The 71241-nt window shown below is 37.0% G+C and overlaps 1 protein-coding gene across 3 annotated transcripts; it reads left to right on the top strand.

Annotated features, from left to right (window-relative positions):
- Nucleotides 1-11729: 11729 nt before the first annotated feature.
- Nucleotides 11730-63915, top strand: NBN (nibrin). 3 transcript variants are annotated; one of them, XM_032316182.1, is made up of 16 exons: nucleotides 11730-11894; nucleotides 15078-15208; nucleotides 16335-16483; nucleotides 16923-17082; nucleotides 19625-19728; nucleotides 29830-29947; nucleotides 30939-31132; nucleotides 35391-35488; nucleotides 38551-38674; nucleotides 40465-40740; nucleotides 42525-42966; nucleotides 49001-49072; nucleotides 50227-50382; nucleotides 53631-53744; nucleotides 62189-62238; nucleotides 63728-63915. In XM_032316182.1, exons 1-16 carry the CDS (start codon nucleotides 11858-11860, stop codon nucleotides 63756-63758), a joined length of 2256 nt encoding a protein of 751 aa, XP_032172073.1. In that variant the 5' UTR covers nucleotides 11730-11857; the 3' UTR covers nucleotides 63759-63915. The 3 variants fall into 3 exon arrangements, with proteins under 3 accessions (XP_032172073.1, XP_032172074.1, XP_032172075.1); XM_032316183.1 differs by lacking the exon at nucleotides 15078-15208; XM_032316184.1 differs by lacking the exons at nucleotides 11730-11894; nucleotides 15078-15208 and adding an exon at nucleotides 17669-17751 and having other exon boundaries at nucleotides 16394-16483; nucleotides 16964-17082.
- Nucleotides 63916-71241: the final 7326 nt, after the last annotated feature.

Below are 71241 nucleotides of genomic sequence, written 5' to 3'. Positions count from 1 at the left end.
CTTCCTTTCTCCTGTGTCTTGGGTCAGCTAGGCAAGTGGACAGGAAAGCCCAGATACTCTCTCCTTTGGCACTGCAGCCAAACCCCTTCTCACACATGGATACCCTCACTTTAACCCCTAAACAACACCCAACAGCAATAAAAAATCCCAAGCCACTCTTTTTTCCTTACTGTATTAATTTTCAAGGCCTGCCTTAGGAAAGCAGCATAGACTAAGTGACTTAAACAACAGAAATTTATTTTTTTCACAACCTGGAAGCTAGAAATCTGGTATCAAGATGTTGGTGGGATTGGTTTCTTCTGAGGCCTCTCTCCTTGATTCATAGATGGTGTCTTCTTCCACTGTCTCCCCGTGGTCTTCTTTCTTTACATTTCTGTGTTTAAAGCTCCCCTTCTTATAAGGACACCAGTCCTATCAGATTAGAGGACACCATAATGAGCTCATTTTAACTCTATTATCTCTTTAAAGCCTTATCTCTAAAACAGATGATTTGATCTATTGCTCAGATTCTAAGGTATTGGGGGTTAGGACTTCAACATAAGAATTTGAAGGGGACACAATTTAGCCCATAATACTTTCTCCCTCAAATCATTTAAATCATCTCAGGAGGCCTGCTCTGTCCTTCCAAACAGTCTCGCTGCATAAATAATAAACATTTTTATATTCATGTGTGTGTGTGTGTGTGTGTGTGTGTGTGTGTGGCATCATCAGTCTTGACATCCAAACTGAACGTGGGGTGGGAATCCAACTGGTTTTCATAGAGATATTATAACACTAGTGTCTTAAAATGATGCATATGCATTCTGTCACATTTTTCTATGGGTCAGAAATCTAGATATGGTCCTAGACAGTCCTAGGCGGACTCTAGGACTATCCAAGTAAGCTAGGCTCTCAAAATACTGCAATCAAGTTGTCCACTAGGCCATGTTTTCCTCTGGAGACTCAACTGGAGAAGAATCTGCTTCCAAGCTCATTCAGGTTGTTGGCAGAATTCATTTCCTTGTACCCATATGACTGAGGTCCCCAGCGCTTGCTGACTGTTGGCTGGAGGCCACCCTCAGCTTCTAGACATCACCTATAATTCTTTTCTATATGAACTTCCTCAGTATAACTGCTTATTTCATCAAGCTTACGAGGAGAATTTTTCATCTCAGAGAGGATCCGGTCCCTCTTTTCAGGATAACCACCTGATTAAGTGAGGCTCACCCAGGATAATCGTAATCTCCTTTGATTAACTAAAAATCAGCTGATTTAGGACCTTACTTATATCTGCAAAATCCCTTTACCTTTGCCATGTTCTGTAGGCTAGAATCAAGTCACAGGTCCCATCCATATTCAAGGGGAGGGGATTGTATCTGGTATGAATACCAGGTGGCGGGGATTATGGGAACCTCTTAAAATTCTTCCCACCACAACCACTACACTAGACATGGGAAGAAAAGGCGATTGGTCCCATTTTAGGTAGACCCACACTTTACAACCAGTCAGAGGAGACAAGCCATAAAACACACTCACGCAGGCTAGACACTGAGCACTCAGCTTAACTGTTTATGCACTAAGCTTGGTATACCTTGGCAGAGGGTTGAACTTCAAGAGAACAAGCCAACAAGGGAAAGGAATAGCCCGAGAGGTCTCCCCAAAGGCCTGGTAAAACCTGGGGCCCTTCTCATGATTCTGAGAGGAAAGGAGCGTGCAGGGCACAAAGGGCACAAAGAGAGTAGGTAGGAATGAAAATTGTATTTTTACCACTAATAGTATGATATCTTGCTTTTGCAAATTTTACTGAAAAATAAATTGCTGTTGCCATTTTCTAGAGATGGTACCATAAATATAATTTAGAGAACTTGTAGCATTCTTAGGCACAACTAAAGAACAGACTGGGGGCATAAAAAAAAGAGGCCACTCCAAATGTGAGGAGTTATTTCAACTAGGCAGGAGCCATGGGGTTCGAATTCAATGCCTGAGGATATATTACTCCTGGAAGCTAATATTTTTCACCTTGTTCTGTGTGTCAGGCAGTGCTCCTCACCCTACATGTGTCCTAGTCCTCACAGGCATTTGTGGTTTGTACTATGATTATCCCCATTTAGAAACTGAGGCACAGAACAATTAGGCAAACTGCAAAGCTAATAGCTAACAGTGCTGGCTCTGGGGCTGGAGATCTCAGCCATTGCATTGTTCTCTGTGTCAGGGGGACATAGACATGGGAGTCAGACTGCCGGGCCTTAGGCAGAGCTATAAGGCTCACAGATGTGTCACAGGTAGCCAATTAAGAACTTTTTCTTTCATTTCCTTATCTGTGAAGTGAAGGTATGAAGAGTGCTAACGTCAAAAGGTTTTTCTCAGCTTTAAACAAAATAATATATTTAAAACACTTGCGGGGTGCCTGGGTGACTCAGTGAGTTAAAGCCTCTGCCTTCAGCTCAGGTCATGATCTCAGAGTCCTGGGATCAAGCCTTCATCAGGCTCTCTGCTCAGCCATAGGCCTGCTTCCCTTCCAATGTCTCTGCCTACTTGTGATCTCTGTCAAATGAATAAATAAAATCTTTTAAAAAAAATAATAAAGCACTTGTAACAGGGTCTGGCACATACAGACCAGCAGAAAATGCTTGCTATGGTCCTGCACTTAGAGACCGAGCAGTAGGTAACCCAGAGTAAAAGGGAATCCCTGATATCACTATATAATGTATAATGTTTGTTTGTTTGTTTGTTTTCCAATGGAACCACAGGCCATAACTATTAAGCAAATTCAACAGGATTTTTTTTTTAAGATTTTATTTATTTATTTGAGAGAGAGAGAAAGAGAGAGAGAGCATGAGCAGGGGAAGAAGCAGAGGGAGAGGGAGAAGCAGACTCCCCGCTGAGCAGGGAGGGAGATGGGGGGTTTAATCCCAGGACCCTGGGATCCCAGACCCTGAGCTGAAATCAGACGCTTAACCAACTGAGCCACCCAGAGTGCCCCAAGTTCAACAAGGTTATTACCCAGAAGATAAATGACCCATGGAAGAAAAAAAAAAAAAAGGAAAGACTTACAAAGTGCCTTGCTCAAGCATTGTCTAGAAATTACACTCAGTGCTATTTCATATTTTTCTTAGAGAGTTCTACAGACTCCTAATAGGAAGTGTCTAAAATAAGTTCATAAAGTTGTGTTTCAATGAAATTAAGCCCCATCACTTCTGCCCGCAGGGGAGGAGGTTGAGGAGGGGGATGGTGAGTTGCAGCCAGCCTGGTAATCTAAGCGGTGTAGCTTCCCAACTTCAATGGTGGATTAGAAATCAGCCCCCTGTCACAGAGGCAGGGTGAGACTGAAGAGGGCACTCCACGTTGGTAGGCAGCCAATTTTAACAATAGCAAGGGAAACTTACATAAGGGGTTTGTCTTAGACGAATGGACGGCAACACAGATGGATCCCTGCACCTGTCCTCCGAATCTTAAAAGTTTATAAAGAGACCCTAATTGGGCCCAGTCGTGTATACCTTGTAGACCTTTTCAACATCACCTCGCATCTCAAGGCTATGTCCTCAGAGCAACCTCTGAGAGCAGGAAAGGCAAGTCAAACCCACATTCCAAGGGCAGGGGAGGGGGTAAAAATTCTTCAAAGTGCCTTGGTTCAGCTCATGCGTCAATTGGTAGTCACATTGTTTTTGGTCACCTTCCCTAACGAGTGGGAATACTAAAGTAAGAGACAATTCTCCCTATTGAAAATAAGGGAAAAGACCCCCTTTTTTTTAGAACATTACTTTTGAAAACTTGTCATTATAAAGTCTTTCTTGAAATGTGTGTAAATCCTTTTTTAAAGCTCTGCCACCTTTACAACCCAGCAATGTCTTTCTCAAGGACCTAGGGGCATCTCCTTGAAATGTAACCATCAAGGAAGATCGTTTCCTAGTTCAAACTGCAAAACTACCTCCTGTCATAAAGATTTGAGAAATTTATTTGTCCTTTGGTTAAAGGCAGTTGGCTAACACAACGGTCACTCCAATTGCCAAGTGAATTTAGCATGAACTACTCAAGGACTAGCTGTTGCTTACCTTGAGAACATGTAGGGAATGAGTTTTTTCTCCTTGCCAGTTTAAAAGGGCGATATTTCTCTTACCAATCTCTTAAGCAGATTGCGTGGGATTCTGCTTTATGCTTATTCAATAATAAAACAGTTTCCTTTCTCTTCTATATTGGGATAGCAGAAGATTTTGTTTTAATTAAGTTTTCCCAATAGCAATGACCTTCAATCTGCAGCAAACTCCTTAATGCCCAGGTCTAAAGTCACCTAATATACATCAGCTCAGGCCTGACTGCCAGGGAAATAAATAACCACCTCTTCCAGGAAAGGCCAACGGGTTGTTTAGCATTGTCTTGGAGAGGGCATGAGAAGTCCTTTGACTGGTTTCTGTTTCACTCCTGAAGAACAGGAAGAAGGCTCACCTGAAAGGAGACCTCATGACCTCATTAGGAGGACGGTACCCGCTATGGGACCAGTAACATTCTTAAAGTTACAAGTCTGAGTCTGAGAAAAGGGAACAACAGTTGATAATGTTCCCACCTCTAGTCTTCAATCCAGCATTCATTCCTGGCTGCATAACTTGAGGGGGATTGTTAAATAGTGGTATCAGCTGGGAAGAAAAGCCAACCTCAAAGTAGGTTAGTAAATGCTCTATTCATCCTCTTACTGGGGGTATAACCCAGCAGAAATAACTACTCCTAAGCTTGTCAGTTTATAGGGGATTATATATTAAAAAAAGTATGGGGTAGATATGCTTGCAAGCAGTTCTCCAAGGTCTGCAGATCATAAGGTATAATTTGTTCAGTTGTAAAAATTAAGGTTTATTGATTTCCATATCAACACATGGGAGACCCATAGATCATCTTAATACATTTATTATGTTTCTATAATATCTGATAAAAATATAGCCCACGTGCCTCCACTTGACTGATTTTCTGATTCTTCTTGTTTTTGATTTCTCCGGGAGCTCACTTGAAATGGTCACAGGAGGTTGACATCATTCACCTAGTATAGTTTGAGTGCACGGTTAGTGCTCAGAGGACTTGGTCCAGGCTGCTGTTGAAGGAATCCACAGAGATTCGGTGCTGACAAGCAAAAGACGTGCTTGTCATGACTCCACGACAGACTGGCTTTCTGCTACTGGGCAAGTAAACTTCTATCACCTTTATTTTCCTCATCATAAAATGAGGTGTTGGTGTAAATTATCTCTAAAATCACTTGTTCTAAAAGTCTGTGATTACAAATACATTAGATTTGGCAGAGTAATTATAGGCCACCTGGTGTGGTCCTAAGAAGGTCATTGTAAAATGCTCTTAAGATTAAAAAAAAAACAAAAACTGATGGATAATATTCTTTATTTAGAATATTAGCTCTTGAGTATTTCTGGAGTTTGAGTACCTCATATAATTTTACACATTTTAGGTGAATATTAGGCTTCATATTTTCAAAGTGCTTTACAATCATTAATAAGCTTCTTGAATGACCTCTGGAAGGGAGGCTTACCCGTGATCCCAAAAAAAGACTTTTCTTTTCTCGTTCTGTAAAGGCAAGTCTCAAACTTGGCAATTTGGGATCTTACATACATTTATTTTTTCAATTAAAAAAATAAATTATACTTAAGCAGCCAATTTGATTCCAGTAACCCACTGATGTTTCGGGTAACTCTACTAATAATTTACAGATTAACTTGATATATATGGTTTTACTTCTATATCAAGATAAAATAAGACACATAGAAGTTAATTTTTTTTATTCTAGTAAAATATAAAATAGAATTACTACAGTAAAAATAATTCTAGTAAAATAGACTTAGAGTTGAGCTACAAAAATAGAACTCATTTGTTCTATACTACCTGATAATCTTTAGACTAAAAAAGATGCACACTGAATCATCACTGGTTCTCCACATGCTTCTCATTTCTCCAAACCACACCACCTTTCACAGTTCAGCATAAGTACTAACACAGGTGCAAAACTGTTTCAATAAGTAGTTAAATTAATAAACGGTTGCATCAGGTGTTCATCATTATGGTTAATATTAGAGCTATAAACGTGATTTAGACAGTGGGCACCCAAAAATGATTTAGACACAGCCCCTATCCCTAAGGACCTAGAAGGAAAGGAAAGGAAACCAATATTTGTTTAAATCCATGATGTATGGTGTATTGTCTCAATTAATGATAACAATAATACTGCAAAGCAGAAATAATTTAAGCCCACTTATAAAAGGAGACTGAACTCCCTTTGTTGTTACCTGTGTGTGACCCTGAAACAACAAAATCCTAACTCTTTTAAGACTATATTTTAGCATAACATTAGTTAGAAATTAATGGTCAAATTAATGAAATTGGAGGGAAAACAAGATAATCTTTTATTTATCTTTTTTTCCAAGTTTTTACTTAAATTCCAGTTAGTTAACACACAGTGTAATATTAGTTTCAGGTGTAGAATTTAGTGATTCAACACTTACATAAAATCTCCAGTGCTCATCACAAGTGTACTCCTTAATCCCCATCATCCGTTTAACCCATTCCCATGCTCACCCCTTCTATGGTAACCATTAATTTGTGCTCTAAAGTTAAGAGTCTGTTTCTTGGTTTTCCTTTTTACCACCCCCACCACACCCCCACTGCCCAATACTCATTTGTTTTTTCTCTTAAATTCTACATATGAATGAAACAACCATTTGTCTTTCGTTGATTTTGCTTAGCATAATAGTCTCTAGCTCTTTCCCTGTTGTTGCAAATAGCAAGATTTCATTCTTTTTATGACTGAGTAATATTCCTTGATATTCCATACACACACACACACACACACACACACACACACATATGTATGTGCAGGTATATATATATATACCACATATAATATTCCATTACAGTCTATGATATTCCATACATATATATCATTTCCTTATTTAGTCATCTATTGATGGAAACTTGTGTTGCTTCCATAATTTTGCTGTTGTAAATAAGGCTGTTTTAAATAAACATAGGGCTGGGTATCTCCTGCTGAATTAGTGTTCTTATATTTTCTGGGTAAACATCACAGGTTATTTCTATTTTTGACTTTTTGAGGAAACTCCATACTATTTTCCAGAGTGGTTGTGCCAGTTTGCATTCCCACCAACAGTGTAGGAGAGTCCTCCTTACTCCAAACCCTTGGCAACACCTATTATTTCCTATGTTCATTTTAGCCATTCTGATAGGTGTGAGATGATATCTCATTGTAGTTCCGATTTGTATGTCCCTGATGACAAGTGATGTTGAACAGTTTTTCATGTATCTATTGCCATCTGGATGTCTTCTTTGGGAATATGTCTATTCATGTCTTCTATCCATTTTTTTAACTGGATTATTTGTTTTTTGGGTGTTGAGTTTGATAAGTTCTTTATGTATTTTTGGATACTAACCCTATATCAGATATGCCATTTACAAATATCTTCTCCCATCCTATAGGTTGCCTTTTAGTTTAATTGATTTCTTCTTCACTGTGCAGAAGCTTTTTATTCTGATGAAATTCCAATAGTTTATTTTTGCTTTTGTTTGCCTTCCTCTAGCAAACCTATATAATAAGAAGTTGCTATGGCCAATGTCAAAGAGGTTACTGCCTGTGTTCTCCTGTAGGATTTTAATGGTTTCCTGTCTTACATTTAGATCTTTCATCCATTTTGAACTTATCTTTGTGTATGGTATAAGAAAGTGGTCCAGTTTTGGGGCGCCTGGGTGGCTCGGTCAGGTCATGACGTCAGGGTCCTGGGATCGAGCCCCGCATCGGGCTCTCTGCTCAGCGGGGAGCCTGCTTCCCCCTCTCTCTCTGCCTGCCTCTCTGCCTACTTGTGATCGCTGTCTGTCAAATAAATAAATAAAATCTTAAAAAAGAAAGTGGTCCAGTTTCATTCTTTTGCATGTTGCTGTTCGGTTCTTCAAACACCATTTTTTGGAGAGACTGTCTGTTGTATGTTCTTTCCTACTTTGTCAAAGATTAGTTGACTGCATCATTGTGTGTATTTCTGGGTTTTCTATCTATTCTGTTCCATTGTTTTATCTGCAACTTGACCTTTTAATGGTTTTAAGATAAGGTGAAGGAATCAAAGAGAAAAATGGAAACTATGTAAGAGAAGGAGGTAACTGATAAAACAAAGCCTTGGGACAGATGAGGAGAAGGAATGGATTTAAACTGAGCACAAGTGGAGGAGTTGGTCCCAAATTGAAGGGTCAAATTATACCCTGAAACCAGAGAGAAAAAGGTAAGGATGAGGTGTAGGTGTAGATTTTAAAAGAAAAGAAGTTCCTTTTATGACGGGGCGAAGGACAGAGTAGGATAGAAATTATAAAGAAGTCCTTACAGGAATTTCCTCAGTAACATACAACACCATATTCTTTGAAGGAGGCCAGGAGATGACCAGATTTGAGTAGATATTAGCAAAGGTATGGGATAGCTCTTCAGGACTTCAGAGAATGAGTTTTGTTTTGGTAAGATTTTATCTATTTACTTGACAGAGAGAGAGAGAGAGAGAGAGCACGAGCAAGGGGAGCAGCAGGCAGAGGCAGAGGGCGAGGGAGAAGCAGATTCTACACTGTGCCAGGAACCCAATGCAGGGCTGGATTCCAGGATCCTGGAATCATGACCTGAGCCGAATAACCAACTGAGCCATCCAGGTGCCCCAGGAAAAAAAAAAAAAAACTTTTTTTTTTTTTTTTAAAGCAGGAAGTGGGGCCGATGAGTCATGTTCTATAGTTCAACTAATATTAGAGATTATGAATTTTCATTGATTCCACATATTCAAAGATAGGCAGTTTAATGCAGAAGCTTTAGTACAGAAGGTGGTTGTATAATTAATTGGCTCATAGTTGGGGTTTCTTAGGGCTCATAGACAAGTTAGCTATAGAGGTGAGAGCTCTGAGACTAAAAGTAGTTCTGAGAGCTGCTCCACATACTGAAAGCAGAGCTGTAATAGTAGTTCAAGCTCCAATCCTGGTATGCAGCCTGAATATCTTGAAGGAGAGGAGACTGATCACCTATGTAAAGTAAAGGGATCAAGTGGTAAGAGACCTGGATGAAGCTAAAAAGCAGGTATTATGGAATAAGTATATAAGAAACGTAGAGGGCTAGGCAGCTCCAGTCAAAAAGTAGGACATTAAAGATGGGGAAGTTTCTAGAGATGGAAAGTTCTAAAGGGTGGCCATCAAAGAGGTTGTGTGTGTGTAGTAGAGGTGAAAATCACAGGATTTGAGAAAATTAAAAAAAAAAAAATGTGAGCCTAATGGGTAAAACGAGTTTTCCACTTCTGTCTTACAGTTGCTTGAGAATAATGGCAGGAGTTGGGGTGCAGAAGAAAGCTCTCACACAGGTGGCAATGTTCTCAATGAATATGGACAAGTAACATAGATTTATCTGCAATAGGCAGCAGGAACAGGATTCATAAAGGGTAGCTACTCACACATAATGGTTCTATCTAGGAGAGATTTTGCAAGTCTGGGAAGAGTAAGACACCGAAATGGAAAGTGAAGGTATAGATTTAGGGAGAAAGAGTAATCCTCCTGGTCAAAAAATATGGTGGATATCCTATTGGTCAGTAACTATGGCAGAGGCATTGGGGCAACTATCCTAGAACCAGTAGAGAAAAACTGTTTTAGAGTGAGAGCTATGTTTAATTTAAAGCAAAACATAGAGGGAAGTTTTCATGAAGACTTAAACAATCTATCAGGGTTTGTTTACAACAAAACAGCAGGTGAGAGAAGAAGCCAGTAAGTTACAGAAAGCAGGGGGCATGGAATAGTAAGCAACTTGCAACCTATCTAAAACTCTATCTGCATTGTGCTCCCTCTTTCAAAAATTTTCTAACCTCTGATTATCAGAGGTAATGCTCTGATTAGCTGATTATCAGAGGTATGCTATTAGTAAGCAACAAATAAATATTCCTTTGTTACTCTGACGTTGCCCCATCTCTTCTTCTTGCAACCAAAAAATAAAGGGCTAAGATAGGGTAACCCAGCTGGGGAAGGACTGATGAGGGAAGATGTGATTTTATAGTAAAGGAGCTGCAGGCTCATCAACATGTGTCAGCACGAGCAAGGAGAATACTTTTGGGATTGTATTCTGAGGATGCTGAACAAGAGGACATGGAAAATGAATTTGGATAAGGGAGAGTTTATTGATTTGGGAGCACTCTGGAAGAGAAGAATGAATGCCCTAGTAAGGATCCCAGAAAATATGACTATCATACTTCCATGATGGCTCATAGAAACTTGAAGGAAGTGGTGGCCCACATTGAGAGAAGTAGAAATAGAATTGTCATGGCAGATAGTGGAAGCAGGGGAGCAAAAGGCTCAGGGAAGGAGACATGCTAGAGTGGCTATCCTATGGAAAGCTGGGAATTCCACTAGATGACAATGTTCTGATTCAGATGCTCCATTTATCAAAGTGACTAGAAATTTTCTGGTGAGAGGGGTACCCCATCACTGAGAAGCTCAGGTGTGGCTTTTCTTGGTGGATTATGGATGATGATAAGAGATACTGTCACCAAACTAGGTTCAAAGATAGCAACAAGGATAATAGAATCCCAAAACAATAGAGGCCAGGGGGCAGCACTTAACCATCAGAAGGGTACAACTGTCCTACTGAGAGGCAAGATTGTAGTGGCCATCAACGGTCTTGACCTAGAGAGAACTGTAAGAGCTGTGGAGATGATTAATAGAAGATGACACACCTAGGGGAAAAGATAAAAGCTAGCCAATAAGAGCGTGCTCTATTGGAAAAAAAAAAAAAAATGAAGGATGGATGAACACAAGGCTGAGAGCAGCACCCTCAGTAAAAAGTTTCAGTCTCTTCCCCAGTTTCCTGACTTGTGCCAGTTCATCAGTCCATAACCCAGTGGCTAAAGGAGAGGCGGGAATGCCAGGAGGGAGGACCCTGAAACACAGTAATGAGAATATATGGTAATGACTTCTCCTACTCCAACCCCACCTCCAAATCTTTTCCAAAGGGACTTATGGCCATCCCCTTGGAAAACCATACACTTTAGAAAAGAGAATGCCTAAACATTTTTAATATTGTTGGACACAGTCATTACTGATACCTAGGAACTCTGAGTATTATTTTGGTCCCCAAGTAGGGTAGAGGTACAAGGGAACCAACTGATGAATGAAGACTGACTTGGGGTAAAATCTTTATCTTCATCCTAACTGTCACCACCAGTGGGGTGCATACAAAGGAGTAACTGCAATTTTTTAGAAATCACAAATGCGGGGCACCTGGGTGGCTCAGTGGGTTAAAGCCTCTGCCTTCAGCTCAGGTCATGATCCCAGGGTCCTGGGATTGAGCCCCGCATCGGGCTCTCTGCTCAGCAGGAAGCCTGCTTCCTCCTCTCTCTCTGCCTGCCTCTCTGCCTACTTGTGATTTCTGTCTGTCAAATAAAAAAAAATAAAATCTTAAAAAAAAAAAAAAGAAATCACAAATGCATGGAATTACAAACTTGGCTAGTACGTTAATGTCTTTAATTAGAAAATCTCCTTAAGTTGCTTTGTAGCTGATTTTAAAAATTATTTCTAGTCACGATCAGAAAACGTAATTCAAAGTATGTATATTCATTGAACACCTTTCAATGGGATCCACACTTCATAACCCAATACAATACATTTCAATACAGATCGCACTGTTCCTCTCCTTAACCACCAGGAGGCGACGAGGAGCCCACGTCTCACTCCTGCTTATCCCTCCTCTTCCTAGGAGGCCCAGCTCCCGGGAGCGCGCACGTTCCGGAGCCCACGCCGCTTGAAGTAGCTGCGGCCGCGCACGTCGGTCAGCCGCGGTTAGGCCTCCGCGAGTTGGCCGAGACTCGGGCGACCCAGGCCCATGTGGAAGCTGCTCCCCGTCGCGGGCCCGGCCCGAGGTAAGGGCGGAGGGGAGAGGCCCCGGCCCCGTGTTCCCGGGAGCAGCTGCGTTGGGCAGAGGGTCTGAGGAGGGATGCTTCCGGTCCGTTCCCGTCCCTCTCTCCGCCTTCCGGCGCCGCCTTCGTCCCCGCCCCGGGGGGCTGCGGGAAGGGGGTACGCGCATCGTTCGACTGCGGCGGGGACCCCGGCCGGGCCTTGGCGGCTGCATCCCTCACCCAGCCTACCGCCGTGTTCTCGGTGGTTGGGACCAGCTCCTCCGGCCGCATAGACCCGGCTTCTCCGGCGAGACCCGCACTGACCCGGCTCACGGGCCGCGCGGAATTGCGTCTTGGCCGGCCACCTGCTCTCTCCTTCAGCGTTTTAAGCTTTTGGCCAAACACCTAGAATAAGTTATCCCAGGCGAGGCGCACGATGGCAGCAGACGACTTTGTTTTGAGCACATGGTTTAATTTTGTGAAAAGCCACAGAGATGAGTTGGGTAAATGGCAGCCCCAGGAGAGGCATGATTTCAGTTTTGTTTTAGAGCCTTTTTTGGTCATCCGAACAACCGAAAAAGTAGGGTTTTGTTGTTGTTTCTGTTCTGCCCTTTTCAGCAGTGGCAGATGGTTATCTCCCGTTAATTGCTTGCCTGGTCAAAGTCCTTTTTAATTGATAAGCAGATGGTAGCCTACGAGGAGGTCCTGCCCCCCAGGAAGTTTATTCTGATAGGCAAAAGAGCTAAATTTACAAACGGTTGGAAGTTAGGAATAAGTAGTAAAAAGACTAAAGACCAAGGCCTCCCTGTGGACTTGGAGCAGTGCCGAGGTAGAACAGAAGCTGTTGCTGGGAAGCAGGACTTAATTCCTTTCCGGGAACAGTTGTCTGTGGCTGGCTCTGGGTTCCTACACAGAGAGAGGTAGGTAACAGTAGAAAAATGCATCCATCATCAGTGGCCAGCCTTCTTTTTTTCTTTTTTTTTAAATTTATTTGTTTGACAGACAGAGATCACAAGTAGGCAGAGAGATAGGCAGAGAGAGAGGAGGAAGCAGGCTCCCTGCCCAGCAGAGAGCCCGGTGTGGGGCTCGATCCCAAGACTCTGGGATCATGACCAGAGCGGAAGGCAAAAGGCTTTAACCCACTGAGCCACCCAGGCACCCCGCAGCATTCTTAACTTCTAGGAGATTGTGACCTCTTTTCAAAATCTAACAGACATTATGGGCCCACTCCTCTAGGAAAAAATGTAAGTAAACCAAGGCACAATGTTTTTTCCTCGAAACGACCCACTCTAGGGTAAGAGTTTCTGAATAACAAAATATCCAAACGTGGCTTGCCTTTCTACTTCTTGAGTTGATCTGCCCTAATTACCCTACCACTCCGAAGATGGAGTCCCAGGCTCCCATACTAAACTGCTAGTCTCCAAGAAATATGCTATTACCTAACAATTTTTGATTGTCAACATTTTTTTTTTTAGAAACTAAACTTGTACTTGAAATGGTTCCTTTAACAACAACAACAACAACAAAAAACAAAATTCCCCAAGATGCACACTTAAATCAGGTCTGAACATTTCTTGCATTGACCTATGTTGTTTATCCGGATTCAGTACCATATATTTTAGTTACTGTAGCATTAGGGCATAGTTCACCATCTGGTAGGGAAAGTTCTTGTAAATTTTAAATTTTTCTTTACAGTTTTTTTAAAATTATATTTTTCCCAGTGGATTCTTGAATCAGATTCCAAACATAGTATTGTGATTTGTTTGGTAATGTATATTTATGTATGTTGATCTGGGCAAGACTTTTTTTTTTTTTTTTTTTAAAGATTTTATTTATTTACTTGACAGAGAGAGATCACAAGTAGGCAGAGAGGCAGGCAGAGAGAGAGAAAGGAGGAAGCAGGCTCCCTGCCGAGCAGAGAGACCGATGCGGGACTCGATCCCCGGACGCGAGATCATGACCTGAGCCGAAGGCAGCGGCTTAACCCACTGAGCCACCCAGGTGCCCCTGGGCAAGACTTTTTTTTAAAGTTTTATTTATTTGAAAGAGGGTGACAGTGATGAGGGAGTAGGAGGCTGGCTGAGAACGGAGCAGGGGCTGGCGCCTTGCACCTCCTCTCCACCCACTCCCCTTGGTAATATGTGTGACATTTCACAGGCACCCCTGACTGCCCTAAAGAAGAGCAAATGGTTATCTTGCAGAGATCACAGTCCTGCAAGGCAGGAGTCTCTCTTGGTTTACAAATGTCTGAGATTTACAACAAAGAAGTTACCTTATCAATAGCCCAATTTCCAAAGACACATAACTCAGTTCCTCAAGCCCTAATGTCACCCTCCCCTCCATAAAAAACCGAAGGAGGCGGAGGTAGAAAGAAAAGTAAATAAAGTTAAATTTCTTCTAAACCTAAATCTCACTAACAAGGATGTTTGATAGCAGGAATGTAACATTCCACCAGGAGACTCCCAATTGTCATTATGTTAGTGCCTCATTAGAGGGAAAGTGGCCTTGGCTTGATAGTAACCAGGCCTTCAATATCCTGACAGTCTTCTTTGCCCCAATAGTCCTTCTGAACACCCCTTTGTCCTCACCTACCCAACTCCTGTGTGTATAACCAGCCACTCCTCACATGCCCATGCCCGGCGCAGCAGCATCTCCGTCTGCCTACCGGTCCTGTCCCCGTGCTCTAATAAACCACCTTTTTGCACCAAAGACGTCTAAAGAATTCTTTCTTAGCCGTCAGCTCCGAACCTCACCCTATTGAACCTCACCTAGGTTCAAGAACTTCATCAACAGCGTGTGTGAGAGCCAGTGGACACATGCGAAGGAGGTGGAGGCAGAGGGGGGGAGAGAATTCTAAGGACCCTGCACTGAGCACAGAGCCCAGTATGGGGTTCAGTCTCATGACCCTAAGATCCTGATCTGAGCTGAAACCAAAGGTCAGACACTTAACGGATTGAGCCAGTCAATCACTGCCGACACTTTTCTGTATTGTTTTCTCTTTAGAAAATGCTAGAGCTTTCCATCTAATCTTTTGCATCTTTCAGTGAGGCTTTATAGAAATTACAAGTTTTGATTTATTTGAAGTTGATTATTAAAGTTTAAAAGCAAAATAAAAATATTTTACATAAATATTTGCTGTATCTATGTACGTAGGTACAGCAAATATGTGTCTATACATTTACTTTTTTTTTTTTTTTTAATTCTTAGAACCATTCAGACTTTTGACTGGTGTTGAATACGTTGTTGGAAGGAAAAACTGTGGCATTCTTATTGAAGGTGATCAGTCAATCAGTCGAAATCATGCTGTGTTAACTGCTAACTTTTCTGTAACCAACTTGGTATGTCACTAATTTTATTTCACTAGTTTAAAGTGAGGGGGTTGAAATTACAAGATTACTTTGGTGTGTGTGAGGGAGTTTGTAGGATTTTTAATTCCATAAAGGTGTTAGTTTTTTTATGTTAAAACTAAATACTATTTTGGTGGTTGTATCAGTGGTGTTTGTTTTGATAATTTAAGTTTCTGTTCCAGTGTCTTATTCTTTTGTAGTGATTTAGAAACTCAAAGGAATACTTACTGAATGAACATTAAGTGCTTACTCTGTATCCATCATTGTGCCAACCCTGGCAATAGAGCAGTGAACAGACCCAAGTCACATTCCTGCTTTAAAGAGTTCTTATATCCATGTGAACACAGGCATTTCCCATGTAATGTAGGTTTTCACAGTGGGAATTGGTTCGTTTTAGTAGGAAAAACACCTGTTGCTATGTCTCATAGTTCTTTGAATGGCTTTGTTTTGGTTGGTTAGTTGTTTTAATCACAACAGTGGGTGGTAAAAATACTAGTGTATATAAATGGCTGTCCTCTTGATAATACTGGTGATAATAAAAGCCATTATTTTGAGCAAAGACTGCGTACCAACAAATGCCGGATCTGTGCAGTAATATTTAGCTTTGGTGTCTGTATTCTTTTAGGTATAAGAGAAGATTATTATTGAAATTCCTAAAGGAAAAATAAAATTATTACTTTAAGTCAGACATTCTAGCCTTTTCTAATTGGACTTTTTTTTTTAAACTGTGTTATTTTGATAATATAAAAAAAAAAACTTCGTGATGAAGCTGTCATGCATAAAACAGATCACACAAAAGCAAAGAAATTCTCAAATGTGTGAAATTAAGGGGTTAGAAAACTCTGCACTGACTTACAAAAATAAAGAAGATGCATGTTCTGAGAGGAGTGATGCTGGAATTCAGACATTTGCCATTAATTTCAAGTTGAGTGATCCTTCTGTGCCTGCAACTGAAACAGTAACTGTTGCCTTCTATGTTAGGAGGTTGGCCATCTATTCAGTTACCTATTCAAAAAGTTACCTGCTTTTTGTTTTGAAACCTTTTCCCCCTGGGAATTGCATTTACTGAGTGGTAAAAGACTTTAATTGTATTGATTTTTTTGTTCATTTGCTTCAGAGTCAAATTGGTGAGACTCCTATATTGACAATAAAAGATAATTCTAAGTATGGTACCTTTGTTAATGAGGAAAAAATGCAGAATGGCCTTTCCCAAGCTTTGAAGACAGGGGATAGAGTTACTTTTGGAGTGTTTGAAAGTAAATTCAGGTAAGATTTTTTTTGAATTGGTATTAAAAATGGATGGCTTTGTTTTGCACTGATCAAATTTTAAAGGACATGATATTTATGGATAATGAATTTAAAACCATTTAATTTAGTTCCTGCTTATTACATTCGTGCACTTTGCATCACATGTGGTTAGTGCACTTTGTCAGTGCCAGGAGTAGTTAAGAGTTGGAATGGTCACAGAGATCCTTGATGGGAGCTACATTTGTTTGATTCCACATAAGTTAAAGTATAATGTTAACTTAGATCATTGTTTTTTCTTAAGTGCAACTCAAGACTTCGGAAGTGGTAATTTCATAAATTAGAAAGTGTAAAAATACATAAAAATTAAAATAGCATGTGATGTGAGCTTAAAGTACTATAAATTGCCATCTCTGGAGCTATGATAATATAACTTTATGTAACTTATTCTCATTTGCAGAGTAGAATATGAGCCTTTGGTTGCATGCTCTTCTTGTTTAGATGCTTCTGGGAAAACTGCTTTAAATCACGCTATATTGCAACTTGGAGGACATACTGTAAACAATTGGACAGAAGAATGTACTCATCTTGTCATGATATCAGTCAAAGTTACCATTAAAGTAGGTTGAATGCCATGATATTATATTAAAATAAGTTCTGTGAATTTAAGCTTACTCACCAGCTATACACAAGACATTTTTAAAGCCATTTATTTTAAAACTATCAGAACTGTTAGTTGTGGGTTTATATAGTGTCAGTCTGTGCCTTCATGTACCATTTAGGCTATAATGTTTAAGATAACCTGTTTATTATTTGAGACAAGCAAAAGCCTATAAAATTATATTTAGCATTTAAAAAATTTAGCATTTTAAAAATGATTTATGTTATATTTTCACCAGTAAGTTTATTATAATGTGTAGTTGGTATCTCCAGTCTAAAAGTTAGCTTTTAGAGACTGGAAGTCCACTGCCAGTCTCCAAAGCTAGCATCTCTAGTCCTTTCTGTCAAGTTGTCTTCCTCCAGCTCAACTCATGTCTCATCCTCTCTTTACTAAGTTTTTATTTAGTATAATGCCCTTAAAAGACTTTTAAGTTTATAGTTTATTATTACTGTACTGTATCTTCACCATCTAGAGATCTGTAGATATGTACCATTAGAGGATGCCAACTCTCATTAAAACAGTGATATATTTTGGTATGTTTTCAGATTTTACGTCTTCATCAGATTTGGTTATATCCAAAGCTAATTGAAGAATGACATTGGGAGGTGATTCGTCTCCTTTTAAACAGGTTGACTATAGATATGTGAGATTGTTTTAGGTTAATATCTGTAGTAAAAAGGAACAGATATTTAGATTCCCTTATTAGATGGTACAGAAATCTTTTAATACATAATTAGAATATGTATATTACAGTTAAACAAGTATCAGAGAGAAAGACTTGCTGCTCAATTGAACCTCACGTTAAACTTGTATGTTGGTGGGGTTATCGCTGATCAAGGGTCGTTTGCAAGCTTATGAAGGTTATAAATTCAGCAGAGTGATTGGCCTCCTGAGTACTAATTTATGCTAATAAATCAAAACTTCCATTTATTAGTTTATAGTAGGGATGCAGCCTCATAGTGACTGTATATTTATGTATAGACTTCAACACAATCCCCTTAAAGGTACTAAGGTACCTGAGAAGTGAAATTTAGATAATCATACACTTGCTTGGTGATTATGAAATAAGAGCAAAGGCAGCTAAACGGTCTTGAGAGATACTTTACTGAGTCCATGACAGATTTGGAACTAGCGTCCATTCACCAAAGTGTACACTATTCCAGCGACTGAGATATTAACAGCACTGGATATTTGAATGTCACTGTATATACACCAGCAATGACGTGCAGAGCAATCCTTTTTCAGTATTTTTGATCAGCCATGAACCAAAAAAAGAAAACCAACTTACTATATTATTTGTTTTGGTAAATTTTCCAAAAGTACAGGTTACCTTATATTTTTAAAATCATTAAATGTTTGAACCAAAAGGAAGCTTGCGGAACATTCAGTTAAATTTTTATTTTCTGAAGAGGAAACTGAGGCATGGAGGACTTAAATTCTTTGCCCAGGATCACATGTATTGGAGCCTGCCCTCTGCCAGAGGCCGGTTATTTCACTCTACATTCGCGGTTGTTGTATTCAGATTCCAGTTTTGAGAGACACCCTACATTGCTTGCTCATATTTAAGTAATACCCTATGTTATTGGAAGCATACTTAGAAATTCTTCAGATGGATTATTTCCTGAAATTATGCTGAATCCTTATTTTCATCTCCAGTGGTGGTGGTTTCTAATCTTTTTCAGATTTTGTGGTATCTTCTTATTTGATGTTTATAGCTTAGTTCACTTGCTAGTTGAAGTTTCTCCACCCTTATCTAACCCCAATCTCCATGTATTTATTTTGAGCTTTTATACCGCCCCAAACAGTTATTCCTTTATTTACTTTCTTGAAAATACTTTATTCCATAGTTAAAATCTGTTCAAAGGGCATTTAGGCAGAAAAGATCTTATAGCTCATGTGTATCTCTTGATACTGTCTTCTCTAGGGTAGTTGTTACATTTTCTTAATTCTCAGGTCTACTTTTTTTTTTTTTTTAAGATTTTATTTATTTATTTGACAGACAGAGATCACCAGTAGGCAGAGAGGCAGGCAGAGAGAGAGAGGGAAGCAGGCTCCCTGCTGAGCAGAGAGCCGGATGCGGGGCTCGATCCCAGGACCCTGGGATCATGACCTGAGCTGAAGGCAGGGGCTTTAACCCACTGAGCCACCCAGGCGCCCCTCAGGTCTACTTTTTAACATTGTAAGAACTTTTAAATTGGAATACGTTTTAAAATTGACTTATTTTGTTACATTGTTCTGCCCTCCCCAAAGCAATTTTTAAATTAATATTGTAATATGTGGCTCCTTAAAATTAAGTGATATTACAGAGATTTGTATACCAAAATTAAACAGTGACCAAATACTTTAGTTTTGTAGATTGTGGCTCCTTTATAAATTTAGAGAAATGAAAGGAAAAACCTATTAAACAGAGCGGCCCATTTGTAGTCTCTAACTTAAAACTTTCCTTTAAAGAAAAGCTAGCACGGGATTATTTGTATTCACTTATGTTTTCTTCTTTCCAGACAATATGTGCACTCATTTGTGGACGTCCGATTGTAAAGCCAGAATATTTTGCTGAATTTCTTAAAGCGGTTAAGTCCAATAAACAGCCTCCACAAATTGAAAGGTATATCCTGTATTTTTTTTAACCTATACCAGTTTCTTAAAGGATACAATATAGGATGCTAACCAACAGCCTGATGGAGAGATACATAAGGCAGGGTGTGGGGAAGGGGCACGGAGCTTCATGCTCACCCCAGGCACGCCCCTCTCCTGGCACCTCCACATGTTCACCAACCCGGAAGTTCTGCATCATGTATTTTAAATAAAATACGACATGTAGAACGCAATAGCACTGATTTTATTTAGGTTGATTTCCTCTTTAATGACTGTTTCAGGATGTAGTGTTCAGTTTAACAAAGTTTTTTTGTTGTTGTTAGTATGTAACAGGGTTTGTTGGTGTTCCTATCTCAGTGAAATGTTACATATGTGCCAATATTTTTTTTTTAAGATTTTATTTATTTATTAGAGAGCACAAAGGGGGGGGAGGTAGAAGAAGAGGGAGAAGCAGACTCCCTACTGAGCAGGAAGTCTGACGAGGGGCTTGATCCCAGGACCATGAGATCATTACCTGAGCTGAAGGTGGATGCTTAACCAACTGAGCCACCCAGTGCCCCTATATGTGCCAATATTTAAACAAAAAAAAAAAGGACAGCAAATGGCACAGAGGTATAGTCAAAAGGCCACATGTTCCAGTGCCACGCATCATGCAGGCAGGACCCCTGAAATTGTTGGTCCTGCAATTGGTGTAGCAACACTGTTCTGCAATCATGTAGTCCTGAGTCAGAATACTAACAGCACTGTGGCTTTGGGAATGGAGCTTATTTCTTTTGAGCATCAGTTACCTCCTTTGAAAAATGAGACTCCTGTATTTAAGTATTTAGTAGTATTAGTTATTTTAAGTAATAGAGTATACAAAGTCTGAGCATTTTGCTTGGCACTGTAGTAGGTGCTTATTAAAAGAAGTGCTGCTGATTGCAGTAAGTATGGAGTTAGATTCACAATAGCTTTATGATGATGGTGAGGATGATTTTAGATGCTCTGCTAAATTGGTGAACCACCAGGGGCACCTGGGTCGCTCAGCGGGTGAAAGCCTCTGCCTTCAGCTCAGGTCATGATCACAGGGTTCTGGGATTGAGCCCCGCATTGGGCTCTCTGCTCAGCGGGGAGCCTGCTTCCTCCTCTCTCTGTCTGCTTCTCTGCCTACTTGCGATCTCTGTCAAATGAATAAATAAAATCTTTAAAAAAATAAAAAAATTAAAAAAATAAATTGGTAAACCACCAGACTAAGGGATCTATCTACTATATAGTATTTGTGATGCTTTGAAGTAATATGAGCTATGGTTGAAGAGGAAGATGTTTGGATTTTTATTTTTGGATTGTATGGTTAAATTGCTGGTGACTGTAAAATGGTGGGTGTTTTTAGTCAATTTTGCACAAGAACATGCTTGCCTAAAATATGTTAATAGATTATAGTCTGTATGGCCTAATAGGTAGATTGTGTTTTTATAAGCTCATCTTAATGTCTGTAGGACAACTTTGAATATTTAAGGCTTTAAAAATCTAGAATGTCATGCAAGTTAAGAATTCTATTAGTAGTTCAAAATATCATTAGCTGTTATAAACTATCTTGCCCATTGCTGGTTTTTTTTTCAGGGAGGGGAGAGGGTACTATTTATGCCTAATATGTGTCTGTTTTTCAAAGTAACTGAAAGTCAGATTTTTCTTCTTTTTATTTTTTTCATTTGGGAGGTTTCTTATATTTTATGTTCAGGCTAACTGATAATGTAATATTTTCGGACTCTGGAAAGAGGTCCTCAGATTTTAAAATAGATGGTTGTAAACTATTTTGAGTCCTAGACTCCTGTGAGAACATGAAAACACTAGTCTTTCCTCCAGAAACTTAAATTTCATGCTACCAACTTGCATAGTATTTCAGGAGAATCACATCTTTCTCTGAAGCCTATTCATGATTCTGTGGAAGCCAATAAATACCATAAATAATGATCCTTGCTACAGATAATAAATGATTATTAATCCTATATTGGAAGTGGAGGGTCTGATAGGTTTCTACTAATGATGATAATGTGTTTTATGGTCTTGAAAGTTTTGGAATTCGTCATTGATTTCTACTCACTGTTTAGAGTCCCCGGTATGTTTAATCTGGATCTATTTTTGACTTTAGGCTCAACATAATTTTTTCTAGCTTCAGTTTATGACTGTATTAACTTAGATGACTATATTAAAACATCTTTGCTTTAAGAGTAATAACTTCTTATTCAGTCTTAACCATGAAAAGCATTTACATTAGCCTGTGTTTGATAATGGCAACTGATGATCGATCACATTTTATATTACATTGAAAATTAATTTTTTGCCTTCATCTTACTGGGACCCATTTTAATATCCATGTTGAAGTCTTTTTTGACTATGTACTCAACTATGAAATAGAAAAAGGATTCGATTTAAATATTAAATAGTAGGATGGGTTACAAAAGGTTTATGAAATAAATGTGATGGCTCTATAATAAAATGTAACAGTCTCTTCTTCTAGTTCTGAAAAGCATTATCACTGTATTTAAAATAAAAGGGATATTTTTAACCTGACAAAAAAGTCTAGTTCTGTTTAGTATAGTTGTGTCATCATCTCTTGCACTATTACCAAGAGAGGGTAAGACAGAGTTTAAGCTTTATGTACCTGACATGATTTGTGATATCTCATTTGTCTAAACTGTCATCAAAATACCAATGTAGATGAAGTCATTTTTAGAAGATGTCATTCAAAATACTTATTTTGATAATCAGTACTTTATTAAAGGAAGCTCATTAAAATATTGTATATTTTCTGAATGTAAAGAAATGATTCCTTAAAAAAGAGAAGGAGTTACTTTTGTTTGAGTTTTTACAGTTTCATATTGTGGAGTGCTCTCTCAATTACTGTATTTCAAATAACAAGCATTGTTTTTGGGAAAACACTGTTGGGAGAAGGTTAATGTTTGCATTCATGTAATACAACTTGTCGAATGTACAAAAAGTACAAGGCCCTGATTGCCCTATATACCCAGGCCGTTTCTTACCGTTCGTAGTGAGAAGCCTTAAGGGAAGAGGTAGTGTCCCTTTTGGGACAGAGGACAGGCCTGCTTATAATTTGCTGTGAAACTCATGGATTCTGAAGTTCATTGTTCCTCTCTCCTGTAATACAACCTACTGTATGTGCCTTTTATATCATCTCCACAGGACTTGGTCAGGGAGGAGATCTTCCACAGATATGCTGAGGCTTGCTGCTCACATTGTCTCTGATCCAGGAGTCTTGTGTCTTCTGCCCACATCCACAAAACAAGAACAGGCTAACTAACTGGCTTATAGTCAAATATCAGACCCAAGAGACACATTAGTCTTAAACAGTCTTAGTTTATGGAGTTGACTGTATATAATCAATCAAAATTCAAGGCAAAGAAATCTAACATATGGCAGAATTTTTTTCCTGACAATATAACCTTATATTTTTACAAGTTTGAATGTCACTGAAATTTGGGCCTTTCAGAGATCACCAGAAGGAAGCGGTATAATAAGTTCTTGTACAAATTATGAACATGGGGCTATAGGACTGACTAATGAAATAAACAGCTGTCCAGATGTTGGGCAAATGAATGTTGTGGCTTGAAATACAGTTTCCATGACCAAAATTATACATAAATTGAGAAAAATTCTGTATTTGAAAAATTTGTGGACAGAAATTAAGATGATGTACTTTGAATTAGATGAAATTTATGGGACAAATACTAAGATGATGTTCTTTGAATTAAATGAAATTTACTTAAGATGATTTAAGGAATTTAAAAGCCATAAAAATGTACATAGGAAAAAGTCAGTATTTCTAGATTAATATTTTCTAGAATGTGTGAATTATATTTACTAGGTACTAGATAATAAGACATTATTTGTAGCTCTCAAAGTGTCTATATAAATTACAGAAATTATTTAGGCAATGTGCCTCTAACCTTGGTCTCTGCCAAGTTAATTTACTCTTTTCCAAATTTTTTTACTAACTGTCAAATCACTGGAGTCTCAGAAATGCTTTAAAACTTCTAGAACATACTGCTTTAGAAATACTGATTTTTAATGGTGTTTTCCTCACATTTATTATTAGTTTCTTTTCTTGTTCTCATCCTTATACTAGTAAAGAGAAGAAGGCTTGTCTAGGTATGTAAAGTTCAGAGCTTAGTGTATTCGCTGTATTATCAATAATTTTATATACATATATGTATATACGTACATACATGTATGTACATATACACTTGTGTACTTGACTCCCAACATTTGGTTAGATTCTTCACAATACAGTGATGTATTTTTTTTTGCAAGATCAGTCTTATTAGGGCACCTGGGTGGCTCAGTGGGTTAAAGCCTCTTTTTGGCTCAGGTCATGATCCCAGGGTCCTGGGATCGAGTCCCGCATCGGGCTCTCTGCTCAGCGGGGAGCCTGCTTCCTCCCCTCTCTGCCTGCCTCTCTGCCTACTTGTGATCTGTTTCTGTCAAATAAATAAATAAAATCTTTAAAAAAAAAAAAAACCAGTCTTACTGAGTGGCTCAAATTTACCACTGTTTTTAAAAGAAAATCAAGGGGCGCCTGGGTGGCTCAGTGGGCTAAGCCTCTGCTTTTGGCTCAGGTTATGATCTCAGGGTCCTGGGATCGAGCCCCGCATCAGGCTCTCTGCTCAGCAGGGAGCCTGCTTCCCTACCTCTCTCTGCCTTCTTTTCTGCCTACTTGTGATCTCTTGTCAAATAAATAAAATCTTTAGAAAAAAAGAAAGAAAACAAAAACATATTTTTTCAGTCCCAGAATTTTAATGCTCAAATCTATATATAGGGGCAGTTAAGGGATGTTTACAGTTTTTTGGTCTACTTTTAATTTATATTTTGTACTGTCAGTTTACTACCAAATATTTCTTAATGCCTACCGTGAATTAGGCAATATAGACCTGAGGATATAGTGATGAGTCAAAAAGCATTGCAGTTTCTGCCCTCATGGCACTTAGTAGAAGAGCCAAATACTAAAAATGACACATACTAAAGTTAGAACTCTGATAGTGCCATCAAGAAAAACTAAAGGTTTATGATGCTCCTATCTTTAGGAATGTGATTCAAGGTTTAACAAATGTTCAGTCTTCATTGAACTAAACTATAATGAACTATTTTCTGGGTATAGTAAACTATTAGTTGGGATAAAATTAAGAATGACAGTGTGATTAACAGTGGTGTAGGTAATTTAAAAATCATATTTTATTGTCATTGGAAGGCAGACTCACATCTACCCAGCTATATGTATGTGCTAAATATTTACACACCATTTTTACGTAGGACTGGTTCCATCATCTGGTGTTACAGTACTACATACACTAATTCGTGAAGTAGCCATTTGTGTGTAAGTGAAGTGATAGTTGCCTTTCAGACTGAAAGAAGTGTGAAATAAGGGAGAATTCTTATTGAAAGGGAGAGGATAAAAGGCATTCAAAGAGATAGTGAAATTTATCTTATTTATTAATTAGAATATTTACTAATTTTCTAGCACTAACTTTTCTTATAGATATAAATGGTTAATATAGTTTTCACTATTCTCTGTGTCTTTAAAAGTAAATAAATAGAATTGTAAAATTAGGTGTTTAGAAATCAGAATAATGCAGTGGGTTGCATTTCCCTCTGTTGGTAGGTCAGTTGTTCCCTGCAGATAACTCATTTATTTGAGATTGCAGGTTCTAAGAATCACTGTCTTAGAATAGATGTACAGTATCCATTGTAGCAGGTTAAAACACATACATTTTGTGGTTTGATCAGTTATAAGAATTAAAAATTAATGTAGTTGTTTAATCATGACTTAGCTAACTTCGTGAAATACGTATGTTGCCAAGGAGAAATCTGAGGGGAAAAAATGTAAGGAAATTAGTTCTAAAATGTGGGAGAGTGATCCTTATGACCTAAATATTTTTACCTCTCTCTGCCTGTATTAGCTGTTGGCTCTCTGCAGATAGCTGAGTCTTGATTGTTTAGTGACTAATTGTCCAGGTTGTGTATTTCCTCTATCCTACATTGCTCCCTTATCATCACCATGATATGTTAGTAACTTTTTTAATTTAAGATTTTTTTTTAGAGCTGTTTTAGGTTCATTTCAAAATTGAGAGGAAGGTACAGAGGCTCCCCAAGTACTTCCTGTTTCCATACATGTATTGCCTCCCTCAAACTCCATCAAAGTAGCATGAGCCTGCATTGATGTCATAATCACCCAAATTCCATAGTTTACATTAGGATTTACTCTTGGTATTATACATTCTGTGGGTTTGGATAAATATATTATGACATATAGCAATCATTATAGTATTATACTGAGTATTTTCACTGCCCTGAAAACCCTCTGTACCCTACCTATTCATCGTTGCCACTCTACCAACTCCCAGCCGCCAGTGAACTTCTACTGTTTCTATAGTTTTGCCTTTTCCAGAATGTCATATAGTTGGAATAATATGGTAGGTAGCCTTTTCAGAATGACTTTTTTCACTTAGTAAGATGCATTTAAAGTTTCTTCATGTCTTCATGGCTTGGTAGCTCATTTCTTTTTAGTGTTGAGTAATAATTGCAGTGTTTGAATATACTGTGGTTTATCTGTTCACCTACTGAAGGGTATCTTGGTTACTTCCAAGTTATGGCAGTTAAGAATAAAGCTGCTATTCACATCTGTGCAGGTTTTAGTATGGACTTAATTTTTTCAGCTCTTTTGGATAAATACCAGGGAGTGCAGTTGCTGCATCATACAGTAAGAATGTGTTTAGTTTTGTGAGAAAGTACCAAATTGTTTTCCAAAGTGGCTTTACGATTTTGCATTCTCAACCAGCAGTAAATGAAAGTTCCTGGCACTCCACATTCTCACAAGCGTTTGGTGCTATTTATGTTCTGGATTTTGGCCATTCTTATACATTTGTAAGAGTGACTCATTCTAATTTCCATTTTCCTGATAACATGATGTGTTGAGCATCTTGTGCTTATTTGTTATCAGTATATTTCTTTGGTCACATAGCTGTTAAGACTATGGTCCTTTCAAAAGAAAAATTCTTAAATTCATTTTAGTTAACATGTAGTGTCTTATTAGTTTTAGGGTTAGAATATAGTGATTGATCAGTTGCATATAACACCCAGTGCTCATTACATCAAGTGCCCTCCTTAATGCCCATCACCCAATTTCCTTATCCCCTTAGGTACCCTCCTTTCTTCCAGCAACCCTTAGTTTGTTTCCTATAGCTAAGAGTCTCTTATGGTTTGCCTTCCCCTCTGTTTTTCCTTCCCTTCCCCTATGTTCATCTATTTTATTTCTTAAATTCCATATATGAGTGAGATCCTATGGTATTTGTCTTTTTCTGACTGACTTAGGTCACTTAGCATAATACTCTCTAGTTCCATCCATGTTATTGCAAATGGCAAGATTTCATTCTTTTGGATGACTGAGTAATACTCCACCGTGTGTTTGTGTGTGTGTGTGTGTCTCTGTGTGTGTGTGTGTGTGTGTGTGTGTGTGTATCTATGTCACATCTTTATCCATTTATCTGTCAGTGGACATCAGGGCTCTTTTCATATTTTGGCTATTACGGACATTGCTGATATAAACATTGGGGTGCCAATGTCCCTTTGAATCATTTTGTTTGTGTCCTTTGGATGAGTACCCAGTAGTGCAGTTGTGGGTTGTGGGGTAGTTCTATTTTTAACTTTTTGGGAAACCTCCATACTGTTTTCCAGAGTGACTGCGTCCATTTGTATTTCCACCAAGAGTATGAGATGGTTCCCCTTCTTCTGCATTTTTGCCAATGTCTGTTGTTTCCTGAGTTGCTAATTTTAGCCATTCTGACTAGTGTGAGATGATACTGTTTTTGTTTTGATTTGTGTTTTCCTGATGAGGAGTGATGTTGAGCATTTTTTCATGTGTCTGTTAGCCATTTGTATGTCTTCTTTGGAGAAATGTTTGTTCATGTCTTCTGCCCATTTCTTGATTGGATTTTTTTTGTTTTTTGGGCTGTTGAGTTTGATACATTCTTTATAGATTTTGGATGCTAGCCCTTTACCTGATAAAACATTTGCAAATATCTTCTTCCATTCCCTAAGTTGCCTTTTGATTTTGTTGTTTTCTTTGCTGTGCAGAAGCTTTTTATCCTGATGAAGTCCCAGTAGTTCATTTTTGCTTTTGTTTCCCTTGCCTCTGGAGACATGTCTAGCAAGAAGTTGCTGTAAGATTTGTCCCATTTTTTAATCAGATTGTTTTCTTACTGTTGAATTTTGAGAGTTCTTTGTATATTTTGGGTAACAGACCTTTATCAGATGTGAGTTTTGCAAGTATTTTCTCCCACTTTTTTGTACATCTCATTTTCTTGATGTCTTTCATGGAGCAGAAGTTCAAAAATTTTTTTTTAGAAGTTTTAAATTTTAGTGAGTCTAGCTCATAGTTCATTCATAGATCATGCCTGATGTATCTAAAAAGTCACTGCCATAACAAAGGTCATCTGGATTTTCTTTTTTTTTTTTAAGATTTTATTTATTTATTTGACAGAGAGAAACCACAAGTAGACGGAAAGGCAGGCAGAGAGAGAGAGAGGAGCAGGCCCCCGCTGAGCAGAGAACCTGATGCGGGACTCGATCCCAGGACTCTGAGATCATGACCTGAGCCGAAGGCAGTGGCTTAACCCACTGAGCCACCCAGGCGCCCCTGGATTTTCTTCTATTATTTATGTTATCTTCTAGGAGTTTTATAGTTTAGCATTTTGCTTTAGGTATGTGATCCATTTTGAGTTAATTTTTGTGAACATTGTAAGGTCTGCATCTAGATTCTTTTTTTTTTAATGTGAAACGTCCCAGTATCATCATCATTTGTTGAAAACACTATCTGAGCTCCATTGAACGGCCTTTGTTCCTTTGTTAAAGATCAGTTGACTAATTTATGTCAGTCTATTTCTGGGCTCTCTATTCTCTTTTATTTTTTTCATAATACCAGACTCTCTTGATTACTGTAGCTTTATAGTAAATCTTGAATTTGGGTCATATTAGTACTCCAACTTTGTTCTTCCTTAATATTATGTTGGCTATTCTAGGTCTTTTGCCTCTATGTAAACTTCAGAATCCGTTTGTGAGTACCCATAAAATAACTTGCTGGGGGTTTACTGGGGTTACATTTAATCTATAGATCAAGTTGGGAAGAACTGACATCTTGACAATACTGAATTTTCTTATCCATGAGCATTAGTAACTAGTAATTTTTACCTGTAGGTAGAGAGTTAAGCTGAAGGACTGAACAATTAAAAATTGCTGTAGCAGAAGGTTTGATTATACAGAAAGTTGAAACTGAACTGATGTGAGGCTTAAGAATTACCTGTTGATTTTATGTATTTTCTTCTTTTCCCTTATTGTCATGGATGATTAAGATGTTCTTATCTTATAGCATTATGTTAAAGAGCTAAAAGTGTGTTTTTGGTGGGGGGTGTAGGAGGGAGAGAGAATCCCAAGCAGACCGCATACCCCGTGCGTAGCCTGCTGCTCCCACAACCTCAAGCTCAAACCTGAGCTCAAATCAAGAGTCAGACGCTTAATGAACTGAGCCATCCAGGTGCCCCCAAAGATTGTGTTTTCTGATCTCACTTTGGAAATTTTATTTAAGTTGACAAATATTTTAAGTTTTATAATTTCCTGAGCTTCTCTAAAGGGATCTCTAATAAAACACTTAAAATAGTAGTTCATAGAATTGGATGTGAACATTGTTAACACACATTGGTTCCTGGGAAACACAAGATGCGAATAGAATTTGATCTTTGTAGACAGTGTCTCTTTCAACCTTTTGTAATTCACAAAACTTGTTCAACTCTTGTAAATTAAACTGTACTTTAGGATTGTCTTCCCTTGGATTATACTTTTTTCAAAAATAAGGAACAGTTACGCTGTTCTTTTGGGCATCTGTCACCTGTCACCATTTTGTCCCAGATAAAACCCTTACTTTAAAAAAATAATAGTTTAATGATGAATTAATGATATTATGAAAATCAAACCTTCCTAGTGTCTAAATAACCACTCTGTTCAGTATAACAGTATACATAGAGAAATATATATATTTAAAATATACTGTAACTTTTTTTTTTTACAGCTTTTACCCACCTATTGATGAACCGGCTATTGGAAATAAAAACATTGATCTCTCAGGACGACAAGAAAGAAAGCAAATCTTCAAAGGGAAAACGTTTGTATTTTTGAATGCCAAACAGGTAATCTTATGAGCTAAATTTTGCTGAAGAAAACATTATCAACTGGATAAATTATTACTGTTATCAATAGTTTTTTTTTTTTTTGAAATTTTATATGGAAGTGTGAAGTGAAACTGTCTAGGCAACAGAACTTGCCTGGAATTCATGTATACGAGATATTTTTTTGACATATGTTAATTGGCCAATTAATTAAGTTTATATAAATATATAAGTGAGGGGGTGGGGATAGAAAACTAATTTAAGTCCTTACTTGGTCAGTTAGTAAATAGGTGTTGAATGTCTTCAGTGTGCTGAAGTGGGGATTCAAAGAGTTTATGTTGTAGGTGGAAAATGTAAGCAAGCCTACAGAGTACTGTGAATTAAGTATGATAAGGAAATGCAAAGAATGTAACAATTCCAAGGCTGCAGAGATATCTGGTGAACTGGGGATTTTCTGAGTGGAAGCTGGGATTGTCTTCTCAAAAAGTAGAACCAATTCTATTTCAGTTCTACTTTTATTTTACTTCTCTAATATAAATGAATGGATAAAGATGTATATATACAATGGAATATTTCTCAGCCATAAAAAATAATGAAACTTGCCATTTGCAATGATGGGGATGGAGCTAGAGTATAATGCTAAGCTAAATAAGTCATTCAGAGAAAGACAAATACCATATGATTTCATTCATGTGTGGAATTTAAGAAACAAAACAAATGAGCAAGTAGAAGAAAAAGAGAGGCAAACCAAGGGACAGATTCTTAACTGTAGACAACAAACTGATGGTTATCAGAGGGGAGGAGGTGGGGGGACGGGCGAAATAGGTGATGGGGACTGTGATATGTACTTGTGATGAGCATTGGGTGATATGGAAATGTAGAATTACTATATTGTATACCTGAAACTAATATAACACTGTTAACTGCACTGGAATTAAAATAAATTTAAAAGAATGTATTCAAGGAATTGAATGTGGCTATTTCATTGTATTTTTTCTATTTCTATTTTTAGCATAAAAAGTTAAGTTCAGCAGTTGTTTTTGGAGGAGGAAATGCCAGGTTGATAACAGAAGAAAATGAAGAAAAAGATAGTTTCTTTTCAGCTCCTGGAATTTGTGTTGTTGACGTAGGAATAACAAGTTCACAGATTCTAATTTCTGACTCTCAGAAAAAATGGATTCACTCAATTATGGATCAGCTCCAGAGGTACAGAATCATCTTTATTAGTAAAAAAAATAAAGACCCTTTTGTCTGTAACTTTTTTATTGTGCTGAATTAACAGTGTAGAAGGATATACAAGAATTAGATTTTATTGTGTAAGAACTGCTACTGAGATCATTTTTGTACATTTCACGGTCATGCTTCTGCAAGATATTCTTTGGAGAATATTCTTAGGGTTAGAACCTCTGGGTCACAGGTTATGTGAATACTCAACCTCCGGAGTTTCAAACTTGTTTTCTGCTTTATACTTCCACCCACAGTATGTAAGAGATCAAGTAGATGCACATTGTTTCCCACACTTGGTATTGTTAGACTTTACAGTGTTTGCTAATTAAATGGATATATAATCATATCCTGTGATTTTTTGTTTCTGTTTTTCTCATTACCAGTGATGCTTAACATTTTTTCTGATATTTAATGGATGTCCGTTTTTCCTGTTCTCAAATATCTGCTCATGTTTTTGTTTTTGTTTGTTTGTTTTTTAGATTTTTGTTTATTTGACAGAGATCACAAGTAGTCAGAGAGGCAGTCAGAGAGAGGGGGAAGCAGGCTCCCCACTGAGCAGAGAGCCCAGTATGGTACTTGATCCCAGGACCCTGAGATCATGACCCGAGCCCAAGGCAGAGGCTTAACCCGCTTAGTCACCCAGGCGCCCCTCTTGTCATTTTTTTTTTTTTTATTTGACAGGCAGAGATCATAAGTAGGCAGAGAAGTAGGAAGAGAGAGGCCTGAGCTGAAGGCAGAGGCTTTAACCCACCGAGCCACCCAGGTGCCTCCTCTTGTCATGTTTTCACCCAGTTTTCTAATTGTAGTTTTTTTTTTTTAACAATTTTTTTTTTAAAGATTTTATTTATTTATTTGCCAGAGACAGAGGGAGAGAGAGAGCGAGCACAGGCAGACAAAGAGGCAGGCAGAGGCAGAGGGAGAAGCAGGCTCCCTGCCGAGCAAGGAGCGCGATGTGGGACTCGATCCCAGGACCCTGGGATCATGACCTGAGTCGAAGGCAGCTGCTTAACCAACTGAGCCACCCAGGCGTCCCTCTAACTGTAGTTTTTTATACGGATTTCCGTGTGTGTGTGTGTGTGTGTGTGTGTGTGTGTATGTGTTTTAGTTCTGTCCAGTTTTATCACTTGTTGGTGCATATATCACTACCTTAGTCAAGATAAAGAACAATTCCATCCCCACAAGGGTCTGTCCTATTCTTTTATAACCATACCCACTTCCCTCCCTCCCTCCCCATTTCTCACTCTGTGTCCCCAAATCCTGGAAAACCACTAATTCATTCTCCATTTCTAAAAGTTTGTCTTTTTAAAAAATGTTATATAAATGAAATCATATTATATACACTTTAGGACTGGTTTTTCTCATTCAGGAAAGTTTTTTGGAGCTTCATCTAGGTTGTTTCTATCATTCATCTTTTTTAATTGCTGAGTAGTATTGAGTATATATAGATGTGTATATACTAGTTTTTGAGTCATTCTTACATTTTTTCCAATTTTTGTTACAAATAAAACCTCTGTAAACATACATGTATAAGTTTCTTTGTGAATGTAAGTTTTCATTTCTTTGGAATAAATGCTCTAGAGTGCAGTTTCTGGATCATATGTTAATTATATATTTGTATATTTTTTTTTATTTGTAGAAGTTCTTTCCATTTCTCAATATTAATCTTTTTTTCACTCGTATATGTTGCAGAATTTTTACCACTTCATAATGTTTTACTGTGTGATACATGAAAGTTCTTAATTTAATATACTGAAAATTAACAACCTTTTCTTTCTTAGCGCTTTTTGTATTTTAAAAAAATATCTTTTTCAATTCATAGATCAAAAGGATATTCACCTAATTTTTTACTAATTTGTTGCTAGTGTTTTGATACTTTCTTTTTGAAATTTGCTTTTAATCTATTTGGAATTGATTCTACTTTATACCAATGTCCCATACATACATAGGAATGTTTTTGGCTTTTCTCTGTTCCATTGGTCAATACGTCCTTATACCAATACCACATTTACCACATTGTCTTAATTACTGTGACTTCAAGTGAGTCCTCATATCTGGTATGGCAAATGTTGCTGGTCTTCTTTAGAAGCCTCCTGTTCATTCTTGGCTCTTTATTTTTCCATATACATTTTATTTTATTTTTTTTTTTTAAAGATTTTATTTATTTATTTGACAGAGAGAGAGATCACAAGTAGGCAGAGAGGCAGGCAGAGAGAGAGAGGAGGAAGCAGGCTCCCTGCTGAGCAGAGAGCCTGATGCGGGACTTGATCCCAGGACCCTGAGATCATGACCTGAGCCGAAGGCAGCGGCTTAACCCACTGAGCCACCCAGGCGCCCCTCCATATACATTTTAGAATCATCTTTTCAAAGATCCTGTTGGGATTTTTATTAGGAATTCCATTGAATTCACAAATCAATTTGGTGAGAATTAAACAATTTTTACAATTTCCTTGTAAAGATCTTGAGTATCTTTTATTAAATGATTTATTCCAAGGTACTACATATTCTGTGGTAGATATTATGTATCCAGTAGGTAGAATATAAATAGATAATATTAACCCTTTAATCACATTTTCTAGTTGTTTATTGCTAGTGTATATAAATTCAGTAGACATTTAGATATTAATCATATCCTGCCACCTTATTAGACTCCGCTTTTTATTTGTAATGTATCTGTAGTCCTTTTTTTTGTAAAAATCATATTATCTGTGTTTCTATCCTTTTTTAAGCCGTATACTTCTGATGCTTCTCCTTTTTCTCTGTTTTGTACCTACCAGCATGTCTAGAGCAGAGGTAGTCTTAGGAGCCACATTTATCTTGCTATCGATTTTATTTTATTATTTTTTAAAAAATATTTATTTATTTGACAGAGAAAGAGAGGTCGCAAGTAGGCAGAGGCAGACAGAGAGAGAGTGGGGGAAGCAGGCTCCCTGCCGAACAGAGAGTCTGATGCGGGGCTCGATCTCAGAACTCTGGGATCATGACCTGAGCCGAAGGCAGAGGCTTTAACCCACTGAGCCACCCAGGCGCCCCTTGCTATTGATTTTAAAAGGTTGTGTTTCCCCATTTAGGATGTTTCCCCATTTAGAATAATGTAATTATCTGTATAACATTATTATTAATTATATATTTAAAATGTTTTTATTTTATGGAGCCAATCTTTCTAATTTACATAATATATTTATTGCTTAAAAAAGTAAGATAATAAAATACCAATTTTGAATTGCCTGAACTGTCAGTATATATATGTGATCACTTGATTATAATACTTTAAAAATACATTTTCATATTATAATTGCACATATAGTTGAGTTCTGTTACATTAACCCAGAACATACAAAAAACAAACAGTAGGCATTTGAAAAATACCTTTTAAACTACTACAACCACTTAAAGCATCTTTGCAATAAATATTTAAAGTAGTTTTGGGGCTCCTGGTTGGCTGAGTCGGTTGAACATCTGCCTTCAGCTCAGGTCATCATCCTGGGGTACTGGGATGGAGCCCAGCATCGGGTACCCTGCTAAGCAGGGAGCCTGTTCCTCCCTCTTCCCCTGTGCCTTCCCCAGCTTGTCCTCTCTGTCACTCACTCCTTCTCTCAAATAAATAAATAAAATCTTTAAAAAAAAAAAAGTTTTGTAGTTCTTAAACTCTGAGGTATAGTTTTATATAGCAGTGTTACTAAATTGTCTTTGTCTCGTTCACATAATAGAAAACAGAAGGTAGGTTCACTATAAGATTCCTTTAAGAAGATTCCTTAATACATGTAAGTTTGGTAAAATGATTTTATTTACTAAACTTAAAATTACAGAACGTGTAGAGATACAGCTTATGATATTTTTTTGAACTTTTCTGTCTCTGTCCCTTTCTGCCCTCTTCTGTCTTTTAAGTTTTATCTTTGGATCCTAGTAATAGATGTGCTTATAAAAACTTATTTTATTGCTTCATCTGGTATTACTGTTTCCTTTTTCTGAAAGTGAAAGAATTTCAGAAATGGAAGGCTCTATCTCCTTTACTCTAGGCCTTTATTTTACAAGTGAGATGACTGACTTGCTAAAGGTAGTGCCCAGTATAATATTTCCCCAGTTGAGTAGGCCAGTACTCTGTGTATTTGAAATTCTCTCCATTACCATTAAATCGTGTTATCTCTTTTGGGAATGAATAAAAAGATTTCACTTGATATCATGTTAATAGAGGTTGTTAGTTTTAATATATTATCGTGCTTAAACTATTTTCTCATAGGCAGGGGCTTAGACCTATTCCTGAAGCAGAAATTGGATTGGCAGTCATTTTCATGACTACAGAGAATTACTGTGATCCTCAAGGCCAGCCCAATACAGGTAATGAAAACAATATTTTATTGATTTTTTTTTAACAGCTGTTAATTGTAACTTGGTGATAAGCTCTGTGCACATTACTGTGTACTTGTTAAGGATAACGATTTTCACCACCTTTTGAAACTCATCTATTTACCATTTTATTTACTTGATAAACATTTGTGGCTGCCATGTACTACTGGGCACTGTTTCTAAAGAAGTGCTGAAGATACAGTGGTGAATAAAACAAGATACCTGTTACTGTGAACTTTATATTCTAAAAGTCAGGCTTCAAGCAATTAAAGGCAGATACAACTGATAGGTTCAGTTAAAACCAGCCACCAAGGAAAAGCTAAAACAAGACCTGAAATTCTCCTTGTACAGCTTCTGCCACTATCCATTCTCACAGCCACTGCAGCACTTGAACTTTCCATTGTCTTCCTTTCCTGAGGGCTGTTAGTGTTGCCTGCAGTAATGGTCCTGCCTCCATACTCATTTCTACAGTTAATGTTTCACTTTGCCAGTAGAATCCACTTTTTCTTAAAACCTTTTACTAGCTCATTATTTATAAAATAAAACCCTAAGCCCTTCGTCTACAGTTCTGAGTCCTCAACAGTTTAGCCTTTCTCCTCCTGTCTTTATTTTTTATTTTTTTTAAAAAGATTTTTATTTATTTATTTGACAGACAGATCACCAAGTAGGCAGAGAGGCAGGCAGAGAGAGAGAGAGGAGGAAGCAGGCTCCCCACTGAGCAGAGAGCCCGATGCAGGGCTCGATCCCAGGCCTCCGGGATCATGACCTGAGCTGAAGGCAGAGGCTTTAACCCACTGAGCCACCCAGGTGCGCCCTGTCTTTATTTTTTAAAAATACACCTCCCTACAGTTTATATGTGCTGTATTATTTATAATTTCCACACTCCTCAGTCTTGTTCATCCTGGTCCCTGTTCTAGGATGCTAACACTGCTCTTCAAAATTTGACTCATTTAGCAGATGCTCACCTCTTTCATGAAGTTTTTCTAAGTTGTTTTCTCTCCCATAATTCTTCTCCAAGTCAGAATTACTTTCTATACCCCAATAACATTTTTGCATTCTAGCTAGACTTTCTTCCTACTTTGAAATATAAGCGGTTGGTTCCATGCCTTTTTAGCCACTAAATGAGTTAGAAGCTCTAATTAATTTTGGATCCCCTGACAGCACCACCAAGCACAGTACTTTTTTGTACACAGTGTGAATATTTGCTTAATTGAACTAAATTATTGGCACACAGGATTATCTTTGCCAGTGTGGAGCAACAAAGTTTTATCATCCACTGTTGGAAATGTGTTCATGGCCAAAAGGGCCCTAGAGATCATCTAATCTGTCTTTCTATTAAAAGGTAAGCAAGCTCGTAAGGCTGAGAGCAGTTAAGATTCCATAAATGATTCATGGCCAACCCAATCCTAAAATGTGAGTTTTCTGAACATTTAGACCAGTACCTTTTCTGTTGTATCATTTCAGATAGAAACAGAGTCATAAGTAGTGAAAATCAACATTTTAATTAGTAGTGTTACTTCCTGCACATACTTATAGATGGATCTGTGTAGGCTCCAAGTCCTAGACATGTGACTTATAAACAGTTTTAGAATACAACCCATTGGGCGGGAATAGGATAAATGCACGTGTCTCTCCCTCCCTTTCTCCCCTCCTTATTTTCTTCCATCTATGTTTGTTTATGAATTCAGCAAGCATTTATTGAACATCTGTTACATACCTGTAATTATTTTAAATACTTGGGATAAAGAGGTAAGCAAATCAAAGCCCTGCCCCTATAGTATTTTTAGCAAGGAAAACATTGTAAATCTTTTGTTGACAAAGATTCCTTATTCTGGGATCATTGGATCCAACTTACAGTTTCTTTAGTGACAATATAAGCATTTGTAATTACTATTTTTTACAGACTTCTGTGTAAGCTGAAATGAATTCTAGGAATATTTGTGTTTAAGGAAATAACAATGAGCTTCTAATGAGATCACATAAGGAAAGTGGCAGAATTTGGAATCAGTAATAAACATTTACTAAGCACAACCTATGTCATGAGACCTAACCAGTGATGATTTAACTTAGATACTTAGTAGATGTCAACTTTTTAAATTTTTCATTTAATGATTTAATTCCATTAACTTATTTATATCTCTCATGTCCCAAACTTTGCTCAGGGACTGTAGATTTAGAAATGAACAAGAACCAGGTCCTATCCTCAAGGAGATTCCAAGTCTAATAATGGAAAGTAACAAGTAAACAAGTGTAGTATAAGGTGATGATGATGATAACAGCTAATAAATGCATTGTACTTACTGTGTTCCAAGCATTTTTCTAACTGCTGTCAATGTATCAGTTCATTTTGTCCTCAAAACAAGATGGTTCTGATGAGGAAGCTAAGGTATGGAGAGGTTAAATAGCTTAATGCATGCAGTTGATGAAAGTTAAGCATGCAGTGTGTTAAAAGTTAGCAGAGTGATGTAAAGGGTAGTATGGAAGCTGAAATGAAGGATACCTGATTCATTGTGGAAGGTTCAAGGAGAGTATGCCAGAAGAGTATCACTTGACTTGCTATTCTAGTAAATTAAAAGATGAAGTAATCATTAATGGTTGTATGGAGTGGCCATGGAATTTATACCTAAAATATATATATTTTCTTTTCAAATAGTATTCCTTCAGAAAGTGAAACTCACATTAATTTTTATTTGTGTCAAAGTGAAGTTGATACTCTTTCTGTGGGGAAGAAGCACAGTTTTTGTCTTCTAACTCAAATCATAATTTGAATTATAATATAAGTTGATTTTATTTTTAAGTTGGTAATACTTCACAAAGGATTTGATGTAGCTTTAAAATGATTGGATTTAAATGATTCCATTACAGATGCCAACAGGCTGCTTTTATAGGGCCATTTCATTAAATATTTGTTCATTCCACTGAGTGAAGATAGCTGCGTTCTGTGTTGCCCACTTATTTCCCTCAGCATGACACAGTCTAGCCATTTTAAGTGACAGAATGTCCATTTTGTGTCTAGCAGTTTTGATTCTTCCTTTCACTTGTGTCATTTACAGCACTGAAGAGGACTCCAGGGCCAGGCCTTTCCCAAGGCTTGTCAGTCAATGAAAACCTGGTACCAAGTGCCCCACTGAATACCACCACATACGTAGCAGACACGGAATCACAAGCGGATACATGGTAAAGCTTTATTGTTAACAAACTATTGCTATTCATAATATTAGTAAATTAATAGTATACTCAAGAAGTCAAGTCATTGTCTTTATCAGATCAGCTCTTAGGAGATAAAGCATGGGAGAATGGGGTGCCAGGGAAGATAGTACAGTAGGTCAAGGATTAGTAAACTTTATGTAAAAGTCCAGACAGTAAATCTTTTTTTTTTTTAAAGATTTTATTTATTTATTTGACAGAGAGAGATCACAAGTAGGCATAGAGGCAGGCAGAGAGAGAGAGAGGAGGAAGCAGGCTCCCTGCTGAGCAGAGAGCCCGATGCGGGACTCGATCCCAGGACCCTGAGATCATGACCCGAGCCGAAGGCAGCGGCTTAACCCACTGAGCCACCCAGGCGCCCCAGACAGTAAATCTTTTTGGCTTTGTGAGTGAGTGATCTGTGTTACAGCTACTCAGCTTTGCCTTTGTAGCATGAAAGCTGCCTTAGACAACATGTAAATGAATGTGTGTGGCTGTGTTCCAATAAAACTTAATTTATGAAAACAAGTGGCAAGCCAGATTTGGCATGTAAGCCATAGTTTGCTAACCCCTGTCTGATGATAAAGCTTTTTTATTTTTGTTCCTTACAGATGTACATAGAAGGCTATAAAGAATTACAGTACTTTATTTGTGATTGTTGAAGCAAGTTTGAAATAAATTTGTACTATAATACTGCCTTTATCAGAGTATAACTTTGGAGTTACTTTCTATGTGTCTACCTGGCTATCTAAATAACTAATATTTGTTCATAAAGATAGTTTTTTAGTGGTTCACTGTTCGAAGAGGTTTTTGTTGTTGTTCTTTGAGGGTTTCATGGAGCAGGGGTAGGTCATTTGTATTCTGTGGTATTTTTCATTTAAGAGAATGTATTGTGTTTTTAAGTAATACATTAATGAATTACTCATATTGAAAAATACTTGTGATATCACTTTTAGGTCATATTTAAATTTTTAATACATTGTTTTTTTTTATATTGAGGCCAGATGTAAGTTTTTTTTTTTTTTTTCAGATGTAAGTTTTTAAAGAGAAACTATTAATGTTTTGAGAGTCATGTATATGACCAGTTTACTTGTTTTTCGTGAAATGAAGAATATTAAGGGCAGTTTATGTAACCATACATTGTGGAACTGTGTGTGTGTGTGTGTCTGTGTGTTTATTTTAAATATTTTTCTGGTAGTAGAGAATTATATTCTATTCTGGGGACTGCCATCTGGCTGAAATGTAACCATATCAGTTCATCTGTATTCCTGCCATCTGGCTGGAATATAACCATATCAATTCATCTGAATCTAAAATCATCTCATTTAGATCTAAATGGGATCTAAATATCTCATTATGTATGATGCTGGAATTATAGGAGATTGTTCTTTTTTGATTTTCCTTTTTTATTAATTTTTTGCATGAAAATAATTGTAAAATTTTAAAGAAAGCAAAAATTATCTAAGATTATCACTCAGTTTAATTTATTATAGAATATTAGGTTGATACACCATATATGTATGATAGTTTCTTAAGGCAGAGTATGCCAGACATTGTATGCTATAGGGAATGAAGAAGAAAAAGTTATCATTTGTCTTTAGGGAGCTTTGATGGAAAAGGAGGGACTTTTTTGGTATCGTGAAATACATTCCCTTTAATTATAGTCTAAAGATAATTATGTTCTAAAGCTATATCACATTAGTACTATTTAGAAGACTTTTTTTCTTGATAAAAATTGCTATTAATCTGATTTTTTACATTGCATTCTTCTTTTGTTACAGTATGGATTTTAGTGAAAGACCTAAAGAAATCAAAATCTCCAGAGTGGAAGAGAAATTCAGAATGCCTTCACAAGAAACACCCACTATGAAGGAACCCCCCAAAATAAGCTCTGATGATAATGATGCAGTATCAGATACCATGGAAAGGATGAAAATCCCAACCTGTCAGCTTTCACCAACTAAATTCTCAGGTGTAAATAAAAGTAGAGATCAGCCTTTTCAGCGGCTGCAGACCAACTCCATCAAAAACTACTTTCAGCCTTCTACCAAAAAAAGGTATATTTTTAAATAAAACCTCTCTGTGTCTCTGAAAAATATTAATATTAATTATTAATATTAAAATATTAATTATTAACTAAATATTAATTAATATTTAGTCTGTGTTCTGCTTGGATATGCTTTCTGTAGAAAACGGACCCTTTGACTTCATTCCCTCTCAGAAACGTCCGTATCTCCTCCTTCACCAAGGTCATTATGGATAGAATCTCCCTCATCCCTTTTTTCCTGTGTACCTTAAGCTTCTCTGTTGTTTCACTTTGCTGCACTCCTTTTGAAGAAGAGCTTTCCCACACCTCAGTTCTTTGAACTTCTCTCACTTCCTCTAAAACCATGCTCCCTCAGTTTTTCTCTCTTTTTCTAGCACTTTTTATTATTCTAGGTCCTTCTCTATTCAGAAGCTCTCTCTCACTTTTATTTTTTAAAACATTCCCTTGACTTGGTTCTTTCCTCTAGCTGCTGCCTCTTGTTCTTCACAATCATTGTTAAATTTCTCAGAAAAGGAGATTATTGTTACTGTTCCCATTTCTGTATGAAGTATTTCTTAACCAGCAGTATTTCATCTTGACATGATGTCCTTGAAAGTAGCCATTAACAGAGTTGACAGTTCTGGTGGCCTTTTGGTGCTATTCAGTTCTTTCAAACCTTTCTTCTCTGTATGTGTTTTCTCAGTTTTTGTAGTGTCGGCCTCTTCTGGTGGTTTTGCCTCTCTCACTTTCCCCTTTGCCCCCTCTGGGGATTTTCCCTTTTTCTACCACTACTTTTTATATGCCATATACTGTACCTTCAGAGTTTCATGACTTTATTACAGATGATCAATATATTTGGTCCTAACTTACCTCTTAGGTGTCACTTCTACTTTTCTATAGGAATTTTCTGCTGTTTTCCCAAATAATAGTCCTAAACCTTTTCCCCTCTGTCATTGAATATGTGTTATTTTTGTTAGGAGTTCATTTTGTCAAAATCTTGGACTCTTTCTCTTTTACCTCCCCAAAACAGCACTGTGATTCTTATTTTCATTGTTTTATAAATTCTTCCCTTTTCATCTGTTTGTTTTGCCAGACCTCTGACTCATTCTGACCACCTAAATTATTACAGAATCTTCTTAATCAGTCTGTCCAGCACACTGATAGTAGATTAGTATTATTAAAATACCACATTGACTATTCCAATTTAACATGAATTTGGTTAACTTCTTGGAAGCAGAGATGTTTTCTTTGGACCTTAGTACAATTTAAATGAGTAAAGTACTTATTCAGAACTTAATGAATGAAACAATATTGTACAGAAAATTCTTTGTCATATATTCATATATTACTTGCAATACATAGTCTGTGCTGTATTCTGGATTTAGCCACTCTGACTTACTCTCTTGAATCTGGCTCTCATTAATCCATCAGGTTTTATTCCTAAGGTAGTTTTTCCCTGCCTACAAGTTCCGACATTGTAAAGTAAGCTATTGTTTCCTGGCAACAAGTGCTTTGTATTTTTATATCTTTCTACCTTTTCCTCTGCTTTGATGTACCAGCTACTGCTGCCTTGGCAGAGAAGATAGGCCTCTCCTTATTGTTTTAGCCATTAGTTTGACAGTCCTACAAAAACATTAGTGTCCATACAAATTATGCTTTTTTTTCAGATGTCCCATTTTTTAATTTCCAGTGATACTAATTAATTAAATTAAGAATGTTGTGAATTCAGTGGGGAATGAATATTGTCAAACAAAAAAATTACTTAGCTGTGTTTATTTTCTGTTTTTGCTTTCTTCTCTTCTTTTTAAATCTAAGGGAAAGAGATGAAGAAAATCAAGATATTTCTTCACCCAAATCAGCAAGAATAGAAATGTCGTGTTCTCTTTTAGAACAGACACAACCTTCTGCACCCTCAGTATGGAAAAATAAGGAGCAGCATCTATCTCAGAATAAGCCTATGGAAAAGAAACCAGATAATTTTCTTACAGATAGAGATTTAAAATCCACTGTGAAAAATTTTGCCAATCAGTCTCTTTCTTCAGAAAAACTAAGATCAGAAAAAAGAAAAGAAATTGATGATTTAGCCATAGAAGATGAAGTATTAGATCAGTTATTCAAGAACACAAAATCAGAGTTAGAAATTGGAGTGAAAGTTGAAAAACAAGAGGAAGTTGTCAATATTAGAAAAAAGCCAAGATTGGATATAGAAACAAATGGCACTTTTAATGAAGCAGTATCAGAAAATAACAGAATATCTGTAAGTAACATTTTTTAATGAGAAGTACTACAAATAGAAACTTAGAATGTTAAAAAGAAATTTGTGACAATATAAGCATTTATTCTATTTCCTTGAGGAAAATATTAATATCTTCAATATCCAGTATTAAGTATAAGAATTTGTTGGTTGATAAGGTAAATGTTAAAAATACAGTGTTTCTTCTATAGTAATAAGCAACAAAAAATAAATTCATGCTTATTATTATTCATGATTGTTTTAATAGATTTCCAGGCTGTACTGTTATTTTACTACTATATCAGACCTTTGGCCTTGATGGTAAGTATAGGAGATGCCTTAATAGAGGAAAACAAACACAGAAAAATGAAGAAAATTAGGAAAACAAACTACTAAATAAATTTTTAGCATGAAATAGGTATAACATCACAGGAATTTTTATTTTCATTTTGATATATAATATCCTGTCCTGTTTTCCTGTATGTTGATAATTTGTCTTACCATTTCAGATTATTTTCTGTTTTATGTGTAGGTAAGTTGCCTACTCTCTGTAGAATAGTTAGGTCATCAGGTCTCAGAGAGCACTGACCACATGAAGTTAAAAGGTAATATTCTGATCTTTCATATAGGTCTGTTAGCTTCCCTCTCATTCATGGTTGTGGTCATCCCCTCCTATAAATGGCTACTGCATAAAGATAGGACTAAGTAGAAGGATAAGGATTAAGCAATTGAAAGTACAGTGATTCAGTAAGTATTTGTTGAGAATTAAGTATGGATCAAGCACTATAAATCTGTAACTACTGTTGAAAAAACAAAGTATATGTCCTATTTAGCCAAAATATTGGCATCTTGTATGAAGGAGAGAATCCTCATTATTTCTTTTGAGTAAATCCTAAGTGCCCTTTTGTGGACCAGCTGTGTCAGAATCAGCTGGTGAGCTTATCTAAAAATAGAGATGCCAGACCGAAACCCCAGAAGATCCTAATGTAATACATCCAGTTTTTTTTCCCCCAGAAAAAGTTTCCTCATTTTATGGGTTAATAATTCGTTTTGCTCTCTTTAAAAATTCTAAAATCAGTGGCTTAAGGAAGATAGGATTGTTTTGTTTCTATAAAAGAAGTCCAGAAGTAGGTAACCAAAGCTGCTTGGAAGTTCTGTGGTATAAGTTTCTTAGGCATCTGTTTTTCTCTCTACAAGGTTACATCGCTAGCCATCATGTCAGCTTCACAGGGAGGAAAACGGTGGAGAGGGGACAGGGTAAAGACCTTTCCACTGAGTTCCTCCTCACTTTGTAAGGAGCTCTGTCAGAAACTCAACTTTATAACTTCGTTCGTCGGCCAGAATTTAGTCCTGGCCCGCACCACTCCCCAGCCCTCACCCTCAGTCTGCAAGAGTATGGGACATGTTTCAGGCTTGGCACATTGCTGTCCGTAGCAAGCTAAGCATTAGATAAGAAAGATCGGATACTGAGATATCTGTAAGTCAATTGAGAACTTCAGAGAAAGAGGTATTCTTTATTATCAAAGATTAGCTGGCACTTTACAGAAGAGGTAAACTGAGTTAAGTGGATTTATATATCTTACAAGTTACTATCCTATAAGTTTAGTGGTTTCTACTGTAGTGGAAGTTAATGTGAGATTTAGTGAAATCCAAGGGTTGGTTTCCTATGTTTAGTAAATTTATTTATTTATTTAATGAATTTACTAAATTTATTTATCTCTTTTTAAAGTTATGTTTACTCTGCTTGTATTACAACTTGACGGTGTTATTTTAGGTCTGGACTATTCCAGAATCTGTGTTGAGACCACTTAATGTTACAAGCATTTAATGTTTAGAAAGTTAGACTCTATTTATATTATTTCGCTTACACCTTTGGAAATGCGTTTCCCTGCCATGTTCTTCTCCCTGTACTTAATTTAAACTTAAAAAACTTAATAGTTTTTTCTGACATGTTCTTCTTTTCTTTCTCTAGTTTTCTTGTCCTACTACCTGCTTTAACTTTTAATAGCCTTTTTTTCTTTTTTTAAGTTCTATCCCACATTGGTCCCCTGCTCACAGTGGCTACAGCTCTGTCTGGAAATGATTGTGACTTTAATAACAGAACTCTTCGATTCCTCCTGTATGACTGCTGATTAATCTTCCTGAATACTCTACATTGGCTATACATTTTCCCAGGGCTCCTGGTCACCCAGGCAACTGGGCATTAGATCCCAGAGTGGAAGAGCCAGGAAGTGAGCGTTACACACCAGTAATACAGAAACCATTAAACAGTCTTTTGTCATCTAAAAAGACCTTTCATTTAATAGCCAAGGTTTACATGCTTTGTAATGATATCAGGGAATACAGCCATTTTATTTTGCTCTCTGGTTCTGAAGCATAAATTTCCTTTGTCCTTATTTTACTATTTTAGAATTAATAACATTCTGAATAAAAATAGTTTTGTAGAAAACTGGAGAGTGAATAGTGATTTGATTGTGATACACTTTGGGTGTGCTAAAAGTTAAATCACTATTCTAGCACTGTACATTTTTTTTTTTAAAGATTTTATTTATTTATTTGTCAGAGAGTGCGAGCGTGCACAGGCAGACAGAGTGGAAGGCAGAGTCAGAGGGAGAAGCAGGCTCCCTGCGGAGCAAGGAGCCCGATGTGGGACTCGATCCCAGGACGCTGGGATCATGACCTGAGCCGAAGGCAGCCGCTTAACCAACTGAGCCACCCAGGCGTCCCTAGCACTGTACATTTTTAGTAAGAACCTGTTACAAGAGTATTTTTGCTTTCAGTGTAAGATGATTTTTGAAAATTTTGTATTTTGAGATAATTGTTGATTCACAAGCAGTTGTGAGAAATTATATAGAGAGATCCAATTATACCTTTATATATATATCCAATTATACCTTTATATATATATCCAATATATATATATATCCAATTATACCTTTATATATATATATATATCCAGTTATATAAAGAGATATAGAGAGATCCAATATACCTTTCATTTTGTTTGCCCTAATTGTAACATCTTATGTAAGCACAGTGTAGTATCACAGCCAGGAAATTGACCTTGTTGCAGTTCATCAATCTTACTCAAACAATGGGAGATTATTATTATCACTATTTTTAAAGATTTTATTTATTTATTTTTTTGTCAGAAAGAGAGAGAGAGAGCAAGCACACAAGCAGGCAGAGAGGCAGGCAGAGGTAGAGAGAGAGGCATGCTCCCTACCGAGCAAGGAGCCCAATGTGGGACTCGATCCCAGGACCCTGGGATCATGACCTGAGCCAAAGGCAGCAGCTTAACCTACTGAGCCACCCAGGCGTCCCTGGGAGATTATTTTTAATTCATTTTTATCATTTTGTTGGAAAGTCCTAGATGTTAATGGATTAAAGGAATTGCACTTAGTTTTTCTAGCTTTGTAAGTGATTGGGAAAAAATTCTCAGTCCTTTCATTTAAAAAACTTTTTGCAATTTTAAGGCAAAAATGTGATACTTCCCTTTAACATTAGATTCCTTACATATATTTCAGAAAAGTAATTTCTAAAATATGTTGATGGTAGAACTACTCTTTTTCTATTTTGGGATTTAATATAGATTCTAGCACATCTGTAAATTTTTTTTTTTTTTAAGATTTTATTTATTTATTTGACAGAGATCACAAGTAGGCAGAGAGGCAGGTAGAGAGAGAGGAAGGGAAGCAGGCTCCCTGCTGAGCGGAGAGCCCAATGCGGGGCTCTATCCCAGGACCCTGGGATCATGACCTGGGCCGAAGGCAGAGGCTTAACCAACTGAGCCACGCAGGTGCCTCTGTAAATTTTTTCTTAAAGATTTATTTATTTTAGAGAGAGTGGGGGCTAGAGGGCCGAGGAAGAGGGAGAGAATCACAAGCAGACTCCCTGCTCTGAGCATGGAGTTCATCATGAGGCTTGATCTCAGAACCCTGACGTCATGACCTGAGCTGAAACCAAGAATCAGACACTTAACCTACTGTGCCACCCAAGCACCCCATAAGCTGAAATTGAAAGGTGTTGGCTAGATATTCCTGCTAGGTATATATCCATATGTGTGTGTGTGTGTGTGTGTGTGTGTGTGACATTAAATATATTAAAAATTATATATATTATATCCGTATATAATATAATTATGTATATAAATTAAATATGTTATAAATAATATATAGAGAGATTTTTTTAAAATATGACCCCTGTGCCTGAATCTTGGCCTTAAAATTTCCTAGTCTCCGTAAAATGTAAACATGATTCATCATCTTTGTTTATATTCCTCTTCTTAAACGCACCCACTGTCCACAGAGCATCTTTTCTTCACCTCATTCTACACCCCCTTATTGTAAAGGTTTCCTCCTCTTTCTTAACTATAGCATCTTCCAAAGCCTAGTAGTAATACCTACCACTTACTGGATACCATCATTCTCTTTACAGCAGCCCTGCAGTGAAGCAGCAGTACTGTATGTATTGAACCGGTTAAGAAACTGACAGTAAAAAAAAAAAATAAAAGGGAAAAAAAAAAAAAAGAAACTGACAGTAGGAGGTCTTCAGTAACTTGGCAATGTCACTTAGCTGGGTTTTGAACTGGGATGAAAACAAAGGACTGCTCTGCTCTTTTGGCTGTTCTTTTGTCAGCTTTCTCAGACTGTCATATATTCAGTTACTCTACGCAGTGGGCATGCTGACATGAAAGGCAGAATGAGAGGGTAAGTTTGATGGCCTTTAAAAGGTAGAATCTCCAGGACTTGGTGATTGCTCAGCATGAGAAATAAAGAGAGAGGGAAGAGTAGAGGATAATTCTCAGGCTTAGAGTCTGAGGGCCTGGTAGGTTATGATATGATTCTCTGAGATAGAAAATAACTTGCTCAAGAGGATGAGCAAGTTCGAGGGAGTAGGGCAGGTTGGGGACAAGGTGTGGGGAGTAAACTGTTCTGATTGTAGGATGATGTATATGAAAGTAGTGAAAGAGCACATGATAGGCTTGGACTATAAATTTTTAATCTTACTGTTGAAAAAGGAAAACATTAGTTCTCGTTAGTCCCTAGGCAGACACAAAGTATTTACATTTATTTTTCTGCCCTTTTCTTTCTAATTTTCTTACTACAGTTTTTCTTATTACAACTACAGTTTTTCTTATTACAACTTTTATTACTGAATCATTGAAAATTTGATGTAAAACTATAAGCTCACCTACTATATCCCTAGGGATTATATTTTTTACTGAAAGTATCAGAAAGCTATCTATGTACTATGCTTTCACCTGGAACCTGGTCTGGATATATGAATGTGAGGGATAGTATGACTGTTTACAAAGCAGTTTTCATTTTATTGCAGAAAATATCTTGAGCAATTAAAATAGCCCTGTTTCCTTTTTCCTGGATTAAGGGTGATTCAAAATTAAATACGAAACATAAGTTTAGGTAGAATCTTTTAACAATTTTTTATTTTAGACTATAGAAGTAATACATAGGGGTGCCTGGGTGGTTCAGTGGATTGAGTCTCTGTCTTTGGCTCAGGTCATGAGCTAAGGGTCCTGGGATCAAGCCCTGCATCAGGCTCTCTGCTCAGCAGGGATCCTGCTTCCCCATCTCTCTCTGCTTCTCTGCCTACTTGTGATCTCTCTCTCTCTGTCAAATAAATAAAATCTTGAAAAATAAAGTAATACATAATTGTGTAGAAATATAGAAGACAAAAACTTAACAATTTGTTGATAATCCTACAGTCTAAGGATAACCATAATTAATATTTTGGTATTTTCTCTTTTAAATCTTATTTTGCAGACTTAGAATCAACTGTTAGTGCTATTCTGTACTATTTTATATTCACTTATTATCATTTCTCATATTGTAAAACGACTTATGTGAACTTAGATTGTTTCTAAGTCTTTATTTTTGTATCTCATACTACAATGTCTTTTTCTCTGTATATTTCTATTCTCATCTTATAGCTTCTCTAGGAAAGATACTTGAAAATCAAATAACGAGGTCAAGAACATAAATATCTTTAAAGGTACCATTTTGTAATTTCTGTGAACAAAGTCTTTTTATTTCTTTAGCAAGAAAATGAAATTGGGAAGAAATGTGAGCTCAAGAAAGATTCACTATGGTCAACTAAAGAAGAACTATCTGTGAGGAAATTTTAATTTTTATAATCAATTTCTGTCAGCTTACATTCTTAGGGTTAATTATTTCCCTGTCTGTAATCTTTATCTGTTTCATAATTATGCCTCCTCTGGAAATGGGTAGATCAAACCCATGATATACACAAAAAAAAACATGATACAACAAATAGAGTATGGAGAAAATCCTAAGTGTAATTTCCTGCCTTCCACTGCATAGATGTGTGATCCTGAACAAGTCACTGTCACATTTCTGAACCTCAAGTCTTTATGAAATCAAGTTGACACTGTTCCAGCGGAGTGGCTGTTTATATCAAATAGAGTAATGAATGTAAAATATTTGGAACTGATAAAACACAATACAAAAGCATTAGGTCATTGTTAACTAATTAAGAGTTCCTAATTGCATTCTGTCACTAGTAGATGAACCTTGTCTTTTGACTTTTCACTTTTTTCCTTTGTTTCCATCTTCATTTTAGTCCTGTTGCCACTTGCCATTTAATATATAGTAAAAGAGTTTAAAAAACTAAGATGGTCAGCTTTGAGCAGCTGTAGCAATGTTGATATGTAACTAACCAGTTAGTAGTGAATGACATAAAGAAATTCACCCAGCAACAAGAAGGAATCTTGAGGCTGATTTAATAACTATTAATCTGTGATTAAAAAGTGGCTTTCAGTTAATGAAGTAGTGTATCCAGAATTAATAATTTTTTGGAGATATCAAAAATAATAAAACAAATTACTGAAAATTCAAGAAAGCTTAAATATATTAGACGAGAACTTATAAAACAGATCATTGTAATAATGTTAGTTTATGGTTTTAATGAAAAATAAACAATACTGAGATTTTTTGTTAAGAAAATATATGCAAGAAGATAAATTATATATTGAGATGATATGTATTAGAATAAACTACTAAATTAAAATGCTATATGCTTTTAGTCGTCTAGCACAGAAGTTATAAATGTTTTTAAAGTTAGTATTTGAGTAGTTTTCTTACTTGGCATAGATATGATTTGATTGCAAATACAAAATTCAAGTGCCAGAAATAAACCCTTTTTATTATTTTTTCATGTATTTGAACTTTTGATTGTAGCCTCACAAATGACAAGTAATTTTCCTAATTTTTTTCTGCTTATGTATCCATCTTAACCCTATTTAAGATCAAAGATGAGCTTCAGGATGACAGTGATATGCTTCCAAGGAAGGTGTTATTAACTGAATTTAGATCACTGGTGGTTAGTAACTCTCCCTCCAGAAATGCATCCAGTGTAAATAATGATTATGGTCAACTGAAGAATTTCAAGAAATTCAAAAAGGTATGGTATTCCTTTAACTAAAATATCACAAGAGGGCAGTGTTTGAAATGTTTTTAGAAAATACCACTGGTGCTAAATATAAATAGTAAAAGCAGTTCATACTGAAAACTGTTATTTCTTCTGCTTAAAACAGTTAAAATTACTCTAGGAAGGGCATGAACTGATAAGTAGTGAATATGTGAGTAAATGTATAATGAATATATAATGAATACTTGGAAACAAACTTCATTAAGACTGAATTCCTGTGGGGCACCTGGGTGGCTCAGTGGGTTAAGCTTCTGCCTTCGGCTCAGGTCATGATCCCAGGGTCCTGGGATCGAGCCCCACATCGGGCTCTCTGCGCTGCAGGGAGCCTGCTTCCTCCTCTCTCTCTGCCTGCCTCTCTGCCTACTTGTGATCTCTGTCAGATAAATAAAGAAAAAATCTTTAAAAAAAAAAAAAGACTGAATTCCTGGGACGCCTGTGTGGCTCAGTGGGTTAAGTCTCTGCCTTCAGCTCAGGTCATAATCCCAGGGTCCTGGGATCCAGCCTGGCATCAGGCTCTCTGCTGAGCAGGGGGCTTGCTTCTCCCTTCCCCTCTGCCTACTTTTCTGCCTATTTGTGATTTCTCTCTCTCTGGCAAATAAATAAATAAAATCTTTAAAAAAGAAAAAAAAAAAAAGACTGAATTCCTTAAAGGGTGCTGTTTACCTGGCCTTCACCACCTTAAACAGCAGGCTTTGGGTTATACTGATAGGGTCTTCTATTTCTAATAATCATCTATGTCTACCTGAAGGAGTTCTTTAACTCAGGGCTTTATGAAGATAAGAGATTTGTTGAAAATAGCTGAGCACATTAAATAATGAAAAGTAGGCATTTTACTATTACATGTATATATAAAAAATATAAATATGTACCCTGAGTATTATCATCAGACCTGAGTTGTTTCTTCTCTAGAAACTGGGAAGAGGTTTAATTTATCAGTATGGTTAAAAGAGTATTTCTTATCTACTCTGTATTCTTTTGTTGTCTTTTCTGGAATATTTGCTTCTTATCCCATTTTTATTACTGACTGTTACCTTTTGCTTACGCATTTAATCATAATACACTAATTTTGTCCAAGGTGATTTCTGTGGTAGACTGCTTTTCACTAGAGTATAATCTGTATGATTCTTGCTATACTGTGAGGTGTTGTAGTTTTTCTCTCTAATGTGAGCTACTATTAACATTTGTCAGTTAATTTTTTGCATACTATGACAATGTGTAAAAGGTTCTAAACACCATCTCTTGTACTTGGAGTGAAAGATGGAGATATCTCCCAGTTAGATGGCACCCACTTTCTCTTTTCCATCTGAAAGGTGTGGCTCATGAATACCACAGGGTCATTCTTTAACCATATGGTTACTTCATGTTGAGGATTATGTTACTGAGTCTCATTGTTAAATCAAAATTCAAAAGACATAGTATATTTTGTTATTAATGATGTTACCAAAGATAAAGTGGTAATACTGTTGACCCAGGCATGGTGAAGGAGTATAGAGTTATACAAATTTCTGGAAAGTAACCTGAAAAAATTTTAAATTCTTAAAAATATTAATATCTTTGATTAAGGAATTTTATTTGAGACTGTAAAAGAAATTCAAACCAAAATTTATGTAGCAGAATGATTTAATTAAATTGGCTCTAATTAAAGAATTTGTGTTTTTCTTTATATGCCCAGATCTAATGACGTGGCTCTATTTGTGCTTTTAAAATCGTATTCAATGATGAAAACTATTTTAAAATTCCCTTTCCAGGGCACCTGGGTGGTTCATTGTGTTAAGTGTCTGCTTTCAGCTAATGTCATGATTTTGAGGTCATGATTACGAGGGTAATTGGCTCACATCCCTGAGCAGGGAGCCTGCTTCCCTTCTCCTCTGCCCCTCCCCCTGCTTCTTTGCGCACGCGTTCTCTCTCTCTCTCCCCTCTCTCTCTCTCTCTCTCATAAATAAATTTAATTTAAAAGTCTTAAAATTCCCTTTCCACTTTATATATTGACATTTAAAATGTATGTCCCATAGATGTTAAGGGTTTATTATTTCCTAAATACAATATTAACAGTGGCTTGATTTTCTTTTTCACAATTATAAGCCATTAAAATTTTATTATTTATTTATTTTTTAAAAATATTTATTTGTTTATTTATTTGACAGAGGGAAACACAGCGAGAGAGGGAACATAAGCAAGGGGAGTGGAAGAAGGAGAAGCAGGCTTCCTGCTGAGCAGGGAGGCCGATGCGGGGCTCAATCCCAGGGCCTTGGGACCATGACCTGAGCCAAAGGCAGACGCCCAATGACTGAGCCACCCAGGCGCCCCTATAACCCACTAAAATTTTAATTAAAAACATAAACTATTGCTATCTCCAACATCTTTTGCTAGGGATCTATATATTAGAAAGTTTTGAGACATAAATTTTCATGAGTACTAGACAAGACTTAAACTTTGACATCTTTAGAACAAAATATGATACTTTTCAGTCTCTATATTTACCTTAAGTTGCTTTAACTGCTAACTGATGAGGTAAGGCTATTTTTTAATAAAAACTCCCAATTAAAAAATCTCAATTCTTGGTACAGTGACATCTAAATCTGGGTATAGCAACAGCCAAAAATAAATAGGTCAGAAACATGGGCCTAGCATGGGCCTAGTTACTGATCTCTCTCACTTCCATTTGTAGGAATAAACATTTTTGGCACTTATGTTACACGTGATTTATATTGTGTTTTCTTATTAAGCATTTTTATTTTTTTATTTTTTTTATTTTTTTTAAAGATTTTATTTATTTATTTGACAGGCAGAGATTACAAGTAGGCTGAGAGGCAGGCAGAGAGAGAGGAGGAAGCAGGCTCCCCACTGAGCAGAGAGCCTGATGTGGGGCTCGATCCCAGGACCCTGGGATCATGACCCGAGCTGAAGGCAGAGGCCTTAACCCACTGAGCCACCCAGGCGCCCCATTAAGCTTTTTTAAAAAATGATGGTTTTGAGGGTACCTGGGTGGCTCAGTTGGTTAGGCATCTGACTCTTGATTTCAGCTCAGGCCATAATCTCAGGGTCATGAGATTGAACCTCATGTCGGATTCTGCCTTTGTGGCAAGTCTGCTTAAGATTCTCTCTCTTCCTCTCCTCTCTGCCCCAACCCCCATGTTCACACATTCGCTCTTTTTTAAAAAAAAATGAGATGGTCTTAATTTGTTAATGCATTTAACCTTACTATTTTTATTATATAATAGGTCACATTTCTTGGAGCAGGAAAACTTCCACACATCATTGGAGGATCAGATCTAATAGCTCATCATGCTCGGAAGAACGCTGAATTAGAAGAATGGTTAAGGCAGGAGATGGAGGTTAGTAGGAACTGAGGGCTGGTAATTTGCTTGGTTTACATTTTGTCCCTCATGGTTTCCTTAGAGCAAATCCTTAAAATCAAATTTTACGATAATTGACCAAAGGTCATTGATTCAGGAAAAATCCTAAATTACAGAGAATTAAGATTAATTTGTACCTATCCATAATACTTAAGAGGCTTTTAAGCTTATTAAAGTTATTTAAGAGGCTTTTAAGTTTGTTAAAAAAAACAAATTAATTAAGTTTGTATCCTAATATAAAGGGGAGAAAAGAGACTTAACCTACAAAAACGTAAAAGAAAGCTAAAGGCTAACAATCAAAAGATGGTTGTATAGTCATATGGGGGTTATTGCAAATAATATCAGTTACATAGTATATGAATGTACTGGGCTTTCCAGATCTGGAAATTATCTTTCAGTGGTCCTGAGAATTTCTCAGTCATTATTTTATTGAGTTATTACCTTTTTCCTGTTCTCTTGTATCTTTTTTTCCCGATGTTTAATTTTTTAAACAACTGTCATACTGTTTTCCAAAGTAACCGCACCGTTTTACATTCCCACTAATAGTGCGCAAGGGTTCCAGTTTCTCCATATGCTCTCCAGCACTTGTTATTCTGTTGTTTGTAATGGGGCATCTAACTGGTGTGAACTTTATTGTGGTTTTGATTTGCATTTTCCTAATGATTAGTAAGGTTATGCATCTTCTCATACACGTGTTGGCCATTTGTGTATCTTTTTTGGAGATAAACCTATTCAAAAATTTCTTCCCATTATTATTCAGATTGTTTATTTTTTGTTGTTGAATTAGAGGTGTTATTTATGTAGTCTGGATAATAGTCCCTTATCAGATGTATAATTTGCAGATGTTTTCTCGCTTTCTCTGGGTTGCCTATCACTCCATTGTTTGTGTATTTTACAGATGCACAGAAACTTTACATTTTGGTGTAGTTCAGTTTATCAGTTTTGTTGTTGATACCTGTGCTTTTGGCATCATACCCAAAATATCATTGCCAGATCCAATGTCAGAAAGTTTTTCCGTTTTTCTTCAAAGAGTTTTATAGTTTTAGCTCTTATATTTAGATCTTAAATTGATTTTGAGTTAATTTCCATAGGTGTTATAAGGTTAGTTTGACTTCATTCTCTGTGGTATACTTTTACACTTTGGTTTAATGATTCATAAGCACACCATCTCGAAGGAGGGGGTGGAGTCTTAAGTCAGTTACACTATTGACAACTGCTTGCTGTGGGAAACTTGCCATAATGCCTCCTCCCATGGGCAGTTACTGATCTATCTCATTTTTCCCCAGAGTGTTTTTAAGTTTTAAGAAAGTAAGATAAATTATTAAATAGTGTTACTAAATTATTAAGTAGTAACTATTTCTATTTAATTCAAATTCTTAAGCTTTTTATTATGAAAACATTCCAAACATACACAACATAGAGTAGTGGAACAAACCCAAAACACATCTTCAACAAATATTAGCATTTGCACATCTTGCTTTCTGTTCTCTTTCCCAATTTTTTTTCTTTCTGGAGTATTTTAAAGCAAATCCCAGTCATTTTATCATTTCATTTATATTTATATGTTCAAACATATACAGATTTCTGATCAAGTATATATTATGTCAGAGTGTGCCTTTCTGTGTACTTTTATAGTAGGATACTTACATAATCAGTTCATGTTGATTTAAATCCTAGACTAAGACCAGCAACATAATTTTGACACTTGAGATTGCTTTAGAGTTTTATAATTTTGCTTACTTGCTTTATGGCATGTCTTTAATCATATCTATAAGTAATATGTTGCCTAAGTCTCAGGAAACCAGATCTCAGTTACAGCATTGTTCTGGGAAGATATGAACTGCTTTATAGCTCTCCATGTTAGAATTTACATGTATCAGCTAAATATATTCATATACTCTGTAATGAAAATTCCCAGGGAAGATTATACAAATATGCTTCTCTTTTTTTACTTTCTTCTTGGGTGTTTTGAGTCCTAGTTATTATTATGCAAAACAGCCGTCTACCTGATTCATAATTTTTTCTACCCCTTATTTTTAACTGGAAAATTTAATAAAATTCAGTAAAGTGTCAACTTTTTGCTGTAGAGGAAATTACTGCATGAAAGTTAAGATTTCACATGACTGTTGAATTGAGAGATAACCAAGGTCTTGTTCAAGATTAGAAAGTTTTCTTCTTAGCCTTTGTGTTGTGTGATTATCTAGTGCTCCTAGAACCCAGAGGTGGGCTTCAGACAGGTCCTCTCAGCAGGCTATTTGAAGTAGAACTGTTCAGTAATGGGCAGTTAGGGGTCTTACCTCTTTCTTGAACTCTGGTTTGACAGAAGTCAAATTTCACTTTATTCTCTATCTTATTTTTTATACATTTTATCCCTTTTTTTCTCAGGATTGTATTCTTTGGTAATTTTTTCAGATTATCTTCTAGTTTGGTACTTTTCCTTTCTGTTCTTTCTGGTTGGTATTCCCACCCATCCACTGAGTTTTCTTTCAGCCTATTGTATGTTTTCAGTTCTGGTTGTCTGTTTCATTCATCTCTAGGTCTTACTGTTCCCTGATGATATTTTTAAGCTCCTCCTGTACTCTTTGCTTAAAGTGTTGGTAAGTTTCTGCTACTCTTCTCTTACGGAGTCTTGTTTCCACGTATATGTTCTGTGATAGTTGAATGTGAACTGCTTATTTCCCTTGGAATTTGATCTGTGGGAATTCATTGAGTCCTAAGTTTAAGTTTCTTTCCTCTAGAAAAAATACTTTTGTTTCTGCCTGTCTTGTTCTACCAATACGAGACCACTTTAGCCTCCACTTGTGATTTTTTTTTGGATCACCTAGGTAGTTAATATGTGTTTGGACCAGAAGCCTGAGTGAAGGCCAGCTGGTCAGTATAAACTTGAGTTTTTTTATTTTCCCTTCACCCTGTGTTGGGGTTGAGGCAGGCAAGTGTCTTTCTTACCTTCTTTTTGTGTTGTACAGTTTATTCCTCTTTCTCTCTTTAATGCTGGGGTCTTTTCTTAGATTTCCCCATCTTCGATTTTCTTTTATATTTCTCATCCCCCATACAGACATCAAAGCAGAGGCCATTTTTTTTATGCTTTGCAGAAACCCAGAGGGCAAGGCAAAAGCTGGCCATGGTACTTGTTCACTTTTCAGGGCTTTTACTTTGCCTCATTGTGGGTTAATGTAGTCTTCAGCAATTTGTGTTTAAAAATGCTTTTTAATCAAAAAATTGTTAGGAGGGTCACCAAAATAAGTAGGTTGTTAAGGTCACTCACGATACTTAGTGTGAAAAAATGAAAGAATGGAAGTCACATCCTTTCCTCTTTTTTATTTTTTTTTGGAAGACTGAATGGCCCTATTTAAAATGTGCATTTCAAAGAATTATGGTACTACATGAAAGAATGATGAAGTTAAAATCCTGAAGTCCAGAAATGACCCATTTAAACATGAAGTGAATTATTCCAGATTTCTCTTTATTGAAGAGGAGTAATAGCCAGGGACAGAGTAGGAAGAGAGGGAGAGAGATTGATAGAAGGAAGTAAAGCTGAAAGCATTGCTGAATTTTTGGACACGTTTCTTCTTTTCACGGTATTTTATTTCCTGAGATCCCTCGAAGACCAAGGGGTGATAAATAAGACCAAAACAAAAACCACTGTCAGGTTAGAATCAGTATTTGTTTCAAACTGCCTACTTTGATTTTAGATAAATTTTTTGGCTCCCTGCTGTAAATAGTGAGAATATTTGTACTTCCTCCCTTCCCTGTTCCCCCACCTTCCACATGCCACCATCTTCTGGCAGTCCTTTCTTTTCTCCCCTTTTAGAAGGTGACTTGCATGCCTACCCAGTTCCTTCTTAGGCTTGCAAGTCAGTAACGATGAGAGTATGTCTCAGTGTTGATCAGCTTTCCATTCATTTTTCCTGGAATGCAGTATGTTATTTTGATTTGCAGATGCAGGTCTTTTTATTTCAAGGAACTCTTCGGTACATCTTTGAAAACATTTTTATATTTGTTAAGTTCTCTACATTTAAGATGTAACTGTCCTTTTACTAGATCACCTTTGCCTTCCACATCCATTTCTTCTGCATTCACTGTGGTTTTCCTGAGCTCTTTCACTATGTCAGAAATTCAGGTTTCATTTGTGTCTGTTCTGTTACCTCATCAGCTGTGTGATCTTGGACAAATTACTTTCTTATGCTTGTATTTCTTCCTTGTAGAATGCCTATAGAATGGGAACAATAATAATAATAATAATAATACCTCTGTTTCACAGAAGTATTGTGAGGATTAAATAAGATGCTACTTGTAAACTGCATTATAACAGTGGAAACAGTCACTATTAGGTATTTCTAATTTGATTCTGAAGTGGTGTTATAAGTCTCAGTTTGTTTACTTAGCATTTGCTCCCTTTTCATTGTCATTGTGGTTTTTGTCATCTGACTTTTTGGTTTTTATTTTATTGCTTTCATATTCTCAGTAACTTCATTTTTTTGTCCTTCGGTTATTATTTCTTACAGACTAGGTTTTTTATCTGTCTTGCATGTTCTATTCCAGTTGCTGCCTTTTCTTTCCCCCCTCTGGTATGTGAAATAGTTTGCAGTTTTCTTTCATCTTGAAGCTGTTAGGAGTAAAATACCATGTCCAGGTACTGTTTGCTTGTGAAGCATCGTATGCTATCTTGTGTAGGGATTACAATCTAAAGACGACTTGTACAACTGATGAATTAGTGAACTCTGCATCTGAAACTAATGATGTACTATATCTTGGCTAATTGAATTTAAAATTTTTTAAAAACCAGACGAATGGATAAAGATGTGGTATATATACACAATAAAATATTACTCAGCCATTAAAGAATGAAATCTTGCCATTTGCAATGACATGGATGGACCTAGAGTGTGTTACGCTAAGCGACATAAGTCAGTCAGAGAAAGACATACCATATGATTTCATTCATATGTAGAATTTAAGAAACAAAACTAATGAAGTAGGGGAAGGGAAGGAAAAATAAAATAAGATGAATCAGAGAGGGAGGGAAACCAGAGGAGACTCTTAATTATAGACACAAACTAAGACTTGCTAGAGGGGAGGGCGGGGGACTGGGGTAATTGGGTGATGGGCATTAAGGAGGGCACTTGATGTAATGAGCACTGGGTGTTATATGCAACTGATGAATCACTGAATTCTACCTCTGAAACTAGTAATATAATATGTTACCTAAGTTGAATTTAAATAAAAAATTTAAAAAAAAATACAGTTTGTGAGGCAAAAGTGACTATATTCAAAATTACTACTACCCAAGCTCTCAGTATTCTGGTAGAGAACAGAATTGTCTTGGTGGCTCCAATCATTAGTATGGCAGTGTGCTCAGCCAGAGGTGATATACACGTCCCATCTAATTTCTGTTGTGCCTAGACCTTGAATGCAGGAAAGGAAGGGCTCTGCTGGAGCTGCGTGCTGCTCCTTCTTGGAACTGGTATGAAATGTGTACCGGGAGTGTATCTTATCCCAGAAGACAACAACCTGCCATTTTAAGTTGTTTACCTCATTTGTCAAGGCTGCACACAGCCTGTGCCTTTGCTCAGTGTCAGTCCCACTCACTTTCTGTGTATTTGTCCCTTTCCAGCAGTCCACCAGCACGTCTTCTTCTCTTTTCTGCTCAGGATATTTAATGGGCTGTGGCAGTGTTAGGAACGTGTTGCAGCAATCTTTTGGTTCTCTGCAGGCTACTTTTCTTAAGTAGGTGGCTTCTTGATCATGGCTGTAAGGTTTTGTTTGTTTTTGTCCAGAGAGGAGTTGAGAGAATGACAGTGTCGCTAATTAATGACTTTTTTCTGTCTTTTGTTTATTTGATTAGAATTAGTTGAGAGCCTGTGTTCTAGATTTATTCCACCAAATCTCTCTTTTTGCTAGAGCAATTTTAGGTGCACTAGGTAGTTTTTACTTGTTAAGATAATAGAGTTGACTTGAGGCATCTGGGTGGCTCAGTGGTTTAAGCCTCTGCCTTTAGCTCAGGTCATGATCTCTGGGTCCTGGGATGGAGCCCCAAGTGAGGCTCTCTGCTCAGCAGGGAGCCTGTTTCCTTCTTTCTCTCTGCCTGCCTCTCTGCCTACTTATGATCTCTCTCTGTCTCAAATAAATACATAAAATAAAAAAATAAAAATAGAGTTGACTTTCTCATGCACACAGTGTCTGTATGTAAATTTGCTATTACCTTGATGTCCTGTTTTCCTAGGCTTATGCCAGCTATTCTTAAGGGTTTTTTTTGCCTTTCGTTCTTTTTCAGTTTTTCTTTCTTTACGTTTGTTGCAGACCAGTCTTCATTTTGTTAATCACCGAATCCATTCCTGAAGTTTTCTTCAATTTAGGGTATTTTCATTTTGTGCATTAAACATAATAATTCTTTGAAGACAGTATCCAGCCTGATTTGAATTTTGAAAGACTGGATATGTAATTCTCCCCAACCCTTAAAAAATGCCAGTAATATGAGGATTTCTGTTTCTTAAAACTATTTTACTTAACATTTTTTACTAAGACACATAAAATAAAGCTAACTTTTCCTTACTAGTTTTTCTTTACTGTATTATAACTTTAAAATTAGCATCCCCTGCTGGGAAGCATTTCAAAGTAATTACGATAATAATACCAGCTGCTTTTTTGACAGCTGCTTTTTGAAAATCATTGTTTTCCCATTTATGTTCTGCTATACCTATTAGACAGTGTAGAAAGATAAAATGTCATTTTGATACTTCACCATATGAGTAGAAAATCATTCTGTACTAATCCCTGCAAGTCATTCTTCTCAGCCCTTTCCAAAGACTCAAAATCAGTGTAATAGCCTGGTTAAGACCAGGTGTTAAGACCTGGTGGGGGTCTTCTTACTCAGGGAGACCAGGTCAAATCCCAGTTCTTCTGTATGACAACCTTTTGATCTTCTGCAAGTTACTTAACATAAGTTTTTGCTTCCTTGGTGGTTAAAACTGGAATAATAGTCTAATAGTGATAATGAAGTTACATGAAGATTAAATGAGATATATCTTGAAGGAGTTTTAAGATAATATCTGGAGGGGCGCCTGGGTGGCTCAGTGGATTAAAGCCTCTGCCTTCGGCTCAGGTCATGATCTCAGAGTCCTGGGATCGAGCCCCACGTCGGGCTCTCTGCTCTGCAGGGAGCCTGCTTCCTCGTCTCTCTCTCCCTGCCTGCCTCTCTGCCTACTTGTGATCTCTCTCTCTCTGTCAAATAAATAAAATCTTAAGAAAAAAAAAAAAAGATAATATCTGGAAATACACAAATGTAAGCTATTAACAGTAAAAATAAATAGTATGTACCTTCAAGGGACTTACGGTCTTTTAGCAAAGATACAGAATTATAACAGAGGGAAATCGATATGTATCTATGAGTTGTATAGCTGAAGTTTTATGGGAGTTCTTCATAGCAGATGCCTGGGTGGCTCAGTTTTTATATTTTTTAATGAGGAGGATTGAAAAACCATTGGTAAAGAGCTGAAGAACATGTTGTTGGACACATAGTAGGCACAAATTATTATTGAAATGAAGGTGCACTGAAAGATTATCAGAAATGGGAAAAGGAGAAAAAGGAGGTAATTTTCTGGGCAGAGGAAAATGGTATTTGTTAAGAGGTGTGTGTGGTTGGTGGGTTGGTGATTCAGTTTTAACTGGCATCCAGTATTCATGGAGAGGGGCATGAGAAGTGATTGAGAAGGTGGTGGAATGGAGCCAGGTTATGAAGAGCCTTTCCCATGTTAGGGGTCAAACTGAAGACTTTGTTTTCTTTGGTAGGTTAAGAAAAAATCATTGAAGGGTTTTAAATCGTTGAAGTGTTTTAAATCATTGAAGGGTTTTAAATGGCATGATAGGATCTAGACTTTAGAAGGATGCACCCAGCACAGAGTTTTTCTCGTCCTAACACTCAGACATGCATTAAGAGTTTGGTTTGTGTTTAAAATTACTTTGTCAGGGCAGTAGTTAAGCAGCACCTTCAGAGCCCTGATTTGGGACCTTGGAGAAGAGAACCACTTCACCTGTAGAGCTGTTGTAGTTGAAAGTGGGGTAGAATTTGCCCTCTCAGCCCTTTCCCTCAAAACAATGATACTTTATTTAGTAAAAGGGTTTTCTGGAAAATATATTTAAAAACTCAACAAGCTAGCAGTTTATACATATATTGGTTGCCTTTGATGGAGAGGGGATTGACTGAAGAAAGTTGTTTAATTAGAGGACTTTTGCAGTAATCTTGGCATGAAGTGAAAATGGAGAGGATTTGGTGAATGATGGAAATACCGTAGAGGCAAGAACTCATAGACCTGGTGAATTCCTGGATGTGAAAATCTCCAAGATGACTGACCACCCAGTATAGCAGTTGATTAACCATACATTCATCATTGAACACATGTTTGAAATTATGTAAATTTTGACAGGTGCAAAATCAGCATGCGAAAGAAGAGTCTCTTGCTGATGATCTTTTCAGGTAAAGTTTAATTTCATCCTTCTTTTATTCTTAGAGATTAAATATTCATGTCTTTTTTCTTTAGAAATAGACACAGCAGGATGCCTGCCTGGGTGGCTCAGTTGGTTAAGCAGCTGACTCTTGATTTCAGCTCAGGACATGATCTCAGGGTCCTGGGATCAAGTCCTGCATCAGGCTCTGCACTGAGTGCGGAGTCTGCTGCATGTCCTTCTCCCTCTGGTCCTCCCGTGACACATATGAGCTCTCTCTTCCTCTCAAATAAATAAAATAAAATCTTAAAAAAAATAGACACTTAGTCCCTTCACCTAAAGAATATTTCATTTTTAATGCTGTTGTTTTTGTTGTTGTTGTTTTGTTTTTTTACTACTTGAGTACCTCTCAGTGGGGTTTGCTGCATGTATCTTTGAGATTTGGGACTGGTGAATTTAGCTGATACATTTGTGAGATTTCCAGCTCTGAGTTAAATTATGAATGAATGGGTTTTGAGTTAAGACAAATAAAATACCGAAGCATTTGCTCAGTATTAGTTGGCGCAAGAGTAAAAATAAGAGGCTGGATTAGAGTTTCAAATCAGGTTTTTGTGGGATGTTTAGAGGAGTTATAGTGGGTGGTTACAGTTTAATTCTGATTTAACACATATCCAACATTCCTGCAGGCCCCAAACCTTACAATATTTAGCTTTCAAATACAAATAGTATAAAATAAAATTAATTGATCTACTTATAGGTGGGTACTGACTAGGAGAGAATAACATTTTCCCAAGTTTATATAAAGGCAGAACCAAGAAGTACTGTATTTTTTTTTTTAAAGATTTTATTTATTTATTTGACAGAGAGAGAGATCACAAATAGGCAGAGAGACAGACAGAGAGAGAGATGAGGAGAAGCAGGCTCCCTGCTGAGCAGAGAGCCCAATGCGGGACTCGATCCCAGGCCGCTGGGATCATGACCTGAGCCGAAGGCAGAGGCTTAACCCACTGAGCCACCCAGGCGCCCCAAAGTACTGTATTTTTTAATCTGTTTTGCTGCCAGTTTGATTCTTTAATTTCATTATTGACATTATATCATTGGTGAAAATGTTGACAAATGGTGCTCATTTTTCATAAGTATTTAAGAATATCTGGTTTCTAGTTAAATTTGTTAATTATTCTATAAGAAAATTTTATAAAGTATGTCTATTTTAGGATCATCTTATGCAAATGTTATACTGTAGTTGGGAGTGGAAGGAGTTTGAATCCATACTGAAATAGGTGTAAACATGTATTTTTAAACCATTTTTATTAATTATTTTGATGCTTTTACTGGACTTTTTCTATTGTTGATATTTTATTTTTACCAAATATTCACCAAACCAACATCAAAAAGGTAAATGAAAGTAAAAATGTCAGTGCTTAATACTGGATCGTAAGGATAAAATTGGCATTCCCATTGTGTTTGCCAAGGTGTGACTATGTTTTAAAAGCCCTTTAACTTTATTTCTTTCTTTGCAGATACAATCCTAATGTAAAAAGGAGACGATAATTGAGGATTTCTTAAAGGAGCCGCTCTCAGAGAAATATTTCCTATCAAATAGTTACATCAAGTTTCCTCTGGGATACATTCATTAAGTATATAGAGGGGATTTAAATTACACAGGTTTTATGACCTAAATTTGTTTAATAAAATGCACAAAATTCCATTTCTTTTGTATGTGACAGTATTATTGAGTTTCCAGTCTCTGTCATCTCATCTCTTATGGTAATTTTTTCTTTTCTAAATGTGGCTTATTTACTGAATATTTAATACACTCACAGTTCAAAATTCTAAAAGTTTAGAAGGATAAGAAATGAAAAAATCTCCCTTCTACCACTGCTCTAGCTGTATGGTTCCCCTCCTCTGATAAAATTCATGATAATCATTTCTTATGAGTCTTTATAGAGATTTTTGCTGCCTCTTAAAATTTGTATGCATATTATTTTCCAGTAATCTACAAAAATTATAGTGTAACATCGCAGTAATCTGTACCTTGCTCCTTTTTGCTGAATAGATTGGAAGATCATACACATATCAGAGCATACATTTTTTCCCCATTATACCATAGTCTTCCTTAAGCTGAAGTAACCAAGTGAAATGGATTTCAGGGGTGTAGATGTCACCCACCTATTCTAGTACTAGAAAAGATAATATGGAATACTTCATCAAGTGGTTAGATTTTACTAGAATGGGAAGACTTATTTGGTGGTCTTACTGAGCTGGGTATGTATCTCTTGAGCTAGTACTGGTTTTCCTATCTGAAAAACAGAAATTAAGATTGTTGTTTTTGTTAAAGGAAGATGGTAAGAAAAAAAATGTCTTTTTTCAAATTTTGTAATGTAGACAACTTGGCTGTACATGAGAATTATAGTAGACTTTTTATCAACTCTTAAGTACTGATGCATTAAGTTCTGGGAAGTAGAACAAGCTTTTTGTACTCAAATCTATACATGAAATATTCATGGTCTCATGTAGGTTCTGCCACCCTAATGAGCTAAGCATTTTAGGTTGTTAGAGGTAGGCTAGCATGAAGACTTATATTGTAATTTAATATGTATTATTGCTAGATCCCCCCAGAAGATTATTGATGCTGAACACCTTTTCATGTGCTTGTTGGCCATTTGTGTCTTTGGGAAAAAGGTCTCTTGAGCTCCTCTGCCCTTTCTTTAAATTAGATTTTTTTTTCTTTTTTTTGCTGTTGAATTATAGGAGTTCTTTATATATTTTGCATATTAACCCCTTATCAGATATATTTAATATGCATATATTTTCTCCCATTCCATAGGTTGTCTTTTTGTTTGGTTGATTGCTGCCTTTGATGTATGGAAGCTTTTTAGTTTGATGTAGTTCCACTTGTTTATTTTTTATTTCATTGATTTTGCTTTTGGTACCAAATTAAAAAAAATCATTGTCATGACTGATGTCAAGAAGCTTATCTCCTGTGTTTTCTTCTAAGAATTTCATAGTTTTCTTACATTTAAGTCTTTAATCCATTGTTAGTTGTTTTTTTGTGTGTGTGTGGGACAAGATAGTGGTCTGGTTTTGTTCTTCTGCACGTGGCTGTTCAGTTTTCCTGCAACCATTTACGAAGAATCTATCTTTTCCCTGTTGTGTACTCACGTATCCTTTGTCAAAAATTAATTGACCATAAACGTGACTTTATTTCTGGGCTCTTCATCTGTTCAGTTCCTCTATGTGTCTTTTTATGCCAGTACCAAATAGTTTTGATTAATATAGCTGTGTGAAATCAAGAAGTATGATGCCTCCAGCTTTGTTCTTTCTCAACACTGCTTTGGTCATTCAGAGTTTTCTTAATGGGTCCAGCTTTATTTTTTCACATGTGAATATCCAATTATTCCAGCACATTTTAATGAAGAGACTGCTCCATTGAGTGTCTTTGGTAATTACTAGTTGGCGATATACACTTGGTTTTATTTTGGGGCTCTCAATTCTGTATTTGTCTTGGTGTACTTGTGTTTATGCCACTACCAGTTCTGCGGACTATAGCTTTTTTTCTTTTCTTTTCTTTTTTTAAAAATTTTTCAGTGTTCCAAGTTCATTGTTTATGCACCACACCCAATGTTCCATGCAATACATGCCCTCCTTGATACCCATCATCAAGCTCACCCAACCCCCCACCCCTTTCCTTCCAAAACCTTCAATTTGTTTCTCAGAATCTACAGTCTCTCATGGTTCCTCTCCCCCTCCCATTTCCCTCAATTCACTTTTCCTTTCCTTCTTCTAATGTCCTCCATATTACTCCTTATGCTTCACAAGTAAGTGAAACCATATGATAATTGACTTTCTCTGCTTATTTCACTCAGCATAATCTCCTCCAACCCATCCATGTTGATGGAAAAGTTGGTTATTCATCCTTCTTTCTGATGGCTCAGTAATACTCCATTGTATATATGGACCATATCTCCTTTATCCATTCGTCTGTTGAAGGGCATTGGTTTTTTCCACAGTTTGGCGATTTGGGCCATTGCTGCTGTGAACATTGGGGTACATATGGCCCTTCTGTTCACTACATCTGTATCTTTGGGGTAAATACTCAGTAGTACAATTGTAGGGTCATAGGGTAGCTCTATTTTTAATTTCGTAAGGAATCTCCACACTGTTTTCCAAAGTGGCTGTACCAACTTGCATTCCCACCAACAGTGTAAGAGGGTTCCCCTTTCTCCACATCCTCTCCAACTCTTGTTGTTTCTTGTTAATTTTCGCCATTCTAACTTGTGTAAGGTAGTATCTCAATGTGGTTTTGATTTGAATCTCCCTGATGGCTAATGATGATGAACATTTTTTCATGTGTTTGTTAGTCATTTGCATGTCGTCTTTGGAGAATTGTCTGGCATTTTTGACATGATTTTCTGTTTTTTGAGTGTTGAGTTTGAGGAGATCTTGGATATCAGCCCTTTGTAGCATGATTTGCCAATATCTTCTCCCATTCCGTGGGTTGCCTCTTTGGTATTTTTACTATTTGTTTGCTGTTGCAGAAGCTTTTGATCTTGATGAAGTCCCAAAAGTTCATTTTCACTTTTGTTCTTTGCCTTTGGAGACATGTCTTGAAAGAAGTTGCTATGGCTATTGATGAAGAGGTTACTGTCTATGTTCTCCTCTAGGATTTTTTTATGGGATTCCTGTCTCATGTTGAGGTCTCTCATCCATTTAGAGTTTATCTTTGTGTATGGTGTAAGAGAATGGTTGAGCTTCATTCTTCTATACATAACTGTCCAATTTTCCTAGCACCATTTATTGAAGAGACTATCTTTTTTCCACTGATTATTTTTTCCTGATTTGTTGAAGATTATTGAACCATAGAGTTGAGGGTCCCTATCTAGGCTCTCTACTATATTCCACTGATCTATGTGTCTGTTTTATGCCAGTACCATGCTGTCTTGGTGACCACAGCTTTGTAATAAAGCTTGAAATCAGGCAATGTGATGCCCCAGTTTTTTTCTTTTTCAACATTTCCTTAGCAATTTGGGGTCTTTTCTGGTTTCATACAAATTTTAGGATTGTTGGTTCCAGCACTTTGAAAAATGCCACTGGTGTTTTGATCAGGATGACATTAAAAGTGTAGATTGCTCTGGGCAGTGTAGACACTTTAACAATATTCTTCCAATCCATGAGTATGAATGTTTTTCCATCATTTTGTGTCTTCTTTAATTTCTTTCATGAGTGTTCTGTAGTTTCTAGAGTATGGATCCTTCAACTCTTCGATTAGGTTTATCCCAAGGTATCTTATGGCTTTTGGTGCTATTGTAAATGGAACTGATTCTCTAATTTCTGTTTCTACAGTTTCATTGTTAGAGTACAAGATAATTGATTTCTGTGCATTGATTTTTGTATCCTGCCACATTACTGAATTGCTGTATGAGTTCTGGTAATTTGAGGGTGGAATCTTTTGGGTTTTCCACATAAAGTATCATGTCATCTGTGGAGAGAGTGAGTTTGACTTCTTATTTGCCAATTTGAATATCTTTTGTTGTTGTTGTTGTTGTTTGTCTGATTGCTGTTGCTAGGACTTCTAGTACTATGTTGAACAACAGTGGCAAGAGTGGTCGTCCTTGTGTTCCTGATCTCAATGGGAAGGCTTCAGCTTTTCCCCATTGAGAATGCTATTCACTGTGGTTTTTTTCTTTTTAAAGATTTTATTTAGTTATTTGACAGAGAGAGATCACAAGTAAGCAGAGAGGCAGGCAGAGAGAGGAAGGGAAGCAGGCTCCCTGCTGAGCAGAGAGCCCGATGCGGGACTCAATCCCAGGACCCTGAGATCCTGACCTGAGCTGAAGGCAGCAGCTTAACCCACTGAGCCACCCAGGTGCCCCACTGTGGGTTTTTCATAGATGGATCTTAAACAAAGTTGAAAAATGTTCCCTCTATTCATACACTTTGAAGAATTTTAATCAGGAAAGGATGCCATATTTTGTCAGATGCTTTTTCTCGATCAATTGAGAGGACCATGCGGTTCTTCTCTCTTACTGATTTGTTCTATCACATTGATTGATTTGTGAATGTGGAACCACCCTTGCATCCCAGGGATAAATCCCACCTGGTCATGGTGGATAACCTTTTTAATGTACTGTTGGATCCTATTAGCTAGGATCTTGTTGAGAATCTTGGCATCCATTTTAATCAGGGATCTTAGTCTGAAATTCTCCTTTTTGATGGGGTCTTTGCCTGGTTGATCAGGGTACTGCTGGCTTCATACAAAGAGTCTGGAAGTTTTCCTTCTGTTTCTGTTTTTTGAAAAACAGCTTCAGGAGAAATAGGTATTATTTCTTTGAATGTTTGATGGAATTCCCAAGGGAATCCATCAGGTCCTGGGCTCTTGTTTTTTGGGAGGTTTTTGATCACTTCTTCAATCTCGTTACTAGATATTGGTCTTTTCAAGTTGTCAGTTTCTCCTGTTTCAGTCTTGGAAGTTTATAGGTTTCCAGGAATGCATCCATTTCTTCTAAGTTGCTTAACATAATGGCATATAACTGTTGATAATAATTTCTGATGATTATTTCTATTTCCTTGGTGTTAGTAGTGATCTCTCCCCTTTCATTCATAATTTTATTAATTTGGGTCCTCTCTCTTGTCTTCTGGATTAGTTTGGTTCTTATTGGTTCTTTCAAATAACCAGCTTCTAGTTTTGTTGATGTGTTCTACTGTATCTCTAGTTTCTAACTCATTGATCTCTGCTCTAATCTTGATTATTTCCCTTCTTGTGCATGGGGTTGTCTTAATTTGTTGTTGATTTTCCAGTTATTTAAGGTGTAAACAGAGTTGGTGTATTCAGGATTTTTCAGTTTTTTTGAGTGAGGTTTGAATGGCTGTGTATTTCCCCCTTAGGACCGCCTTTGTCATATCCCATAGGTTTTGGACTGATGTGTTTTCATTCTCATTGGTTTCCATGAATTATTTAAGTTCTTCTTTGATTTCCTGGTTGATCCAGACGTTCTTGAGCAGGATGGTCTTTAGCTTCCAACTGTTTGAATTCCTTCCAAACTTTTCTCGTGTTTGAGTTCCAGTTTCAAAGCATTGTGGTCTGAGAATATACAGGGAATTATCTCAGTCTTTTGGTATCGGTTGAGCCCTGATTTGTGACTCAGTATGTGTTCTATACTGGAGAAAGTTCCATGTGCACTCAAGAAGAATGAGTATTCTGTTGTTTTAGGGTGAAATGTTCAGTATGTATCTGTGAGGTCCATCTGGTCCAGTGTGTCATTCAAAGCTCTAGTTTCTTGATTTTCTGCTTGGATGAGCTATTACTGAGAGTGGCATGTTAAGCTCCCTTACTATTAATGTATTCATATCAGCATGACTATTTTGATTAACAGTTGGCTTATGTAGTTGGCTTCTCCCATATTTGGGGCATAAATACTTAAAATTGTTAGATCTTCTTGTTGGATAGACCCTTTAAGAATGATGTAGTGTCCTTCTATTTCCCTGACTACAGTCTTTAGCTTAAAATCTAATTTATCTGATATAAGAATCACTACCTCAACTTTCTTTTGAGGCCCATTGACATGAAAGATGCTTCTCCATCCCTTCACTTTCAGTCTGGATGTATCTTTAGGTTCCATATGTGTCTCTTGTAGACAGCATATGGATGGGTCCTGACGTTTTATCCAGTCTGCAACTCTTTGCCGTTTTATGGGAGCATTTCGGCCATACACATTGAGAGTAATTATTGAAAGGTAAGTTTTTATTAACATCATGTTGCTTATGAAGTCCTTGTTTCTATAGATTGTCTCTGCAAATTTCTTTTCTGTGTCACTCTTGGGTTCTTTCTTCCTTTATAGAACCCCCCCCCCTTAATATTTCTTGTAGTGCTGGTTTGGTGGTCACATACCCTTTTAAACCTTGCAAGTCTTGGAAGCTCTCCATCTATTTTGAATGTCAGCCTTGCTGGATAAAGTATTCTTGGCTGCATGTTCTTCTCATTTAGTGCCCTGAATATGTCTTGCCAACCCTTTCTGGCTTGCCAGGTGTCTGTGGACAGGTCTGACGTTATTCTGATGGTCCTTCCTCTCTATATAAGGAATCTCTTCCCCCTAGCTGCCCTTAGGACCTCCTGTCTGAAATTATGATTCGTGAATTTCACAATTCAGTGTTTGGATGTCTTTCTAGATTTGATCTTGGGGGGTGTCCTTTCTGCCTCTAGGACACGAACACTTGTTCCATTTCCCAGAGTAGGGAAATTTTCACTCAGATTTTGTTCAACTATATCTTCTTTCTCCACTCCCTCAAGGATCCCAATAATTCTGACGTTGGAACGTTTCATTTCATAATTGTTTTCATGGCTTCTAAGCTGTTTGTTCCAGGCCTCTTCCTGATCCTTCTTTTCTATCAGTTTCTCTTCTAGATCACTAACTGTCTTCTGCCTTGGTTACTCTAGCTGTTAGAGTTTTTAGATTAGATTGGATCTCACTGATCGCATATTTAACTTCTGCCAGATCTGCTCTCACTTCTGCCCTTAGAGATTCTATGTTGTCACTAATGGTCTTCTCCAGCCTGGCCATTGCCTGGATAATTGCAACCCTGAATTCCCTTTCCAATATACTCTTTATGTCCATATCTAGTAGTTCTGTGGCAGAGGGTACAGTCTCTGAATTTTTCCTCTGGTGTTCTCCTAGTCATTTTGGTAAGAGGTAGTTGAGGGGATATATAGCTGAAATATCAACCACAATCCAGGCAAGGTGCACCCTCTCCACTGATGTCTTTCACCCTCTTAGAGATCCAGAAGTGTATAACCTTATATCTCAGGCTGATTTCATAGGTGTTCAGAGTGTTCTGGTAGATAATTAGCTCACTTTAGGGGACTGGTTAAAATAGAGTCTCCTACTTCCCCACCATCTTGCCCCTCCTAGATCCAGACTGTAGCTTTATTTTTTTTTTTAAGATTTTATTTATTTATTCGACAGACAGAGATCACAAGTAGGCAGAGAGGCAGGCAGAGAGAGAGAGAGGGAAACAGGCTCCCCGCTAAGCAGAGAGC

Source organism: Mustela erminea, chromosome 16 (genome assembly GCF_009829155.1).
Source record: "Mustela erminea isolate mMusErm1 chromosome 16, mMusErm1.Pri, whole genome shotgun sequence".
NCBI lineage: Eukaryota > Metazoa > Chordata > Mammalia > Carnivora > Mustelidae > Mustela > Mustela erminea.
Note: the sequence above shows the minus strand (reverse complement) of the source record. Positions and strands in the feature narration are given on the sequence as shown.

What these genes read in the sequence shown, in the direction of transcription:
- NBN (XM_032316182.1), top strand. Translation starts at nt 11,858, where the DNA reads ATGTGGAAGCTGCTCCCCGTCGCGGGCCCGGCCCGAG. An exon ending in ACTTTTCTGTAACCAACTTG is followed by an intron (nt 15,209 to 16,334) that starts GTATGTCACTAA and finishes CATTTGCTTCAG; the next exon opens with AGTCAAATTGGTGAGACTCC. An exon ending in CAGTCAAAGTTACCATTAAA is followed by an intron (nt 17,083 to 19,624) that starts GTAGGTTGAATG and finishes TCTTCTTTCCAG; the next exon opens with ACAATATGTGCACTCATTTG.